Below are 72089 nucleotides of genomic sequence, written 5' to 3'. Positions count from 1 at the left end.
AGGTCGAAATTATCATGGGCTATAGGTCCGTGAAATTTCCCATTTGATTATAAGCCCATTGGACTTAAAATCAAGGCCTGTATTATTTTCTATTGATTTAATTAATTAAATAATTATTTAAATCCTTTATCAAATTAATTATTTATAATTTGAACCTTGATTTAATCTTATTTATTAATTTAGATACCAATTTATCTTAATTAATAAATCTGCCATAATTTCTCTTTTCTTCTCAAAATTACACAACTCTGTGAAACTATCCAAAATTGACCTGGTCAACTTTGATAATTCTAATTGATGATTAAATCAATTAATTGAGACTATCTAGATGATTTTATCCAAGGTACAATGGGGACCATGGGCCTATGAAATCAAGCTCCAATAAGTTATCATAAATCTAACAAATAAATTTACTAACTTATTAATTCCTCGTGACTCCACTATAGACTTGGAATTGCACTCTTGAATTCATAGAACGCTCTATAACAAATATAGATACGCTATTAATTATCCATTGTTACAACCATAATTGTCACTCAATCCTCTATAGACGGTCTACAATGAGACAGGACTAAAATACCGTTTTACCCCTCATTGTATTTTATCCTTAAAACACTTAATTCCTTGTAAATGATATTTCAGTAAACTAATTTAATTACTGAAATGAGATCTCTATCATTTAACACCTTGAACCAAACTAAAAGGAAACCATCGTTTCACTTCTTCATCAGAAGCTATAGATGTTCATATCTATGATTAACACTCCCACTCAATTATACTACCGAGTTCCCAAGATGTAAGTATGGGCTAGTCCGTAGGGTAAGCTGGTAACGAACAAGTCAAAGAACTCAAATAATACAATCAGTTAGAATACTAACCACTCAGAATTGAGATTGAATTGACCTATGGTCAACTATATGATATGACTAGAATAGATAATAACGGTATGTTTACTTATCTTATCAACTGTCAATATCGGTCCTGTCCGATGTAACAAATACATCCGATCTTATCTACTTTGCTAATGTTCTGGAAAGAACATAACACTGTAATGTGTAAGTAGATCATATCGTAGATTGGCAAGTCAGTGTAAATCCGGTGCACTGACTAATCTTAGGACTAACTTATTTTGAACATATAATCATATTTATATTCCACTGTGATTACGTCACTATAAATAAGATTAGCTATTTGCTCGGGATTTAATAGAAGTTTATATTAAACAAATAATCATGAAAATAAAACACGTGAGCAAAGTGATTGACCAAGTCAAAAAATGATTTCTATTCTTTTATTGATAATAAAATGAGATTACAAAGAATTTGATTTTTAATTAGGGCATAAAACCCCAACATCGCCATCCACCCAAATCCGGATTCCGAGCCTAGACCGATTCCCCTTGACCATGCGCTCAAAGTGACAGTTACCTTTAGGCCAGGTGATCTCCAATTCTTATTGATGGGGGAACCTTATTCCTCACAGCCAACCTCCATCCCCACCTTGAGGAGGGAATTTTTTGAGGCCGAGCATTATTGGAGCTCGATCTCTTCACTAGGGCAGATCTCTGATATTCTGGCCCTCCACAATATCAGACTGTCGTGCTCGCTAAGGTGTCGAGCTCCGACCTCCCACGAGCGAAGTTGCCATGCGTCGGGAGATGGAAACCTTGACAGCAAGCTAAGATACGCAGCTTGGAGCCAGGAACATATGAAGGCAGGGGTTGTACTGCCCTTGAAGTCCTTTTTCAAGGATTTCTTGGATTTCATCTTGCTGGCTCCTTTCCAGCTCAACACCAATTCTTATAGGGTTTTGTCCACCCTTAGGTCGCTATATCACGAGCTAGGGTGGAAAGGACCTTCTCCAAAGGAAATCTTGTATCTCTTTTGCTTAAAAAGCAATCCCTCCCGAGCTCGGGGAGGGGACGACTTCTATTACCTCTCGAGCTATCCCAAGGAGAAGAACTTCGAGGATCTTCCGAACCATCCTCTAGATTTTAAGAAGGCTTTCTTCAGGACAGATGGCCTAGCTCCCTCCAGATACTATTCGTTCAGACAAATTCGTAAGCCCGCAACTAATTTCTTCTTTTTATGCTCGAATTTTATTTGAGCTCGCATTTAGTCACAATATGTTCAACTTTTCAGGTAATTAATGTCATCCCACTCCCACCAAAGAGATGAAAGAGCACAAGGAGGCTCTGCTCCAACTCCCCTACGGCAAGAGGTCCCTCTCCTATCTCCTACATGAAGACAACCTCCGAGCCTGCGGCCTCCTGGAGAAGGATCAGTCCAAATTCGACTGGTCCAACAAAAAATATGCCCAGTGGGAGCTTGTGCCTCTCCCAACTGGAAATCTCCCTCCAAGGCGAAATGCTAAGCCTCCATCTCCAGTTCAACGCCGCAGGAGCCCAGAATCGGGGAACGAGGCCAATGACGAAGCCTCGAGTTCGAGTTCGAGTGACAGAGGTACAGTCATCCTTAGCTCAGATTTGTGGTCTCCTTCACTACTTAAGCATAAACCTGATAGATTAGTATTGTGCAAGGGCGATAGGGACCATTTTTATGTTTGGTCCTGGGTAGATGAGAGAGTACATAGGTTTGATAGCTGGCTCGGGAAGTATGACACCATGTATAATCTGAACGAGGTGTGGAATGGAATATCCGTTCAATACGGGACAAACAACTATAGAGACCTTTCTAGGTTGACTTCCACTTATAGGGAAAGTACTCCCCCTGTCTCCTCTGAAGATGGGGCAATTACGTGGTCGCCTAGCACGAGCTCAGGGGAGAGTTCCAGTTAGGTTTCTCTCTACTTGTCTTTTTATTCTTTGCCTATCTGCATCATGCTAACTTTTTTGTCTCAGAATATCTCATAATGCGATGTGAATGTGCAGGTGATATGGATTCCGACCTTGACTCTGTGCTCGCTAGTGGCGAGGGAGCCCAAAGGAGTAAGCGCCCGAGGGGGTCGCGGAAATCAGACAGTCCTGCGAAGGTCCTTAAGAGGACCGAGAAGACACCTCCCCCACCAGCTCTAGTTGTTCCAAGCCCAGCTGTGGATCTGACTCCTTAGGTCGAGGTGTCCTTTACAGTTGCTCCTCCTGTGCCTTCTCCGACCCTGGTCCACTCCGCGCTTGGTCCACCTTCGAAAAATCCTTCGACCTCCAAAACGCATATGCTGTCGATTTCTACTCACGTCGATGAGTATGTAATTGACAATGCAACCGGATCCCATGGGGCTACACTTGGCTCAGACATTCTGTCTCGAGTGGGCCAGAGTTTTGGTAGCTTCGACGCCCCTCATTAGCAGTTCTTGAACAATGCTCGAGACTGCAATACACTTTATGAGAAGAGAATCGAGCTCACTGCTGCGGTAACCTTCCTCATCTCGTTGCTAGTTGTATTTATACTTAGTTCATGTTCTAATTTGATTTCTTTGTGTGTCAGACTCTTGTTTTCTCTGCTCAACTTAACTATAAGTTGAACAATGAGGTCCATTCGAGCATGTCTTATGCTAAGGAGTCAAAGGATCTCCAACTCAAGCTTAGTGACGAGCTCAAGGCCACAAAGGCAAAGATGGAGGCTGAAGTTGAACAACTAAAGGCCAAGACAGCCGAGCTCGAGAAGTTTAACGCCCGGCTCGTGGAGCTTGAGAAAGTGAATGCCCGGGTCGCGGAGCTTGAGAAGATCAATGCCAAGGTTGAGGAGGAGAAGGCTGCCACTTTCGAGATTATGGAGGGCAAAAAGGCTCCTCTCCTTGCAGAGTTTAAGGAGAAGAAGGATTGGACGGTCGACCTGGCTATGTATAGGATCTGGGCCAATAATGCCGACCTCGATACCAGCTTCTTAGGCTCTTTCAAGGCAGAACTAGTGGCCAAGTTTCAAGCTCGACTCGATGAGGAGGAGGCTACTTGGGAGGAGGCAGAGAGAGCTAAGGAGGATGCTGAGAAGGCCAAGGAAGATGCTCCTCCCTCCTAAATCTCTACCTGAGGCTGCGTCCCTTCAAGTTTTTTGTAATAGTTCTTTTTTATCTTCTACTTTTTATGCCCCTGGGGCTAAGACAATTTATAGCTCGTGAAAGAGATATTTTCTTATGATATTTATGATACCATATTTGACTTTACTTTAATATTTTTGCTTTACATTTCTTAGGTAGAAATATTTCACGCAATTTATATTAAAGTGTCCTTATGTCTATTTATTCATACACACATGCGGTGCATTTTTAGGTTCGAGCTTCAATGCGTTCATGCATAGTTTGCACGATATATCCATATCCGATCTCGTTATTTGTCAAGGTCGAAAATTACTTTTACCATGCACCCGAAAGTACTTCTATGGCGTGTAACGTAAGTGGTTTAGTTATATCTTGCTTTTTTAGTTACTTTTCCTCGTCCTTGGGTAGCTCCCCAGGGTTATGAGGTTGAAACTACCCTTTTGCAGGATATTCCAGCCTCGATCTCGACTTAGTTCGAAGTGGGTCTTGTTCCAACTTACTGTTGATTAGTTTTAGCTGGTTCGTTCCAAACCTATTTAGGTCGTGTTTGGTTTGTAATTCATACACTTATATTCCAGTATTTGGTTACATCCAAACATTTTAGCTCGCGTATTTGGTTATATCAAACACTTGTATTTTTAATAATTTGGTTGTCTCCAAACTATCTTATCTCGCGTATTTGGTTATATCCAAATACTTTATTTTTAATAATTTGGTTGTCTCCAAACTATCTTATCTCGCGTATTTGGTTATATCCAAATAATTTATTTTTAATAATTTGGTTGTCTCCAAATTATCTTATCTCGCGTATTTGGTTATATCCAAATACTTTAATTTTTTTTATATGCTATTTCATTTTTTCAAGCTGATGGTATGTGTACCGCTAATGCCCCCTTAATATCCTATGAGTGTGACCATAGGTTATTAAACTAAGAGAGTTTGCAAAAAATACAGCATATTGAAATGAAATCGAACTTTATTTGAATAATTTATTAATAAGAACATAGTACAGATAAACAAGTATGGTTACAGGTGACATCATTCCTACACTACTGATAGTAAGGTCGTAGATGTTCGTCATTCCATGCTAGTGGTACCAAACTCCCATTCAATCTAGCCAGCTTGTAGACACCAGGTCGGATAACTGGTTCGATCTGATAAGGGCCTTCCCAATTAGGCCCGAGCACGCCAGCAGTTGGATCCCGCGTTTCCAAGAACACATGCCTAAGCACCAAATCTCCCACACCGAAATTTCTATCTCGAACTTTTTTATTGAAATATCGAGTAGCTCGTTGTTGGTATGCAACATTTTTTAGCTGAGCTTCGTCCCTTCTTTCTTCAATTAGGTCCAGACTTACTTCAAGCTGGGATTGGTTCGAGGCTTGGTCATAAGTGTGGGCACGAATTATGGGTATTTCGACCTCGATTGGCAGCATAGCCTCGCATCCATATGCCAGAGAAAAGGGGGTATGTCCCATTGAAGTACGAGTTGTGGTTCGATATGCCCACAAAACTTGGGGCAATTCTTCGGGCCATTTCCCTTTTGCTTTTTCCAACTTTTTTTTTCAGAGAACTTTTTAGGGATTTGTTTACAGCTTCGACCTGGCCATTTGCTTGGGGATGGGCCATAGAGGAGAAGCTCTTTATTATCCCATTTTTCTCTCAAGAGTTAGTAAACAGGTCGCTATCAAATTGAGTGTCGTTATCAGACACAATCTTCCTTGGCATCCCATATCGGCATATGATGTTCTTTACCACAAAATCCAAGACTTTTTTCAAGGTAATTGTCGCTAGAGGCTCGATCTCGGTCCACTTTGTAAAGTAATCTACTGCAACTACTGCGTATTTGACTCTGCCTTTGCCAGTTGGCAGCGAGCCTATGAGGTCTATTCCCCAGACTGCAAATGGACATGGGGAGGTCATCATAGTTAGATCGGAAGGTGGAGCTCGAGGGATTGTGGAGAATCGTTGACACTTGTCGCATTTCTTGACGTAATCAAATGAATCTGCTTTGATGGTAGGCCAGAAGTATCCTTGGCGTATGATTTTCTTGGATAGGCTATGCCCCCCAGTGTGGTCTCCACAAAATCCTTCATGAATTTCTTCCATGATCTTCTTAGCCTCGGGTGGAGTCACACATCTGAGTAATGGCATAGAGTGTCCTCTTCTATATAGCCTTCCCTCCATAACAGTATACCTGGGGATCTGATACATCAACTTTCGAGCCTTGGTCCGCTCTTCTGGGAGAATGCCGGTCTTAAGGTACTCAATTATCGAGGTCATCCAGGTCAGCTCAGAGTTTATCATGCATACATCTTCCTGTTCAGGCTTGGTTATACTGCGCGTTGATAAATGTTCGATTGGCACGAAATTCAGTTCATCAACCTTGGTGGACGTGGCGAGCCTAGCTAAAGCGTCTACATTCAAATTTTGCTCTCGGGGAACCTGTTCTATCGTGTAAAATTCGAATTGCTCGAGGGCTTCCTTTGCTTTTTCTAAATATGCAGCCGTTCTCGTCCCGCGAGCCTGGTATTCCCCTAAGATTTGGTTGACCACCAACTGGAAGTCACTATAGCAATGTATCGCCTTTGCCTTGAGTTCCTTGGCTATTCGAAGTTCTGCCAGTAGAGCTTCGTATTCAACCTCGTTGTTTGATGCTCCGAAGTTAAATCTCAAAGTGGAGTGAAATCGACTTCCGGCTAGGGTGATCAGTATTATTCCTGCCCCCGACCCGTTTTCATTGGAAGACTCGTCAACATAAAGTTTCCACAGCTTGCGGGCTGGGGTTATAACTTCATCGTTGGTCACTCCGGTGCATTCCACTATGAAGTCTGTCAGGGCCTGTCCTCTTATGGTTGTCCTTGGATGGTAGGTAATCTCGAATTGTCCAAGTTCGACAACCCATTTTAATAATCATTCTGAGGCTTCTGACTTTGACAAGAGTTGTCTCAGTGGTTGATCAGTCAACACATGAATGGGATGTGCCTGGAAATAGGGTCGGAGCTTTCGAGATGAGTGAATTAGGCTGAGTGCCAACTTCTCCATTAAGGGGTATCTCGACTCTACCCCCAGTAATCTTTTGCTGACATAGTATACAGGCTTATGCACCTTTTGTTCTTCTCGTACGAGCACGACGCTAATGGCGTGCTCAGTCATAGCAAGATATAGGTACAAAACTTCCCTCGTGATGGGTTTCGACAAGATGGGAGTTTCTGCGAGGTGCTTCTTGAGCTTTTGAAAAGCTAACTCGCATTCTTCTATCCACTCAAATTTTTTGCCTCCCCTCAAAAGGTTGAAAAATGGAAGACAACGGTCTGTAGATTTCGAGATAAACCTACTTAGTGCCGCCATCCGCCCAGTCAAACTTTGGACATCCTTATGCTTTCGAGGTGAGGGGATATCAATTAAAGCATGGATCTTGTATGGATTAGCTTCTATTCCACTAGAGTTCACAATGAAGCCTAGGAATTTTCCTGAAGACACTCCAAAATAGCACTTCTAGGGGTTGAGCTTCATGTCGTACCTCCGTAACACAGCAAAGCATTCTTCAAGGTCGTCCACATGGTTACTGTTATGTTTAGATTTAACCAACATATCATCAACATAAACTTCTATGTTATTACCTATCTGCTCAGAGAACATCATGTTTACGAGTCGTTGGTAAGTGGCTCTAGCATTCTTCAGTCCGAATGGCATGACATTGTAGCAATACAGTCCTTGCTCTGTCATAAAACTCGTATGCTCTTGGTCTGGGGCATGCATGGAAATCTGGTTATATCCAGAATAAGCATCCATGAATGACATAAGTCCATGCCCAGCTGTGGCATCTACGAGCTGGTCGATTCGAGGTAGGGGAAGCAATCCTTTGGACAGGCCTTATTGAGGTCGGAGTAATCAATACAGGTCCGCGATGTCCCGTTAGGTTTCGGGACTAGTACCGGATTGGCGACCCAATCGGGGTAGAAGGCATCTCGAATGAATCGGTTTGCCTTCAACATGTTGAACTCTTCTTTTAGGGCCTTCTTCCTGTCGTCATCCAGGAGTCTTCACTTTTGCTGCTTCGGGGGAAAGCTTTTGTCAATATTTAGAGCGTGGCTTACCACATTCGGATTTATCTCTACCATATTCGAATGTGACCATGCAAAAACATCCTGGTTCTTTTTCAAAAAGCAAATTAATTGCTATTTTGTTTCTTCTTGAAGGTTTTTTCCTACCTTCACTGTCTTCGGGGGGTCCACTTCTTTGAGCTTGACCTCTTCGAGCTCTTCTAACGGCTCGAGGTCAGTTCTTTCCTCTATTCTCGGATTAATTTCTTCGTCTATCTCGAAGACTGTTCCGTACTTATTCTAAACTATGACAAGTGTTTGTGCGCTTTTCTGTTTCTTTCCTCTAATGGAAATGCTATAGCATTCCCTCCCTGCTAGCTGGTCTCCCTTCAATGTCCCAATGCCACTAGAAGTCGGGAACTTGATGGCCAAGTGCCTCACAGACGAAACTGCCCCCAGCCCTACTAGGGCGGGTCTCCCAAGCAGCACATTGTAGGACAATGGTACATCCACTACTATGAATTCCATCATCTTGGTTATTGAGACTAGGAAGTCTCCCAAGGTCACCGGGAGTTTGATGGATCCCATACGGGCAGTCCCTTCTTCTGAAAAGCTATACAATGTCGTTGCACAGGCCTTTAGGTCACAAAGCGCGAGTCCCATTGTAACGCCCTAAACTCCAGGGACCATTACGATGTGCCTTGTAAACAGTGCTAAACTCGCTAATCGAGTCATTTGGCCAAAATCGTGTAACTAAGTATGATTAGCGGTTTATGGATTAAAAAAATTTGTTAAGATATAACGTTTCACTAAAATGTTTACTGTATACATTGGGATCCCCAAAATATAATTTAAAGGTTTATTACAAGAAAATATTTACAACCAGCCGATCTAAGCGGCAAAACAGGGTTTAACCCTAGTTCTTCTTTCAACCCTCGGTCGTGGCGGTCGAGTAGCCGCATATGTACACATCGTCACCTAAGCTCTCCAACTCAAGGATGGTCCAGCTTTCTTTTGTCTTTACCTGCACCACATAGCACTTGTGAGCTGAAGCCCAGCAAGAAAACTCAATATGCTCATGAACAGTAATCACATGTCATCAAATCATAAGGTACATGCCTAGCAAATACAGCCCTATTCAAGCAGGCAAATAAGTTCAAACAATGAACGAGTGACTGATCAACAAGTCACTAACAGGGGGTCTATACCTTTTAACAAGTGACTAATTACCAAGTCACTAACAAGGGGTTTGTACCTTTAAACCATTGACTAATTACCAAGCCACCAACAGGGGGTCTATACCTTTAAACCAGTGACTAATTACCAAGTCACCAACAGGGGGTCTGTACCTTTAAACCAGTGACTAATTGCCAAGTCACTAACAGGGGGTTTATACCTTTAAACCAGTGACTAATTACCAAGTCGCTAACAGGGGATTCCGCTCCCTTAGCCATGTGACAAAACAGTCACCTAGGCCTTTGGCCCTGGCTTTGAGTAACTAGTCTTAGACTAGACAAGCGCTTATAATTTTTATCGACCTTCTGGTCGGTCCAGCATCAATGCTCCCAGAGTCATTCAACACTGATATCAATTAAATCTAATCTTTTATTGGCCCTGCGTTTAGGACGCTTATGCCGTTTCTGACTCTCAGGTTAGTAATATGCAACCAGTGCCGTCCCTGACTAGTCAGTGCCATACACAAGTAAGCAATGCTACCAAACATATGTCATACGTCAAATATCTGAATATCGGGCATTGAACATGCTTACTTAATAATTTATAACATAATTAGGATCATGCATAAACACAGAGGCTCAAGCTCTGAACACTCTCATATTCAATATTCATAGCATGCCCTAATCACATGTGTTGACCCTTGATTTGGTCAACTGACACGAAGTCAAAAAGCTTGATGTGGATGGACGTGTTGGAATGAATATAATGGCAAAAACAGTAAAGGACACAAGGAATTATAGTGGTTCAGCCCCAAGAACTGGTAATGACCTACGTCCACTTAAGCTATTATTGATATGAGATCTCAAAGAGGTGATCAAAGAACTAGGGTTCTTCGAGTTTCACAAGCCTGAGAGAGATGAACAGTACAATCGTAATACAATAGCTCTAATTCTCTCGTAAATATGTAATTTTAATTAAGCAAAAGCCAAAAGTCCCTCCCTTGAGCTATCTTTCTCTATTTATAGGCTCAAGGAAGATTACATGAATTTGTTACAAATATTCTCTCCTAATTAATCGGATAATCAGGAATCATTGGAGATAATCTCGGAATTGATTATGCTTTCTACAAAATTATCTTGAAATATTCGGAATATACGACCATGCTGGTCGCGATAAAAACTCAACTGCCGCGCCTGTAATGTCTTACTGGTCGATTCTCTAACAGAACTCTGCCAGGTGCCAGCCACGTGTTCAAAAATCGCCTGCCACGTCATCCATGCCTGTTTTTTGGATAACAACATGTTTCTCATGCAACGCATGCATCACATTTAATCACTTGACATGCCTCAACAATAACCATTCATGTTACATTTAAACATCCAACATGCATCAAGAATAACCATGCATGTCACATATACACAGGGTGCAGTTTTCTTACCTCTGATTCGAGCGTGAATGAATAAAAGATCGACCCTTGAGAACGGTCAACCTTTAAGTTCCTTAACGGTCACCTAGTCATAAAAAAATATGGGACATCATCAATAAAATGAATAACAAAGGTTCCCGAACCAAGATCTAGCCTCCGGGACATCAATCCCCATTAATCCGAGTAGTAGGAACAATCCCAAGGCCTAAAACCAAGTTCCCGAGGTCAAAACACCCAAACGGCCTCAAAACCCTGCCTGAGCCGCGGCCCTAACACCTTGAGTCGCGGCCCCCAGCCACACTAGGAGCAAGGGCCGCGATGCCCAGCACGCCTAGAACACCTCCAGCTGCTTCTTCGAGCTTGGGCCGCGGCGCCCAAGAATAGGGCCACGGTCCCCCACCCAGAACCAGTCATGAACCCGATTTCCTTCATCCCAAAACATACCTAAACACTTCCAAATCCAAAAATCAAAGTTCCCAAACTCCCCAATGATCCAAAACCATCAAATCCCGAGGCTCAAACGAACCAAAAGCTCAACGATTCACAAAACCCAATTCTAAGCTTAGAAACTCTAAAAACTCAAAACTTAAAACTTAGATTACCTTTGATTGGGTTGTTTCTCATTAAATCCTTTGGTCAAGAAGCTTCTAATCTTTCCTAGGATTGCTATGCCTCAATCCTCACTTGATTCCAAATCCTAGAACTTGAGATTCCTTCGAAATTGCCTCGAACGGTAAAAGGAACTAACGGGAAGAGAGAGAAAGTATTTTCTAACGTATGGTTCTATCTGACAAGCTACTTCAAGCTTAAGTAACCTCAAATAAAACCCAATGCTCGGGGTCCCAAGAACACCCCCGGGAACATTATAGTCAAAACTTCCAGAATTTCCTCCTGTTCTCAATAACTCCCAATTTATCATCAAATAAACATTCCCATTACTCAATATCCCAATAAATGACCCCGTTATGACAAAACCGCTAATTCACAATATAAGACCGTCTCATGCCGAATAGCTCGAATATATCTCCATAATAATGGGATCTCATCCATAACTCACAATATGCACCAAAATACACAAATATGCCCTCAACGGGCCAAATTACCAAAACATCCCAATAATCAAATGTTGACCCACATGCATGCATTTAACATCATATTGTAATATAATTCACAAAAACATGCATATAATCATTTAATGGCTTAATTGAACAGTTATGGCCCTCCCGGCCCACTAATCTAGCCATTAAACCGCAACAGGGATTTCGAGGCATTACACCCATCTTTTCTAAAGTGGCCTTACAGAGGATATTCACTGAGCTCCCATTATCTATCAGGACTCGATGAACTTTCTTATTCGCTAGCTGAAGGGTGATGACCAGCGGGTCGTTGTGAGGAAACTGCACATGAGATGCGTCATCCTCAGTAAAAGTTATAGGTTGAGATTCAACCCTCTGGTGTTTTGGGGCCCTGGGTTCAGGTTCGTAAGGGGACCCGTCACCAGTTTTCAACTCATTCACGCATCTTTTTTGGGCGTTTTTGCCCGATCCTGTGAGAAGAGGTCCCTCCGAGATGGTTACAACATCTTATCCATCAATCGGAGGGGGTCTCTTGTCCTCCCTTTCTTGGGAGTTATTGTTTTGGGCAGGCGGTGGTGTAGCTGCCCTCTAACTGGTAGAAGCCTAATTGGAATTTTGGTTTCTTACATATTGCCTGAAATATCCTCTCGAGATCAGGCCTTCTATCTCGTCTTTTAGTTTCCTGCAATCATCGGTTGTATGTCTGATATCCCTATGGAATCTGCAGTATTTATTAGAATCTCTCTTTGCTTTCTGGTCCCTCATGGGGTCCGGACGCCTGAAAGGGACCTGGTTTTCATTAGCCAGGTAGATATTCTCCCGAGACTCATTCAGCTCGGTATACACTTTGTATATGGAGAAATATCTTTCCCATTTCTTCTTTTTTTCCCCCTTCCACCTTGGGGTTACTCCTTTTAGTCTTCTTTCTTTTGGAAGGGTTGTTTGCATAGGGCTTCAAGGCCGATGGGTCCGCCGAGGTCGAGGCAGAGTTTATGTTTGTCGTTGTAGTTATGGGCTGAGAGGCCATATTCAGTGCTGACCTTGCCTCCTCTACATTGACAAATCTCTGAGCTCATCGATTGAACTCAGTTAAGGACCTCACAGGCTTTCTCTACATATCTTCCCAGAGAGGGCTTCCAGGCATTACCCCAGCTCGGACAGCCATCAAATGACCGCTGTCATCTACGTCACGAGCTCGGGCGACTTCCAAATTGAACCTTGTAAGGTAACTTTTCAATGTTTCATTCGGCTACTGCCGAACAATAATTAAGGCAGACGCCTCGGACCTTATTCTGATCATGGCTCTGAATTGCTTCTTAAAATCTCTAGATAATTGATTTCAAGAAGCAATTAAACGCCTCTTATATTTTTCGAACTAGTTTTTTGCTGGTCCTGTGAGTGAGGCTGGAAACAGCATACACCTAAGCTCGTAGCCCACATTACTCGCTCTCATAATGGTATTGAACGTACTTAAGTGAATGTATGGATCGGAATTCCCATCAAACGGTGGGACATGCGGAATTCGAAACCCTTGAGGAAACGGGGTACTGGAAATATGGGGGGCGAAGGGTTCGAGTTCCTCATCAAACTCTTCGTCCCGATCCCGACCTCGTTCATTTTGTAAGAGCCTGAACGCTCTTTCCAGTTGATCAATCCTTTCTTGGACTGGATCCACGGGCGGTCTGGCCTGAAATTGGTTATCATTGATCACAATTCCAGTTTCGCGCCTCCGCATGGGGTCCTTGCGCCCATTTAGGTGATCCCTCAGGTCTGGGTTCGAGGGGTTATCATTACCCCGATTCTGGTTCAGGTGTTCCCGTAAGTTTGGGTGATCCCTTCGATTCCCAGTATTTTTGTGTCCCTGGTCATACATACTGACCGATCTAGTGTCTCCTGAGCCTTCGCTGGTATGGCTCGCTGAGCGGTTGTTTCGAGATGGGTTCCTTTCTGGTTGTCTCGTCTCAATAATGTGAGACCGAGACATTTGGCTTCTCGTAGGCTGGGCGCCTCTACGTTCTCTAGCAGTCTCCCCATCCCATGTTTCCACCCAGCTCGCCTTTCCCTATCACCCTGCGTTGGTTGCGTGTTTCTCCGAGGCGGTGAAGGATATCTTATCGGTGATGGTGGCTGCCTTATGGGTGATGGTGGCTGCCATCCATTACGGAGCCTAGAAGGTCCCGAATTTGCCTGTGCCAGTTCAGGAATGTTCTGCGTGTTACCAAGATTTTGGGTCTGAGCCGCCGTAGGAGCTCAATTATTCCTAGTCTCGGCTAGTACCTCAGCAGTTGAGTTGACAGAAGCTCCAGCCCGGGTATTTCTCCAGGGTCTTGAGGGAGCAGGTTATTCTGCTGGTGGTGGAGGTTGATCCGTTCTTCGTGTGGCAGTGTTTTTGCGAGGTCGCCCACGAGGCCTGCATGGTGGAACATGAACATCTTGTGGAGGTGGAGCTTAGGTCTCAGGCGGAGGCGGGGGTTGAGCTGCCTGCGCCTCAGCAGCCAATCTGGCTAGCTCCTCGTTACGTTTCTTGGCCTCCACCAACTGTTTTCACAGTTGACGATTTTCAAGCTCCATAATAGGGACATATCGCTCAGGGTTGTAATACATGTCCTCGTCGTCCCTGGGGGCCGGTGGTGCAGGTGGTCCTCGAGAGTCAGAGGATCCACTCCTCTCATCTAGGTCTGAATTCATCATCGGTTGTTTCCCAGGGCGTCGGGGATAGTCAACTTCCTCTAAGATTTCCTCCTCAGGAATATTGGGATTATTCGTGGCCATAGTTGATTCAGGGAGGCTTCTTCGACTAAATAGACTCACGTACGTACTGCTTAATGCTCTCAATGAAAGCACCAAACGGTTGACGTCATTTTTCGTCAACTTAAATCGTAGAGAAATTAAACAATGTATACTATGAAGCGAATGAATAATGAAGAAATACAAAAGGGTTTTTACGTGGTTCAGCAGTTAACTCTGCCTAGTCCACGAGTCTGTATTATTAAGGCTTAAAGATTTCTGGAAATTCTTTAGAGATAAATTACCCAGAGCTTATTCTTCAGCCAAAAAGAAATCGATCATTTACAAATGGTCATTCCTCCTCTATTTATAGGGGAGGTTACAGAGTTCATTCCCACATATTTCGGGAAGATATTATGTATATCAATTTAAATAATGACATTAAATGTAATATCTCCTACATATGTGGAAACGTCCCATAAGAATCAGGAACGGATAACAGACTAAATAATATCCCTTAAATGTTGGGATTATACAACAATAAATATGTTCATACATAATGGGTTATCCCAGATGACTCATCAGGTCTTCAAGATCAGCAATCGACCCTGTGGCTGTTGAGACTCATGGCATTGCTACGAGCTTACCATCCTACTTCATGACATGCTCGGAGCAAATAGACACTGCCGAAGCTATCACACTCGAGCTTGTACTTCCCAAAGCTCGGATTGTTTAATCCCCGACGTCATGTCATTTCGAACTTAGAAAGAATCCCGAGGTTACACATCTTCGAGGTCGTCATTTTACTTCGAAGATCTTACAGCTGGACCATACAATGCATTCATACATTTCGAGCTCACACCTGACGAGTCCAGTTTTCGAGGTCATATCTCTGGTCTCAAAATCTGGGTGTAACATAAACCATAATATAATTAATACAAAAAAACAATAAAAACAAACATTAATAATCTGATTTTTTTCTTTCAAAAGTTTGATGTTCTGCTAAAAAAATAAAGCAACATACTAATATTTTTTAATAATCAAATCTCATACTTTTAACAATAAATTAAATAAAATATAATACAACACAGAAATCTATTTTTTAATAAGACCAAAAAAAAATTAATAAATATTATGAAACCAATATCATTAAAAAAAAATACATACACTGGTGGTGGTCCGAAACTCTGGCGTGGGGGGTTCTGAACATAAATACAAACAATTAAAATTAAAAAAGTAATACAATATATACCTGATAACTTGGGGGTTGTGCATGGTGGGCAGTGCTGCCTTGTATCTGAGAGAAAATAGAAATGAAAGATGTTCTATAATGAGAGAGGGGCGGACGAAACGATGTGGAAAATTTTAAATATGCAAGACTATTAGCGGTAGGACCTGCCGCTATTAATATTATCCCGCCGCTAATAGTATTACTAGTAGTGGATATTCCGCAGCTAATAATGGTGATTACCCGCCGCTAATAGTATTAGCGGCGGATAGTCCGCCTCTACTAAAGGTAAATACCCACCGCTAATATTTTTCAAACTAAAAACCCTTTTGTTTCCCGGGCATTTCTTTGGTGTATTAGCGACGGACTACCCGCCGATAATAATTAATAAGTCCGTCGCTAATAAAAAATATTAATTTTTTTTATATTTGCACATTATTAGCGATGGACTCAGTTGTTCGCCGCTAATAACATGTACAATACCAGTGAACAAAGTTTGCCTCTAATTGTTCCGCCTCTAATATTAAATTTTCCTGTAGTGAACCTCCAGAAATGTTGTCGCTATCAGGCATTTGAACGTTTGGTGGACAAAATGTATGTGGAAAAAATTGGGTCAAGAAATTGACTTGGTCAGTCAAATTCTTAATCGTATTCACCAAATTATCATACTATGCATCAGAACATTGAGGAGGGGATTGAGACTCGCTAAAGTGAGAGCGCTGGGTAGATGATGACCCTAACCCCTTCAATTTGCAGCCCACTCCTCGCTCGTGTCACGCCTCTAACCTAGTACTTTTTGTAACACATCCACCTGATCAACTATTGTAGAACCCTCTTCATTCGAAGCGGCAGCAGATGCTTGCTGAGTTTGTAACTCATAATCAACCTTTAGTTTTTCCTGTTTTAAAAAACGTAAGAGAAAATAACAATAAATATAACTCTATGAATATTAAAAAAGAAAATTTAAACTTGCATAATCTTGGCGAGCATCATCGTTCACAAAATCATTTGTTGCCTTCTTCCAGTGGTAGTCCTTCCATGACTCAATAAGGTTCGAGTTTGCCTAAAAAATATAATTTAAATGTTAGAGAACATATAATTTTAAAATAAAAACTAATTTTGATAAAATTTTAACTTTAACTTACTCTTTCGAAACGGATGGCCGCAAACGATTTTGTACCCTGTGTTGTACAATATTTTTGTTTCTGTCAATTTTCCTTATTTGTTAGGGAGCGCACAACAAATTTCGGATTTGTAAATAACTCACAAATATGCTTCCAATCCCCCTTTAAAATATCATTGGGAGGGTGGTCTAGAACCTTGTCCAAATCCTCTAGTCCTTTATAGTATTCGTCAAAGTGCTTGCATCTTAATGTTTTCCTATGGTGGTATCGATCTTTCTTCTCTCGCTCGATACTGTCTTTACACTGTTGGTAGTCGTTGCGGCCGTCTATTTGAAAATACCACTAAATTGAAAAATAAACATATTAATAATATGGTAAATACCATTTTAGATCCTATGTTGTGCTAAAGTTATCGATCGGACCCTCTGTTTTGTTAAATGACAATTCAGACCCTGTGTTTTACAAAATGAAACAAAATAATACCCTGAGATCAATTTTGGTCAAACATTTTTTAAATATGACCAAAATACCCATTATTTTTATAAATTAATGAATTAATTAAATAATGAAAAATATATTTTAATTAAATACAAATAAATAATTAAAAACATAATATAAAAAATTAAATACTAAATTAAAAAAAGACAATATGAATTAATAACAATAAAAAGAAATTAATCTCATTAATAGTAATCAAAACATTCCTAAAAAGAAATTAAAACAAAAAATTAAAATAAAATAAAATGAAAGTTCAGATCTTCTTCTTCTTCTTCCGTTCAAATCATGGGGTGGGTGGGGAGCTTTAGTCAACGAAGCAACTCAGGCATCAGATCTGCACAACGATGACAAGGGACAATGACCAAGAGCTTGAGTTTTCAAATTTGGGCTGCGCTTGCAGGTAGGAACTCAGGCGGGTGGGAACAACAACAACAACGACGACAAGGGTCTTTGGTTTGCTGACGAGGTCTAGTGTGAGGCATCACTCTTCCTCCTTCACCGTTCCTCCTTCACTGTGACCAATGCCCCCTCTTTGTCATCAACTCCACTATTCGTCATTCGAAGGAGATCGGCGTCGAAGTCATCATCAATGGTGGTCGAGTTTCTAGTGAAAGGGGCTACAAATCGACTCTAGTCCGGCAAATCTGGCTGGGTCACAACTCCAAATCTTAATCTAGGTTTTTTTGGGTTCTATTATTTGGATTTTTTTTAGTTTTTCAATGTTGTTGGGTTTGAATGTGTTTTTAGATTTGGTTTGTTTTGAGTTTCTAACTTAAGTAGATTTTGAGATTGTCATCTATGGCTACCTCTACCTATGGAACCTTTGTTTGTGAAGATAGAACAGATCTATGGGTTTTTAGAAAGCTTATTCAGAGCTCCATATCAAATGAAATTTGATTTTTTTTTCTTTCTATATTGAATTGATTTTAATTTGAGTTTGTTAGGTGGGAGAAATGCAGGATTAGATGAGATATTCAACATTGATTTTTATTTTTATTTTTATTTTGGGTTTGGTTATTCAAATTTAAGATGAGATCTTATTTGGTGATAATGAAGTTTTTTTTCCTTTGAATCTCGATTTGAGATAATATGAAGAACACATTTTGATTTAGTTTTTTTGTTTGAATCTAGGTTTGAGATATTTTTTTTATTTGTCGAGAATCTATGCTTGAGATATTGATTTAGTTTTAATTAAGTTTTGTTTAAGGTTTTAGTTTATTATAGTTTAAGAAATAGATTAGAATTTTAATTTTTTATTCTATTTTAAAATAAAATAACATGTTTTTAATTTAGTTTTAATTTTTTTAATATTAAAAATTTCATAATTTGAAAATATGAGGGTATTTTGGTCATATTGAAAAATTATTTTACCAAAATCAATTTCAGAGTATTATTTTGTTTCATTTTGCAAAACACAGAGTCTGAATTGTCATTTAACAAAACAGATGGTTCAATCGGTAACTTTTGCACAACATAAGGTCCAAAATGGTATTTACCCTTAATAATTTATAAAGTATATTAAAGACACATTTTAAAGAAATCATTTAATAGTTTTTTACCTTGATCATGCCAAAGACTCAATCCTTGTATTGTTTAGGCATTGAATCCCATGAATTGAAATATCCGGGAACCTTCATTTTAATTTGGGTGCCACGAGGCGGACAAAAGCAACGTGAACGATCCCGAAAACCTTGTACGTTCGCAGGAAAAATGTTACTTCCAGTGGTTTTCCATTTTTATCTCGCCTATCATATAGATATTTTCCACTAACACACCACAACCCTTTCTCTTAGTTTTGGATGTTGTATTCATTTTGTAATAACAATACAAAGAATATTAGTATATACAGGGTAAAAGAAGTTTAATGGGATTAAATAAAATAAAAATAAATTACCATTCTCGCATGAAGTCAGGATCCTAGTAGGATCCAGTGGATGATCACTGTCAGCGTCTCCACCGTGGGCTCTAGCCACATCTGTTGACATCTGCTAACACGACAGTGATTTAACATCTTTATTTATAATTAATATTATAGTGAGCATTATTTTAATTGATTAGGTACTTGGACACGTGAATCTTTCGAAAAAAACTTTTTATTTCTCAATATATACAAAACTTTTACAATGATACAAAACTAAGTAGAATAGTCACTATCATCACTAATTACATCAACATCTATCGGGCACACATCATCATTATTATCATCACTAAGGTTGACAAGCATTCATCCTCATCTTCTCCCTCGTCTACGATGTCCGTCGTATCATATTCATCATCATCTTGATCAACTGAAGAGGGTCGATGGGCAGTGTTGACTTGTGTTGCTGGTGCATCAGATTGTTGAACAACCAACTCTCCGAGATCCACGGTCAAAACAAAATTTGATGAGTTGGTGTCATGTACAACATCAATTATCATCTTTGAAGGAGCTGGAAAGTCCCAGACGTGCTGATGATTCACTTCTTGGAAAATTTTCCAATCTCGTCCTCTAACAGGATCATCGATGTAGAAAACCTATTTCGCTTGCCTAGCTAGTATAAACGGTTCTTCTTTATACCATTCACCACTAACGTTGATACTAGTTATATTATTGACAGTGATGGTTTTCTTCTTTTTCAGATCTGTATTGAACCATTTACAATGAAATAATACCACCAAATAAGCACCACTGAAAGACAGCTGAAGTATTTCTTCAAGCTGCCCGTAATAGTTAAAACCTTATGTTCCAGCAACACATACTCCACTATTTTGTGTAGTTCGATTTCGATCTCGATTGTATGAAACAAATCAAACTCCGTTCACTATACATACTTGATAGGAGTAGGCCAATAGATTCGACCAAGATGCTAAAGCTAGCAATTCATCAGCATGCTCTAATGACCCGAGTTGGTGCAAGTCATATATCTAATAATGGAGAAATATATTAGAATGAGAATGTAAGTTTTAGTAAACAATTTGATAATTACAAGTACAAGTTACCTTTTTATGAAACCATGAACGAAACTCTGCCTTTTGAATCGATTTATGATTAGCAGCCACATCTCTTTGTTGCAACTTAGTAAGGTGTTCCATGTTAATTAATTAACATTGTCAAGATTATGGGAGGAGTATATTGAACAAAGAAGAATATGAAAAGTAATGTTGTACTTACTCCAAATACACTTAAGTTTTTGGAGAATTATCATATATGAACCACTCAGCTTTATTCTGAGTCTTTTCATCGAGAACAACGGCAATTCCCTTACTAAGTGGACAAAATTGAGATTCAAACACTTTGAGGTGCCGCTTCACATACGGTGCATCATTGTTACAATCAAGCTGATTAAATTTTGTTTCCACACCTTTGAAATACATTGAACAAAACGTCAAAGCCTCATCTGCAACATATCCTTCTGCTATAGACCCTTCAGGACGAGCTTTATTCCTGACATAGGTTTTTAATTTCTTCATGTATCTTTCAAAAGGATACATCCACCTCATAAATACGGCCCTCCCAAAATAGCTTCATTAGGCAAGTGCAAAACTAGATGGATCATTATGTCGAAGAATGGTGGAGGGAAAATCAACTCCATCTTGCATAAAATTATAATAAAGTCATCCTTAGCTTTCTCCATATCATAAATGTTCAGTGTCCTATAGCACAATTGCTTGAAGAAATTACACAATTCTGTAATAGTCGTGGATATAGATGCTAGTAAAACTTCTGAACACCTACTGCAAGTAATCGTTGCATTATCACATGACAACCATGAGACTTCAACCTAACAATGTTTGAGTCTTATCTGTGACTTTTTTCTTCAAATTAGAACAAAAACCATCAGACAATTTTACTCCTTTCAAAAATTGACAAAAATGTCGTCTCTGTTCAAGAGTGAAAATGTATGGAGCATATGGCTTCATTAACCTTTTATTGGCATGCTCGTAAATCCACAACTATGATCTAACTCCTATTTTCATTAAATCATGCCTTGCGTTAGTGGTGTCCTTAGACTTTTCATTATCCAACAAAGTCCCAAGGAGACTGTCGCACACGTTCTTATCGACATGCATCATATCTAGGTTGTGTTTTAACTTGTTTGAACTCCAGTATTCAAGTTCATAGAAAATACTTTTTTTCCTCCAATCACTTTCCTTTGCACCTCGTTTGCGCTTCACAGAAGAGCTACACGCATCTTGAACAATTCATTCTTTGTGCCATCTCTTATGTCGACCTCATTAACCCACAATTATTTTAACTCATCCACCAAGGGTCGTAGAAATACATCCATGTCTTTTCTCGGTGATTTTGGCCCAAGAATAAGGAGAGTTAGCATAAAATACTCCTCCTTCATGCAAAGTCAGGGTGGGAGATTGTAGTTCGTCAAAATCACTGGCCACACATACTGTACAATAAACTCATGTTGCCAAAAGGATTAAACCCATCGACGGCCAAGCCCAGACAGACATTCCTAGGATCTTTTGCAAACTCAGGATGTGCCCTGTCAAAGTCTTTCCATGCAGTCCCATCCACCGGATGACACATCGCCTCATCTTCTTTTGATCACCTAGTATGATGCCATACCATGTCATTAGTTGTATGCCTTGAACTGTATATTCTCTTTAAATTTGGGAGTCAGCACAAAGTATCGCATCACCTTGTGTGGAACATTTTTCCCATTCTTCTTTTCATTGACCCATCGTCTACTCCCACACACAGGACATGAATCTTTTCCTGCATGCTCATTATAAAATAAGCAACAATCATGCTTACAGACATGGATTGATTGATATCCCAACCCTAACTTACTCAGCTTGTTTTTGGCCTCGTAGTGTGTTGGAGGAATTTTATTATCTTTTGGAAATGCAAACTTTAGTAGCTTCAACAATCCATCGAAAGAGTTGTTTGGCCACTTCCCCCTAACTTTCAAATGCATCAACTTCACCAAAAATTTTAAGGATGATATCCAATCACAACTCGGATACAACTCAACCTCAATCTCGTCGAACAACTCGTCATAATATACTGTCCCATTCGAATGCCAGACACACCATCTGCTTCCTCTACATTTGTCGGTAAGATGAAATCATCAACGACGTCAACCATCTCGTATACATCTTCATTCTCCTCAACTACCTCATTGGTGACACCAGCTTCCACCTCACCATGATAAACCCACTTTTGATAATTCTATTGAAAACCCTTGTCAAAGACATGAGCCTCCACCGTATCTATAGTTTGTAGTTTAACATTCAGGCACCTCACGCACAGGCATAAAATTCTCTCGTCGCAGTCTACGTCTTCTTTTGTCATTCTCAAGAAGGCTTGGAGACCGGTCCAATAAGCATCACAGTTACGATTTCTTAATGTCGTCCAAATCTTATAAATCGACTTCTACGATACAAGAATAAACAACAATTAAATATTATTAACTATGTGTCTATGTGTATCCTAATCCAAATTTTCACTCCACTTCTAAAATGGTAAAGAACATTTCCCATTCAGATTTCTAGTATACATATAATTTAATCTATACTCATAAAATTGATTCACCTATGGTTCTCATAAGTGCGCAGACTAAAATTAAGTCTGCCCACTTATGAGAATAAATAAGGAGACACATACTGGAAATCTCTACTAACAAAACAATAAAATGAGTAATAGATCAAATTATAGGTACACAACAAATCCAAACTATCCATGCGAACACATACCATCCTGGATAATTCAGAGAAGTGTTTTTAAGAGTCCTTACTGACTCAACCTCTCCGAACAGGTCTAAGGCTTTTTGTGATTAAAAATTTCATTGAGAAAAAAATCATCACTATGTGATAATATAAAAAACTTCTATCCTATCTTTGGTGATCAAATTTTATCACCAAAGAAAAGCAACATAAATGAAATATTTTTTAACACTAGCTATTTTAATTATGATGTCATGTAAAGTCTTATGATACCATTAAAATTTATGATGTTTTATAAGTTGTTATTTTATAATGTTTAAAATTATTTTTTAATTATTATTTAATTACTATAACCAAAAGGATTTTGTTTTATTGTTCGTTTTTTATTTTCTTAATTAGTTTATTTTTTAGTTATCAAACTTATTGTTTACCCAAAAATGACCCCTGGCGATGTGGCAAGATTAGGTTACGCGTGGCAGACACATGACGGCTTTTAGTGGGTGTACCGTGCTCGGCCATCGACCATAAAGCTATTGGTTCGTCAAGTATCAAACTTATAGACGACCAGACTGGTCGCATACTGTAATGCCCCGAATTCTCCAATGTAGTTTAATGGCGGGATTAGTAGGCTGGGAGGGCCATACTTGTTTAATTATGCCATTAAATGATAATATGCATGTATATGTGAATTATATTATAATATGATGTTAAATGTATGCATGTGAGTCCACATTTTAATTACAAGGGTGTGACGGTAATTTGGCCCGTTGAGGGTATAATTGTATATTTGTATGCATGTCGGTGAAATGTTGTTGAGACCACATTATAATGTGGGTTTGTTCGAGCTATTCGGCATGAGACAATCTTGGAATATTGATTAGCGGTCTAGTCACAACAGGTTTATGTTCGGGGCTCGGGATGAGTCTCGGGGTGATTTTAAGTATTAGAACGTTGCCGGGAATTAAATGGTAACGGGATATGAATTATTGGTGTTTGAGATTATTGAGAATAGCGGGAATTTGAGAGCATTAATTATGATTAACGAGATAAGTGGAAAATACCAATTTTGCCCTTGGAAGCCTTTAGAAACCTTAAATTGACCTAGGGGTATAATGGTCATTTCACCCCTAGGATAGATATAACCATTTTTGAGCTGAGAAAGAGGTAGAAAAACATAGCAACTTGGAGAGCCTTCCCGTACCATCCTTTCCTTCATTTTCCTTTGAGATTTTTGAGCATTTCTTGAGGATTCAAGCTTGGGAAGTAAGCCTTGGGAGTTTGGGAGAGTGTTCCTCCATTGAAGAGCATCATAAGCTGAGCTTTGGGTAAGTTTCTAACCATTGAATTCCCAAGTTTGCCCTGTTTTAGTTCTGTTTTACAGCTGAGATTTCTAGGTTGAATACTTGGTTTTGTTGGGAGTTTTGGCTAGGGTTCTTATGGTTGTGATGTTTGGGGTATGTTAGGATGGTTTTTGGGTTCATTTGGCACAAAAAATGGGATTTGGAAGCATTGGAAACATGTTAGAATCGAAGGAGATGAAGAATGAGGTTTCAGGGGGTTCCTGGTCTGGAGGTAGCGCTATAGTGCCCACCTTAGGGCGCTACAGCGCTACTCAGAGGGCATTTGGGCGTGTTGGGGGTTCTGAGAATAGCTCTGGGGCACTAGGGGTCAGCGCTGTAGCGCTACTCTATTCCTTCAAAGTCCCGTTTTGGGTGTTTTTAAGGGTTTTTTACTTGGGGTTTCAATCCTTAAGGCCCGGGATCGAATCTACTCACCGTGCGGGCATGTTTCGAGGTCCCGAGAGTGGTGCCTAGGTTAAGACCCTATCCATGTTGATTTTCATTAATGGAGGTTATAATTGGTTGTGATTAGGTAACCGCTAAGGAACCAAAAGATCGATCATTCTCAGGGGTCGTCCTTATAATATTTCTCGCTCGAACCTGAGGTAAGAAAACTGCACCCCGTGTATATGACATGTATGATAGTTGTTAAGGCATGTTGGTTGATAAATGTGGACATGGATTGCATATTAAATGCTAGTGAATATTGTTTACTTGTATATGGCACTAACTAGTCAGGGACACTGACCTAAGAGTCAGAACTGGCATAAGCGTCCTGAACGCAGGGCCGAATGAAGATTAGATCTAATCGATAGCACCGTTGAATGACCTTAAGGCATTAACGCTGGACCAACCCTAAGGTCGATGAATCTTATAAGCGCTTGGCTAGTCTAAGACTAGTTACACAGAGCTAGGGCCTAAGGCCTAGGTGACTGCTTGTCACATGGCTAGGGAACAGAGTTCCATAGTTATGACTCTAGAGTCATGGGAAGGTTATGTTGGTGACTAGCCATCATGCACCTATCCTTTTTAAGCTAGTGAAAGGTTCATTTATCTGTAAAGCCCGGTGGCCCTATCGTCACATGGCTTAAGGGAGCTATACCCAACTTAGTGACTTTTGCGATTATCACCTATTTGTTTTGGACTGATAGTCCTGAATGATTATTATGATCATTGTTGATATTATATCATGCTATATTGTGTTTTCTTGCTGGGCCTTGGCTCATGGGTGCTATGTGGTGCAAGTAAAGGGAAAGAAAAGCTCACCCAGCCTTGAGTGGAGAGCATAGGTGGTGATGTGTACATATGCGCCCGCTTGACCACCATGGCCAAGGAGTTCTCAGAGGAACTAGAGGGTTTACCCTATTTTTGCCGCTTAGGTCGGCGGGGTTGTAAATTTGAAACAGTAGTGACCATTTTGTATTATGAATGACTTGTAAATGTTTTGATGCGCTCATGAGCAATTTATGTATTTAATAAAATATATCCTTTTCTTTTTATTAGTTTTCCACCTTAGCCTGTTAATAACACTTAGAGCACGTTTTTAACCAAAGGATTCGGGTAGCGGGTCAAATTTCTGGTTCACCAATCACCGTAACTGTTCTGGGGTAACCAGGGCGTTACACATACATTTATTTATTTCCTTTATTTGTGCAAATCTGTAATTATACATTAATTGTAATTGTCATTATTACCTAGATACGCAAGTCTTAATGGTAGTTAAGGGCCATGTAACCTTCTTGAACCTATAAATACGAATCAAAAGGCTCAAAGGAGGGGGATCTTCGAATTCAGAGAGAGAAAATATAGTGTGATTATTGGCCGACGTTGTAATTCTCCCAAGGCTTGTGAAACTCGTGAACCCTAGTTCATTGATCACAGTATTGGGATTTTATATCAATAAGAACACTAAGTGGACGTAGGTTATTACCATCTAATTAGGGCCAAACCACTATACATCATTTGTGTCGTTTTCTTTCCCATTTGAATTTCTTCCTATTTTCAGCTCATTTAATATTATTTTTTTGACTTCGTGTCGTTTACCAATTTGAGGGTCAACACTTATTTTTTCATCTTACAAATTAATTTAAAATTTACAAATAATATTATTTTTATAAAGTTCAATATATGAATAATTTTTTTTAGATTATTAAATTTGTTAATATTAAATGAAATTATAATTTTTTCCATTTTTTTAAAATTATTTATCTATTTTTTAAAATAATTTTCAAATTATTAAATTTGTTAAAATTAAATGAAATTATAATTTTTTAAAAAAAATTCAAATTATTTATCTAATTTTTTAATTTTATTGAACTTGGTAATATTAAATTAAATTATTGATCTAATTTTTTAATTTATTTTTAAATTAATAAACTTGTTAATATTAAATTAAACTATTTATCTAATTTTTAAAATTATTTTTTAATCATTAAATTTGTTAATTTATTTTAAAATTATTTATCAAACTTTTTAAATTATTAAATTTGTTACTATTAAATTAAATTATAATATTTTAATTTATTTTTAAACTATTTATCTAATTTTTTTAATTTATTCTTTAATTGATTTTGTTAATTCAAATTATTCAAAGTTTTATGTATTATTTATTTAGTTTTTTAACTCTAACAAAATTTCAACAGCATAACGACTATATTCTTTGCTATCCCAAAAATTTAAAAACCTACAAATATCATTCAAAAAATTCCTAGAACATTGACATTATATTATAATACGCATAGTCACAATATATTTTTATATAAATATATTAATTACACTAAACACATATTATTTTCTAAATGCATTAACAATAAAATTTTATAAACACATATAAGTAAACATTCAAAATTTATTTTTCTACATAAATAAATAATAACACTAATATTACATAAATACATAATAACACTAATAATTATAATATTTCAAACATTTAAAAAATAAATATATATTTTATTAACTAAAATAATTTAATTAAAAAACCTAATAAAAGAAATGCATCTCTCTCCTCCTTTTGTTGCTGCATTTCTCCTTCAACCTATACACACAATATAATAATATTAATAAAATATAAATATATATAAAACAAATAAATAAATAAAACTTATATATGTACTTTTTTTTAATGGAAATATATAAATATATACTTATATTTATACTTTTTATAATCTCAATATATAAATATATACTTACCTAGATCTAGTGCAGGGAGGCGGTGACCCAGACGCAGGGAGCAGGCGGCGGCAGAGGGAAAGGGGTTGGGCGGAGTGGGCTAGGGCAGTGGTGCAGGCGGCGGAGGGAGAGAGAGGGGGGGTTTGGGCGGAGGGAGAAAAGGGAGTGAGGGAGAAGAGAGAGAGAGAGGGGTCGGGTGGAGAGACTGAGAGGAAAAAAAAATTTGTCACCCCTAATAATTTTAATTAACTTTAAAATACCTCACAATTTTCCCTTTGAATTTTTGATAAAATATCTCATTAGGGCGACACGTCGCCTCTAATATTAAGGTTTGTCGCCCCTAATAATTTTCCAAAATATTAGTATCAATTCACAACGTGTCATCCGATATTGCTATATTAGAGACGACAAAGTGTCGCCTCTAATAAAATCGCCACTAAAATTAATTTTTCTTGTAGTGAGATAATATTTCTTAACTACATAAACCCTTACAACAATTATTCTTCATTAATATGGTAAGTATAAATTTTTCATCTAATTAAATATATAAAATGCATATATTATAAGTATATTTATGTACCAATTAGTTAGAATAATATATCATAAATTAATAAAGACATAAATAAACTTACAAAACAAAACAAAGACATTTTGCTTGCCAAGTCTACGACTTAGCTCACTTTTCATTTTCGTTTTTGAGAAATGCCGCATTTGAAAATTATGGTACGTATATTTAGTCACCTCCAAAACTATGGCATTTTTCAAATTCAGTCACCCAATACTCATCTCATCTAATCTCATCCAGTTGAAGTTAGCTTCCCTTACCACGGTCTTGTTTTTTCTCGTCATGACATGGTGAAGTCTCAATGACGGTTGCGTTTGGAGTAGTCGCATGGAGGAGCCACCTCGTTCATCCCCATTTTCCTGTCTTGCGTATTCGAAAGGTGTTCTTTTTTTTTTACTACTACTTAGTTTCTTTCATATTTTCTCGGCAACCAAACGGTGTAAGAATTCATTTTCAGGTGCGGTACAGCAACTCCAAATTGGCGTTTGCGGAACCAGTTAGTAAAGATAGGAAGGAAGATAGTCCAGCTACTCCTCGTAAAAATAAGAAGAAGGAACCTGTAGAATGGAAGAAGTTCAATTCCAAGGAGCTGGGTGTGAAGATGTCATCGATTTCGAAACCCATTAAATTGGTTCTAAGTGGGCTTAGGAAAAAAGGTTTGCAAGTTTTACCATTACTGTATTCTTGTTGCTTGCAAAGAACAAATCTTTAAGTACGTGTTTGTTTGTTTGTTTTTTTTAATGTTGAAGGATATGAAGTGTACCTTGTTGGTGGTTGTGTTCGTGATCTTATCCTCAAGAGAATTCCAAAAGATTTTGATATTATTACTTCAGCTGAACTCAGAGAGGTCACTTTTCTGTTCATTCAATTTCAAACTTGTTTGTGTATTTTCACTAGGTTGAATCATGTCATATGTATGGCATTCTCAACAATTTTCAGGTAAAGAATACGTTTGACCATTGTGAAATTGTTGGAAAACGATTCCCCATTTGCCATGTTCATGTGAATGATATCACTGTGGAGGTTTGTGACTTGGCTTAATTACTTATAAAGTACTTATTTTTATGCATGCCCTTTTAGGATTTCAAGTGTTTCTTTACTTTTTTTATTAAAAAAAACATAATTTGTTGTTCTTCGAATAGGTTTCTAGTTTTAGCACTTGTGGAAGAACTTCTAATAAGAAGTTCCATGACAACTTCAGAAGGCCTCCTGGCTGCAATATGGATGATTATATTCGTTGGAGGAATTGCTTGCAGCGGGACTTCACAATTAATGGGTGAACTCTTTCTTCCTTGGATGTTTTTAATGATTTTTAGATTAATTGTACATTTAGGTAACAGTTTCCTTTTGTACAGGTTGATGTTTGATCCTTATACCAAGATCGTGTATGACTATATGGGAGGGATACAAGATATTAGAAAAGCTAAAGTGTGAATGTATTCCATTGTTGTTTCAGTTCTGAAAGTTGTAACTTGTAAGGCAGGTCTATAATTCCCTTCAATGCTCATTTTCTTGAGTTTTTTTGTATGTAGATGCGGACAGTAGTTCCTGCAGAAGTTTCCTTTGTGGAGGACTGTGGTGAGTTTCAGTTTCTCTATCTAGAATGGTTTTCGTATTTGGTATCAACAGTGTGTCATCTTTCTCTGTACTGGTTTCACAGCTCGCATATTACGTGCAATTAGAATTGCAGCTCGATTACGTTTCAAGTTCACTAAGGATCTAGCACTTTCTATAAAAGAACTATCTTGGTCAATAAAAAGACTTGACAAGGTATTCCAAAACTTGGAGTCCTTTCAAGCAATTATCTTAATTTCATCAGCATATGGTTTATCAACTCATTGTTTACTAATGCTGTAGGGAAGGATCCTTATGGAAATGAATTATATGCTGGCATTTGGATCTTCAGAGGCTTCTATGAGGTTATTATGGAGGTTTGGGCTCCTAGAGATGCTTCTACCTGTCCAGGCATGCAGCTTGTCTTTCACTGCTCAAATTTTTATTTTCTCTAGGGATCTTCTTCTGAACACTTGGTTTCTTCATACAGGCCTCATATTTTGCTTCCCAAGGTTTTCGCAGACGTGATGAGAGGTCAAACATGCTTTTGGTAAGTGTAATTTCCCAATCCTTGTCACAATGAAACAGAGAACAGAAATTGGATTCTTATTGTTTAACCTTTTTAGTTACATTAGTACGTTTCTGCAAGTTTTGTACTTCCTAACACTTCTTCATTCTGTCATACAGTTGTAAAAACAAAAACTTTATTGTTAATCTTTCCTGTTCTCAAGTTATAGTTATTGGTTAATGTGGCTGCATGTTGGATTTAATGAATGCAGTCTTTGTTCTCCAACCTTGACAAATTTTTAGCACCGAATCAGCCTTGCCATAGCAGCTTATGGTAAGAACTTACTTCTATTACAACTTGGCTTGATAGATATTACAACACTTTTTTCTTACATTCAACTTGGCTACAATGGCAGGGTGTCTGTCTTGGCTTTTCACATGGCTCTGGTTGAGCAGCCTCGAGATCCATTGGTTGTTGCTGCGTTTAGCTTTGCAATTTCCAGCGGTGGATCATTGTCAGAAGCTGTAGAAGTTGCAAGAACAATCACACACCCTCATGAAACAAGGTTCCAAGAGATATTAGATCCTGTGAAAACGCGATCAAAAAAAGCTTTGATAGATGAAGTCCTTGATCTTGCAGCTTCAGTTAAAGCCGTATTACGCAAGATGACAGACCGTGATTATGTTTCCCAAGCAATGGTCAAGTTCCCCAAAGCCCCACGCTCGGACATGGTGAGCCCCAGAATTTCTTCTGGTTAAAACCACTGCTTTTCAATGAATTGTACAAGTGAGCATGGCCTGAACATTTTTTGCATATGAATTTGTTTTTGCAGGTTTTTATCCCAGTGGCGTTGTGTTTAAGAGTGTGCAAGATTTTTGAATGTAATAGAAGGGGTTCAGTGACCAAAATTGGGAAAGGGATTGATTACTCGTACTTGGCATTAGGTAGCTTGACAGAGGTTCAACATTTATTTGCAACTGTTGTTATTAATACAGTTTTTCCTGTAAACCAGCAACGTTAATTATTGGTCATCTCATTCAAATGCCACGCAAGTCTTTGCATGTATCAAGTGGGGTCGGTTTACCGTTTGTTAGCTAAGTATCACATGGCACAGTTAAAATAATAATAATAAAAATAAACAATTATGTAATATAAAACTATATAAAATGTACACGCAACACTGCTCCAGTAAACAGCTGCAGCATAACCCATAACTACTAAACTCTAATATCTCACACATTTACATTTTGTTATAATTGATGATTATTAAACTAGAAAAGAGAGACCACATACCAGGCTTTGAGAAACAAACGGCAAGCAGAGTAAGAGTGGTCCTCATTTTCTGGCTGAGAGGGAGCAGAGGAGGAGGTGGTGGAGGATACTCTTCACCATAAAAGTGATCCTGATATAGCTTGGTTGTGGGTGGTGGTCAAGGTGGAAGCGGTGGCAGCGGTGAGTATGCTTCTGGTTGTTGCCCTGAAATATATTTCATTGCATTATGTAAATCTCATTAAGAAGCTTAGAAACGCTAGAACCATGTATACATCTTTATTGATAAGTAAAAATAGGGTTTATACTTTTTTGGACCTGTATTTTTTTTTATTTCCTATTTGGACCATGTGTTTTAAAAAATTCATGAATATAACAACAAGAAAGAACACAAAACAAAAGAGAGATATTGGAAAAATTGATTGAATACTCTGATCTAACTAACCAGAGCACCAACCTATTGGTCTTTATATATCATCAAGAGAGTCTATACAATCTAACAGAATTACACTCAGCCTCCTACAAACAAGGAGATCTTGTTAGAATTAGTTACAAAAGACCAGCTGTTATAACAGCTTTAACAGACTCTCATCTCACTCTTCTCAATAACGTCTTTGGACTTTCTGTGAGGTGGTTCAACATTCCCCCTCAAGCAAAAGGGAGATTTCTCTACTTGCAGCTTGCCTCGAAGTTTCAGAAACTGATCCACTGAAAGTCCTTTGGTCAAGACATCAGCCACTTGATCATATGTGGGAACATATCATATGTCGATGACTTTGTTCAGAACCATATCTCTAACAAAGTGTATGTCGATTTCTATATGCTTTGTGCGAGAGTGATTAACAGGGTTAGCTGCCAGTGAGGCTGCCCCAAGATTATCGCACCAGATAATTGGAGGTTTAGGCAGCTGTATTTGCATTTCTTTCAGCAGAGCAACAAGCCAGCATACTTCAGCTGCCGTGTGAGCTAGAGATCGATACTCAGACTCTGTGCTTGACCGAGCTACTACCTGCTGTTTCTTTGAACTCCAAGAGACTAGACAAGGTCCAAGGAAAACACAGTAGGCTCCAGTAGATTTCCTGTCATCAGGGCAGTTCGCCCAATCGGCATCTGTAAATGCTTGAAGAGACAAAGTTTTAGATTTGGTAGCCTTGAAACAAATCCCATAGGACATGGTCTCTTTCAGATATCTCAACACACGTTTGCATGCTTTCCAATGTTCAGTGGTAGGTGCTTGAAGAAACTGACTCAGTTTTGAAACTATATAGGCAATATCGGGACGTGTAATGGTGAGATATTGCAGCGCACCAATGGTGCTTCTGTACAGAAACACATCTGGAAATGGTTCCCCCTCACTCCTGGACAAGGTGTACCGCGGTGCAGCAGGAGTGGAGTAACCCTTAGCACCTTCCATATGGACTTTATGTAACAAATCACTGATATATTTCGTCTGAGAGAGAAATAGACCAGCAGAGTCTCGGTAAGCTTCGATGCCGAGAAAGTAGCGAAGAGACCCCAATTGCTTGAGAGCAAATTTCCCATGCAAGTCCGTGACTATTTGAGTGATTAGAGATGTGTTGTTGCCAGTAACTAAGATGTCATCTACGTACACAAGAAGGTAAATGACATCTGAATGACAGGTATAAATGAAGAGAGACACATCAGACTTGGAGCTGAGAAAACCCCATTGCAGCAGAGCAGTTTTCAGCCTGTCGAACCAAGCCCGGGGGGCTTGTTTAAGTCCATATATCGCCTTGTGAAGTTGACAGACATGATTCGGATATTGAGGATCTACAAACCTCGGAGGTTGGGTCATATAAAACGTCTCTTGAAGAACTCCATTCAAGAACACATTGTTGACATCGAGTTGTTGAACTTCCCATCCAAAATGCACAGCCAGAGTGAGAACTGTACGTACCGTTGTTGGTTTCACCACTGGACTATATGTTTCATCATAGTCAATACCAGGAGTTTAGTGGAATCCTTTTGCCACAAGCCGCGCTTTGTAACGTTGGAGTGTGCCATCTGAGTTGAACTTGAGTTTGTAAACCCATTTATTTCCGACAAGGTGTTGAGCGTTTTGTTGCGGGACGAGGGTCCAAGTTCTATTATGAACTAAGGCAGAGAGTTCATCGGACATGGCACGATGCCACTTGGGATCTCTTAGAGCTTCATCAAGAGAAGTTGGTTCTCGGTGGCCAAAGGAAACTGGAACAGGGTGCTTGGAGGTGAGCAAGGCCTTTGGTTTCACAATTCCTGACTGTACCCGAGTGGTCATAGGATGAGTTGATGCAGGAGCTGGTCTGTAATGTGCTGGAGCTGGTGGAGCAGCATGCGTGACAGATGCACTACTCTGTGAAGGCGTGGAGGTGGTACTATTATGGGAAATAGTATGAGCAGACTGAAAAAAGTCAAAAGATGGTGCAGGAACGTGGACCCAGTAGATGCAGATGGCAAAGGAGAGGCGCTGGCAGGCAACGTGGCAGAGGAGGTGTGTCCTGCGTTGGAAGCTGCTGCAGTAGGTGAGTCATTAGACTGGATAGACACAGCTGGAGAGGTGGCAACAGAGTGGGGGGGCTCACCACTTATCGGTGCAGCTGTCGGATTGGACTGACAAGGAGGTGGGGTACGGGTGGACAGGGGTTTGGTGCATCTTTTGACAGTAGGTAGTTGACTCAATGTATGGGAATCAGAGTGGGACCGTGGAGTAGAGAACAACTGTGTATAGGGAAATAAATTTTTATCAAAGACACAATTCCTAGTAATGTAAATTCTGCCAGAGGGGTGTAGACACTTATACCCCTTATGTTCATTACTATAGCCTATAAACAAGCACATAGACGACCGAAATTCAAGCTTGTGTCTATTGTAAGGTCGAAGGTGAGGGTAGCAGGCGGAACCAAAAACTTTGAGGAAATTATAGTCAGGGTTCGAATGAAACAGTTTATAGTGTGATGTTTGGCCCTTAAGAACTGATGTTGGTAATTTGTTTATCAATTAAACAACAGTTTGAAATGATTCCCACCAGAAACTAAGAGGCATGGACGCTTGTGCTAGGAGAGTGAGGCCTAGTTCGACAACATGTCGGTGTTTACGTTCTACCCTCCTGTTTTGTTGGTGTACATGGGGGCACGGTTTCCTGTGATGAATTCCATGTTTCTCAAGAAATGGTTTAAACGGCCTGAATTCCCCACCCCAGTCACTTTGGAAAATTTTAATGGGTAGATCAAATTGTTTTTCTACAAAAGTCTTAAACACTTTAAAGATATTAAGAGCCTCTGACTTAGTTCGCATGGGATAAATCCAGCTAAATCTAGTGTAGTCATCAAGAAACTGAATATAGTATTTAAAACCATTGTTGGATTCAATTGGAGATGGTCCCCACAGGTCAGAGTGTATGATTTGTAAAGGTTTATGTGTTTGAGTTTCAGATCTAACAAAAGGCAGTACATGGCTTTTCCCATATTGATAAGCACAACAAACCAAATCTTTATTATTTTTAAAAGAAAAAGTACATCCAGGAATTTGTTTAGACAAAGAGGCCAAGACTCTAGTGTTTGGATGACCTAGACGCCTATGCCAAATGGAATTAGTGGACTTTACAGAATTGTAACAGCTACTATTGACATTAGAGACCTTATGTGAAGTTGACTGAGATGGGTGATTTGGCTTGACAGATGGTGGAGAGAGATTGTACAGTCCATTCCTAAGCTGACCTTCCAGTAGTAGAGCCCCTGTTGCCTTGTCCTTCACATAGCAAAAAGATTTGTGGAATTCCATAAACACATTATTGTCATTAGTTAGTTTTGAAATACTAACCAAGCTTTTTCTAATTGCAGGAACACATAAAACATGCTTTAGGTGGAGTAAAGGTTGTGAGACCTTAGATAAGAGAACTGTGGAACCAGTGTGAGTTATAGGTATACACTTACCATTTCCCACCATCAGTTTTTCGGATCCCTGGTACTCGGTTGCCATGTTGAGATTATTCAGATCAGCAGTGATGTGATCCGTGGCTCCACTATCAGCATACCAGCTTGGATCGCCAACTGTTTCTGGTGTTGCAAGAAAATCATTCTTGGTCTGGTTATCAGATGTGAAGGATTTGGTAGACTGAAAATCCTCATCAAGACGATGCCAGCAACGCAAATCTGTATGACCTTGCTTTCCACAGATTTGGCAGATTAACTTGTTATTGTTTCCTCTAGGGAAGTTGTTGTAGCTTCTTCCAGTGCTACGGCCACGATGGGTACGTCCACGGTAAGACCCTCGACTTCCTCTTCCGCTGGTGTTCATCTGAGCAAAGTTAGCAGAGTGATGATTAAGATCCATAGTGGCGGAAACAGTCCAACGCTCGAGGCGATTTTCTTGGCTGAGAAGGAGTGATTGAACCTCCTGCAAGTTCAAGGCAGCACTCTGTTGAGTCAGAATGCTCGAAATTGTGGCATCATACTCCATCGGTAGGCCCTGGAGAATGTGCATAATCAGATCATCTTCCGTCATCTCCACTCCGGCAAGCATGAGGACATCATATAAACTCTCCATTTGTGCCACATAGTCGGAGATGGACTGAGATCCTTTCTTCGTGGTCTGGATTTGGTTCTTGAGAGACATGACTCGCACCCGACTCCGCGAAGAGAAGAGACGCTCGAGAGTGAACCAGACCTCGTTGCTGGTTTTGCATCGGACCACCTGGCTGAGAATCGGAGGTGACAACGACGATAGAAGCCAGCTCATGAGAAGTTGATCTTCGCGGATCCAGAGATTGAACTCAGGATTGTCGATCAGAACCCGTTCGCCTCTCTCGTCAGTAATCTCGACTCGCTCGGCTGGACAATCCTTTCGGCCAAAGATGTAGTCTCCAAGATCATATCCACGCACCGCAGGGACCACCTGAGATCTCCAGAAAACGTAGTTCGATCGATCAAGCTTGACGGAAATTATGGTGCTCAGAGTCGACTGAAACGCAGTTTGCAAGCGAGTGGCAGAGGTTCCAGCAGAAGCATTCGAATTCGTGGAGACAGAGGAAGGTTGGAACGCCATGGCTCGGATACCAAGAGAGAACACAAAACAAAAGAGAGATATTGGAAAAATTGATTGAATACTCTGATCTAACTAACCAGAGCACCAACCTATTGGTCTTTATATATCATCAAGAGAGTCTATACAATCTAACCGAATTACACTCAGCCTGCGACAAACAAGGAGATCCTGTTAGAATTAGTTACAAAAGACCAGCTGTTATAACAGAACAGCTTTGACAGCTTTAACAGACTCTCAACTCACTCTTCTTCAATAACGTCTTTGGACTTTCTGTGAGGTGGTTCAACACAACACAATTTTTAAGCAGGATGATTTTATTTTTGTTCTGAAGTGTTAGTTTGGTGAATTATTTGTGATTTCAGTTGAAAAAACTTCGACCAAAATCGAGTTTACGGTTCTATTTGAACTATTTTACAAAACATAAAGTTAAAAAAATAATTTATCAAAATACAGGGTCCAAACAGGTAATAGAACACAATACAGGGTCCAAAAAATATATAAACCCAAAATCATATAAAGATGGCTCATTGTTTAGAGTTGATTGATTGGGTTTTACCACTTGGAAAATGGAGCAATAAACTAAACTCATTAAGTTATAAGGGATAAAGCGACCTGCCCTTCTATTTCTGTAAGGTTAGTATTGTACAATTTGGCAATTAATTGAGAACACCCCAAACCAACTTTCATAAGGATCATCTACCTTTCCTCCTATCCTAACATTATTTAGTCTCGTTATTTGTGGCTTAGATTGTTCTTAATAAATAAATAAAAAACTCTCGTTAAAAGTAAGGACTGTTGTCAACTGCATTCAAAATTCCAAAGAAGATGGTTGCCAAGCACCCAACCATGTCATTATGTATGTTAAACACTACAACTAGATGAGTAGAGCATATTTTTCTTAAATTCTTCTCATTTTACTAACGATAGGAATTGCTCTTGAAATAATTAATTTTGATTTTCTTTTCTTCTTCTTTTATCTTTTTTTTTTAAAGTGTTGATTTTCTTTTCTTCACAAGAATGAAATTAAAATAAGTTTATGGTCTCTTTTTATTATCAATCTTTAGCTAGGCAGAGCACAAAAACTAGCATTGAGAACCATTCTACACAATTTAACCTATTCAGCAGGGGCAAGAAATAAGATTTGTATATGTTTTTTTTATTTGATTTAAACGACATTTTTTATCAATAAGATTTTAGATTTGAGTTTGAAAATGTAAGACTTTAATATGAAATTCTAAACACTTTAAATTATTTCTACAGACTTGTAATAATTTCCTTTCAATGCTAAATTTAAGCATTACCACAACACAACGCAAGCAAACTCCAAAACTAATAACTCTTTAGGTTAAGATCCAAATAAGTATTTATTCATAATCATTCTCATCTAATAGTAGCAAAAATAAAATAAAAATAAGAAAGAAGAAACAAAAAATCCAATAAACTAATATATACACACTAAAGACTAAATAGTTTAGCAAATTGTTGAATAATGAAACAAAACTTTTTACATAAAAAGTAGAACATAAGTATATTGAAATATCCAAATTCAATAATACATATCAAATGAAATGTGGAATTGTAATCCACAGTAAAAAGGATAAACTAACATACTGTTAGTTTATACAGTTAGTTGTTAAAGTTAGTTAGTGTGCATCAAGGTTATTTTAGTCATTTCGGTCTCTATGTCTTAGTTATAAAAGGGGCTCGGGATACACATTGTAATGTACTGTAATTCATATTGAATTAGTGAGTTGAGAGCCTAGATAGAGAGATTGTGAAGCTGTGAAGAAGGGTTCAGCCGATTGACTTCAAGAAGATCAAGAAAGAACTCGAATTGAGTTCTTGGAGAAGTTTGAGATTAGTGATGCACCTAACATTGTTAGCTTTGTAATTTCATCTCTTAAATCAATAAAAGAGACTACTCAGGGGAGTAAACAGGAAGTAGGTCCTTGGTTTGGCCGAACCTGTATAATTCTTGTGTCTTTGATTACTTTACTGCATTATGTTCATTGTTATGTTCTGCTGACTTTAATTGCTTTAGCATTACCTTAGCAATTTCATTGTTAGATTGTTTCTTGCATTATTCTTAAACAGTTTTATTAGTTATTGTATTGGAGTGTTTGTGCATTGCTGAGTTCTGTGTTGTAGGAAAGAATTACAACAGTGGTATCAGAGCCAGGTTTCAAGATTAAAAGAAAAGAAAGAAACTCAGCTGTGAAGATTCAAGAATTGCATAAAGATGGCTTCATCTTCAACAAGATTCGACCTAGAGAAATTTGATGGATCAGGGGACTTTAGTCTGTGGAAAGAAAAAATGATGGCCATATTGATCTACCAAAAACTCGATTCAGCATTGGAAGAGGTCACTGAGAAATCTGAGAAAGAAACTGATGCAGTAAAGAAGAAGGAGACTGACACTGTGATGAAACAAGCTCGATCAGCAATCATCATGAATTTGGCAGACAATGTACTGAGGCAAGTTATTGGAGAGAAAACAGCTCTAGGAATCTGGAACAAATTGAATCAATTGTACATGGCAAAGTCCACTGCAACAAAGATCTTCTTGAAAGGTAAATTTTATGGTTTCAAGATGAATGCTACTGTTTCACTTGAACAGAATTTAGATGATTTGAACAAGATTGTTCTATCATTGACTAACATGGGAGAGGTCATAAAAGAGGAAGATCAAGCAGTGATTGTTCTGAATGGTTTACCCGAACAATTCAAGGAGATGAAGACTGTTATAATGTATAGCAGGGATACCTTGACTCTTGAAGATGTGATGAGCACTCTCAGATCGAGAGATGCTGAATTAAACTGGCAGAAGGCTGCGAAACAGGAGTCAAAGATAGATGAGGCTTTGATCACTCGAGGCAGACAACCATGGAGAAACAACTCAAGAAACAGAAGGAATTCAAGATCAAAATCAAGATCAAAAGAGACCAGAAGATGTCACCATTGTGGCAAAGTAGGACACCTGATCAAAAGCTGCTGGGAATTAAGAAACAAAAAGAAAAGGGACAAGGAAGAAGAAAACAAGAGCAATGATTCGAATGCAGTAGTTAATGATATTTACAGCTCAGATGGAGATGTATTTGCTGTAATCAACATACAAAGAAAGAATACAGAATTGAGCAATGGAGATGCATGCACAGGTTCAGGTCTTAGAGACCATGAAGAGTGGATTCTAGATAGTGGTTGTACTTACCACATGAGTCCAAATAGAAGCTGGTTTATGGACTACTCAGAGATAGATGGTGGGAGTGTTATGATGGGCAATGATCATAAATGTCAAGTTGTTGGCATTGGAAATATTGCTATTCGAAATGCAGATGGCACAATAAAGGTTTTAAACAAAGTCAGGCATATTCCAGATTTGAAAAGAAACTTGATTTCTTTAGGCACCTTGGATGATGAAGGATATGAGTATAGAACTGGTAAAGGGACTATGGGGATTACAAAAGGGTCATTATTGGTCATGAAAGGCATTAAGAGGCTTGGATTATATTTCCTAGATGGAAAGACCATACCTCCTGCACAGGCAGCTGCTGTTAGCAAATGCAAAACAGATTCAAAATTATGGCATGCTCGATTGGGGCACATAAGCGAACAAGGTTTAGTTGAGTTGTCTAAACAAGGTTTGTTACAGAATTATAATCATGCTAACCTACCTTTCTGTGAGATTTGTGTGCAGGGTAAACAACATAGACTAAAGTTCTCTCACAGCAATTATAGAGCAAACAAGGTGCTGGAATACATACATGCAGACTTATGGGGTGCAAGCAGGATTAAAACTCCAGGAGGTAACCAGTATTTCTTGTCCATTATTGATGACTATAGTAGAAAGGTGTGGGTACTACTATTGAAACATAAGAGTGAGTGTTTAAACAAGTTTAAAAACTGGAAAGTTTATGTTGAAACTCAAACTGAGTTAAAAATAAAAACACTTAGGACTGATAATGGACTAGAGTTTATAAATGAGGAATTCTCTGATTTATGTGTTAAAAATGGTATGCAAAGACATAGGACAGTAATCAAAACTCCTCAGCAAAATGGCATTGCTGAGAGAATGAATAGAACACTTTTAAATAAAGTGAGATGTCTTTTACTTGAATCTGGTTTACCCAAGAAATATTGGGGAGAGGCTTTGTATACTGCTTGTTATCTAATAAACAGGAGTCCAAGTAGAGCAATTAATCTGAAGACTCCTGAGGAACTGTGGAGTAAAAGACCACCATCTCTTGCACATCTCAGAACCTTTGGTTGTGCAGCATATGCACATAGTGTTGAAGACAAACTTGGTAAGAGATCGATTAAATGTGTTTTAATGGGATACCAAGTTGGGGTCAAAGGTTACAGGTTACTTTCTACTGAAACTAACAAGATTTTAATAAGTAGAGATGTGATTTTTAATGAGTTAGATTTTCCTTTTAAAAGAAATGAGAAAGGTTCTGTTTCTGATGTTTCAGGTAACAAGTTACCAAGCAAAGCTGGTGTTCAGATTGAGGTAGAACCTCCCAACATAGAACTGAATGAACAGGAAAGTTTTGAACCTGAGATTGAGACTGAAACTCAAGAAGAAGACTTAAGTAATTACCAGCTAGCTCGAGACAGGATTAGAAGAGATGTCAAGGCACCTGAAAGATACATAGAGGCAGACATCATAGCATATGCACTTTCTATTGCAAACCAGTCAACAGAACCAGAACCAAGAAGCTACTCAGAGGCAATAAACAGCAGAGATTCTCAGAAATGGAAACAGGCCATGATGGAAGAACTGAACTCACTTAAAGAAAACAACACCTGGAAGTTGGTATTCAAACCTGAAAGACAGAAGATTATTGACTGCAAATGGGTATTTAAAGTAAAAGAAGGGATAACTGAGAAGGAGCCAAAGGTTTACAAGGCAAGGCTTGTAGCAAAAGGGTTTACGCAGGTCGAGGGAGTGGACTACTCTGAGATATTCTCACCAGTTGTCAAGATGAAGACAATCAGAATAATGCTGGCTTTGGCTATTCAGTTTGAATGGAGTATTGAGCAAATGGATGTAAAAACAACATTTCTAAATGGTCAATTAGAAGAGACCATATTTATGTCCCAACCAGAAGGATTCAAGGTGGAATCAAAGAGGGGTGAACTAGTGTGTTTGCTCAAGAAGTCTTTATATGGATTGAAGCAGTCCCCGAGGCAGTGGTACAAGAAGTTCAATACAGTAGTGACTAAAGTGGGGTACACAAGATCCAAGTATGACACCTGCTTATACTTCTCAGATTTGGATTCAAGCTCAGTTGTTTTCTTGTTGATCTATGTGGATGACATGCTCATAATGAGCAAGGATATGCAACAAATAACTCGACTAAAGAATGTGTTGAAGAGTGAATTTGAAATGAAGGATCTTGGGGCTGCAAGGAAAATTCTGGGAATTGATATCATTAGAGACAGAAATGCAAAGAGGCTTATGCTAACACAAGAAGGTTATCTGAAGAAGGTGATTCAGAAGTTCAAAATGTCATATTCAAAAGAGGTAAATGTACCTCTAGCAGGACACTTTAATTTGTCAACAGATCAGTCACCTAAAACTGATCAAGAAATAAAGGATATGGAGGAAGTACCCTATGCAGAAGCCATTGGGAGTGTAATGTACTCCATGATTAGCACCAGGCCAGATATTGCCTATGCAGTGAGTGTGTTGAGTAGATACATGTCCAATCCAGGAGTAGAACATTGGAAAGGGTTGAAATGGCTGCTGAGATACTTGAAGGCTACAACCAAAGTTGGTTTACAGTTTGTCAAGTCAGAAACAAAGGTATATCTTGAAGGATATGTTGATGCAGATTATGCATCAAATAGAGATACTAGGAAATCCATAACTAGCTACTGTTTCTTACTGAATGGATGTTGTGTCAGTTGGAAAGTTCAGTTGCAACAAGTGGTGGCACTCTCAACAACTGAAGCAGAATTCATGGCCACCACTGAGGCTTTCAAGGAGGCTGTTTGGATCAAAGGATTATTGAATGAGATTCAATTGTTAACAGGCAAGGTGAATGTGTTCTCGGACAGCCAATCAGCTATTCATCTTTGTAGAAATCCAGTTTATCATGAGAGGTCAAAACACATTGACATCAGATTGTTTTGGATCAGAGATAAGATAGAAGAAGGAGAAGTAGAACTTGGAAAGGTACCTAGTGAAGAAAATCCTGCAGATGCAGGTACTAAAGTTCTCTCAGTCAGTAAGTTCCAACATTGCTTGGAACTACTGAATATAACCTCTCTTTAAGAAAGCTGGATCACTTCCCTGAGTTTGAAGCTATTGATCCTTTTACTATGGATTAAGGTGGAATTTGTGGAATTGTAATCCACAGTAAAAAGGATAAACTAACATACTGTTAGTTTATACAGTTAGTTGTTAAAGTTAGTTAGTGTGCATCAAGGTTATTTTAGTCATTTCGGTCTCTATGTCTTAGTTATAAAAGGGGCTCGGGATACACATTCTAATGTACTGTAATTCATATTGAATTAGTGAGTTGAGAGCCTAGATAGAGAGATTGTGAAGCTGTGAAGAAGGGTTCAGCCGATTGACTTCAAGAAGATCAAGAAAGAACTCGAATTGAGTTCTTGGAGAAGTTTGAGATTAGTGATGCACCTAACATTGTTAGCTTTGTAATTTCATCTCTTAAATCAATAAAAGAGACTACTCAGGGGAGTAAACAGGAAGTAGGTCCTTGGTTTGGCCGAACCTGTATAATTCTTGTGTCTTTGATTACTTTACTGCATTATGTTCATTGTTATGTTCTGCTGACTTTAATTGCTTTAGCATTACCTTAGCAATTTCATTGTTAGATTGTTTCTTGCATTATTCTTAAACAGTTTTATTAGTTATTGTATTGGAGTGTTTGTGCATTGCTGAGTTCTGTGTTGTAGGAAAGAATTACAACATGAAACAATTCCAATAAGTTGATACATCATAAACATAATCAGTACACTCCATCATTATAAAGTGAAATTATCACATCATTATATGGCTTAGTATCAAGTTTACTTCAAGTGTGGTTAGTACTACTTGCGAGTACAAATCTAAGCTCTATATTTTTTTTGGCTTAGTTAGATTGGATAGAAAAATCTCAACATTCTTGTAAACATTTGATGTTTGATCATAGTCCAATATCCAGATAGCAGTAGGGGGGGTCATAAATATGAACAAACAATATTATTACAATGATCTTGTTATCATTATCCCAAGAGTTAGTAAAAAGTTGTGATCTTAAGAATTATGATATGGTATATTGATTTATGGACGCATCAAAATTAAGGCGGTAATGGTGCATGAAGTATTATAGCGATGATGAAGGTGGTTGCTTATGATAGTGACTCATTTGTTATGATATTGTACCTTAACTTATACATGTTTGAAGTCTCAATAGAATTTCTTCTACTATTTTTTTTTCGGGTAACCATCTTTATATTCTTTGCAGCTTTTTTTTTTATGGTAACCAGCTTTATGAAGAAAAGAAAAGAAAAAAAAATCAAGACTAAAAATGAATGATATATTGAGAAATTATTTAACTATTAGTAGTGTATCTCATGGAACATTGGAAACATGAGTAGATAAATAAAGCTATACATGAATATGGTGATTTTCATATTCCTGATGCTATTCCCCACGGGTAAATTTTTTTGTTTTTTTTTATTATTTTTTTTTCGTAATGTTTTTTTTTTTTTGGCTCTTCTGTAAGAAATCTACATTTTCTTGTAGATTTTATATCAGAGAAATATATTCAAATTGTTAGCTATATATACATATACTAGTTACCTATATTAATTCTTTTGTGAAAATTGATAGAATTTTGGAATTCCAATACCTTGTAACCAATTCTCCATCCTTCAGTTTTTATAGGCATTTGGCTCAAGAATTTGTCAACGAAAATTTGAAGAAAAAAAAGTTGTGATACGGTTTATGCAAGAGAAAAAAAAACAAAAAAAGAAACAAAGGAGACACCATAGCTATAGTAATTTAGCCCAAAAAAATTAACCTTCTGCGTTTACTAGTGAGTGTTATTACTGTTTCAGTTGCGATATCCACAACGTTTTGGCATGCATAATCCGTCCCTCTTCTCTATCATACACCTCTAATTTATAGTGGTTGAAGAATCAATCTCTTCTCAATTCAAGAATTTTGTTACCTTATTTATAATAACAAAATATTCAAAATTAGTTAACTACATTTATTTCAATTATATGTGTTTAAACAAGACTTTCATGTTTTAACGTTTGGCCAATTAGTTTTGATTAACTCAAATAACACTAATCAAGTCAACTTTGCACTCTAATCTTCCATTTTTCAAGCTCTTGTCTACTTGTGTGTTCTACTGAAAGGCATCCTTCCTTTCGAGCATGCTCATGAATCATGATGCTCAAGAGGTACCTAGTGCATAAGTGTAGCTTTTAACCTAGTACTAAAGCTCGAGTGCCAGTCTTCTTTTTTGACCCGACTTGTGGTCGGGTATATCGTCTCGAAAAATAATAAATCCCAAGGGTATATTTACATTATTTTTTATTTGAAAATTAATAAGTCCCAAGGATATTTTGGTTGTATTGAAAAATACATTGACAAAAATTGGGTTCATAGGATTATTTGAACTTTTTAGCAAAACACGATGTCTAAAATACATTTTTAAAAACAAAGATCCAAATAGGTAAGCATGCAAAACACAGAATCAGGCATAAACTCAAAATTAAAATGTGAACTTTTTTTTTTTGAAATAGAGATAGAGGTCAAAGAAAACCTCCTCTCAATAACATTGAGAGCCCTCACTTATGGCGGAGGAATACTGTGGTAAAAAAAAAAAAAAAAAACAAGGCTCGGAAAAAAAAAACCCTACCTAAAAAAGTTACGACCACAAATCACCCACTCTCTACACAGATCCATAAAAAAACTCCCTCAAAACCTTTCAATCTATACACCCACGTAGCAATCCAAAAATTGACTTTATCCCAGAGAGACTCCACAAAACAAGAGGACTCTTCAAAAATTCTGCTATTTCTCTCCAACCAAATTGCCCAAAAAGTGGCCAACACAGTACTCTGCCATAAACGAGCCATCCTCTTTCCTCCCTCTAACTTGCAATGGAACAATTGAGAACAAGAGGAAGGCATACACCAAGAGACCCCGAACTCGTTAAACACTTTACCCCACAAAGCCCAGAAAAAGAACACTCTAGAAATAAATGACTAGCTGACTCACACTCATTCTTACAGCTCACACACCAATTTGGCGACAAATAATAAAAAGGTCTTCTCCTCTGCAAATTAACATGGACATTTAACTTATCCAAGAATAACAACCAACCAAACACTTTAACTTTTGAAGGAACGACACTCTTCCATAACCTCTTAGCCCAAGACACCTCCGGGCCTAAATGAGCATAGCTCAAACTATGAAAGGCAGTCTTGTAGTTGAAAACTCTGCTATTGTCTGGAATCCAAATCCTCCTGTCCTCCAAAATTGATGGAAGATACACAAACTGAAGCAATTGCAACAACTCAACCAAACTAGGAATCTCCCTATCAAATAAATTCCTTCTAAATCTCAAATCCCAACCTAGGCCGCCTGAACTCCTAACACCCTCTGCTACTGCCAAGTCTTTGATCAAACAATTCTCGGCCCTGGACACCCTAAATAAATCAGGGAATTGCGACTACAAGGAGCAATCACCAATCCAAACATCCTCCCAAAATTGAATACCGTCTCCCCTCCCCACCTTAAAACAGACCAAACGCCTATAGTCCTCATACAAAGTCGTGATGTCTCTCCAAGGACCACGAGCAGACAATCTCCCCCCATAATTTGTATCCCAGCGACCACCATCTACACCATACCTACTCTTAACCACCCTATGCCATAAAGACTTACATTCTAAAGGAAACCGCCACAACTACTTCATGAGAAAAGTGTAACGACCCAAAATTGCTAATAAGGCTTGAGGGCCTTGATTAGTGTGCCGGGAAGGCATAATTGGTTTATGAGTGATTTAAATAATTTAATGCATGATTATGTGATAAGCATGCTTATATGATTATATGGATATGTGAAATGCATGATTATGAGCATTAGTATGCATATAGGCCATATTTAGCTTTTAGGGGTATAAATGTGATTATTTGTGATAAATTGTTGAGACCAAATTATTATGTGGATATATTTGTAGCATATGGCTCGAGATGGTCCTAGCGAGCGGTTTGGCGAAATAGTCACGATGGGGATTTATACCCGGCTCGGAGGAGCCTAGGGGTATTTTTGGGAATTTAGGGGAATATATTGAAGATTATTAAACATTGGGTAAATAATTGGTGATTAATTTGATGATGGGATTTAAGTAATAAATATTAGGAACACTTGATGAATTAGTGGAAATTGGAAGCAAATGACAATTATACCCCTAGATTAAGTAAAATGATAACTTTATTTTGGGAGGGTAAAATGGTCATTTCCTAGGGCCAAGGATATATACTCAACATTTATGTTAGAGTTAAGTAGAAGGCTCTAGATTGAGAAAAAAAAAAAGCAGAATTTAATTCTCTCTCTCTTTAACAATTTCTCTTTCTTTTTCTCTTGGGGTTGAGCTGAAAATTTGTGAGAAAATAGAAGAAGTTGATGAGAAGCTAAGCTTGAATTGTGGCTGGAAATGAGAGGAAAAAGCTAAGGTTTTGGGACTGAGTTAGTGTGAAGATTCAGCAGGTGTTTGAGCACCCAAAGGGAGGTAAGAACTTGAACCTTAATCTCTGAATGTTAATGGGTTGTTTTAGGTGAACTTTAGGTTCTTGAGTTTGAGAAATCATGTTGTGTTGGACTGAGTCTATGGAGTAATTGTGGCTGGTGAATTAGGAGATATATATTATGTTTTGTAACTAAGCTATTGGGTGATTAAAATGTATAATTGAGTTATGAGTTTGTTACTGGGTGGTGTTGAATTTGGGAAAGTGTTGAGGGAAAATTTTGGGTAAAATTTAGGTGTCCATGGCTGGAAGAAGGAGGAGGAAAACCCAAGTTTTCCCTGGGTTCGCAGGGTGCGCCGCGACCCAGCCTAGGGGCGCCACGGCGCGTGTGGCCCTTCTGGCCATAGGAGCTCTCTGACTTGGGGGCGCGTCGTGACTTGCTTGGCCAAGTTGTGACCCGCCTCCCCTTTGGCGTGAGAGCTTGCTCTCTGACTTGGGGCAAGTCGCGACTTGCTGAACCAAGTCGCAACTCGCCTGGGAGGTTTGGCTTGGGAGGTTTTGAATTAGTGTTAGGGCTCGGGGGTTTGATCTTAGGGGCTCGGGACAATTTCTTCTACCCAGTTTAGTAGAAATTGAGGTCCCAGAGGCTAGTTTTGCTACCTAAGTATTATATTTCTGATCGGAAGTTGATATATATCGATAATTCTTGTGACTAGGTTTGTCGCCAAAGCTCGAGGCTAAGGATCGTGCTCGGAGTCAGTTCACTTTCTCCGCTCGGAATCAAAGGTAAGAGAACTGCACCCGGTTATGTGATTATGTTGGGACTAAGAGTTCCCTATACTTGTATGCAATGTCATATGATGGTATTATGTCATGTGGACATGAAATAAAAGGCCTAAGAGTGCTGGAATTATTATTAGCGCACAGGTTGCGGCTCGGCCACTGGTAGCTAATGTTAATTATATAATCACTGAGCTCGGCCTAAGCGAGCCGAAGTCAGTGGGATAAACAGAGGGTGCGACCTAAGGGCGTCGACCCTGGATATTGTGTGATATGTTTACTGTTATTAATCTGATGGTTATGGCATATTTATTACCTAGATGATTGATTACTGGTTTGCAAATTGATATCACTGATTATGTGAACAATGTGGTCTATTGAGTATCTGTATTGATGAGTTATGAATTATTTGATTACTGATTATTGATTATGCTCTATGATATGTTTTTCTTGTTGGGCCTTGGCTCATGGGTACTACGTGGTGCAGGTAAAGGCAAGGGTAAGTTGGACCAACCCTGAATTGGAGAGCTCTAGGGGTGGAATGTACATAGTCGTATGCTTGGCCGCCACGGCCAAGGGATGATACAGGGACAAGAGGACCTAAAATGCCTATTTTGTCATTAGAGTGGCTTGTGGTTGTATATAACCTTTGAGATTTTGTAAACTATTCTTTAATCCTATTTATTTTTGGGATCCTGTGTAACAAACACTTATTTAAATGAAAATTTATCATTTACAACCAAAATCTTTTAGCCCTAATTCTATAATGGTTTAGCGACACATTTTCAACTAAATGACTTGATTAGAAAGTCTTGCACCTTTATTAACACATAGTGTAACGATCTTGGTTATCTAGGGCGTTACAAAAAGTCTTGTTCCTCAATACCAAATTTCCATTACCCAATCCACCGTGACTCTGAGATTTACAGACTTCTTGCCAGGATACCAAGTGATCAGCCCCTGAACGATCCGCACCTTCCCACAGAAAGTCACGCATCAATTTCTCAATAAACCCCACCACACTCTTAGGGATACGAAAGAGCGACAGGTAATACATTGGGATAGAAGACAAAACAGATTGAATAAGAGTCAACCTACCACTTCTTGACAGAAAAGCACTCTTCCAGTTATCAAACCGTTTAGCACATTTAGAAATAACAGGCTCCCACAACACTTTGGAACAAGGAGAAGCCCCCAAAGGAAGGCCCAAGTACTGAATTGGCCACTGACCCACTTCACAGCCAATCTCACTAGCCTACCGATCTACTAACTCCTTATGCAGATTAATCCCCAACAACTGACATTTCTGCAAATTTATAGATAAACCAAACACAACACTAAAGACGTTTAGGATATCCAGAAGCACAACCAAGGACTCCTCATCGTTAGCAAAGAATATTGTATCATCTGCAAACTGAAGATGACTGATGTTGACTCTATCATTGCCCACTGTAAAACCTCTAAAAGTCGAGACACTTTTAGCCTTATCATTCATTCTGCCCAAAACATCCACCACCAAAGTAAACAATAAGGGAGACAAGGAATCCCCTTGGCGAAGACCCCTTGATCCTTTAAATTTTCCCCTTGGGTGTCCATTTAAAAAGACAGAAAAAGACATGGAGGACAGGCATCCTCACATCCACCTCCTCTATACTTCACCAAAACCTTTCTTATCCAAAACTAAATCTAAGAAACCCCAATCCACACAATCATAAGCTTTTGTAAAATCAATTTTAAACACTCAACCTTTTCTACCATTACTCATGTATTCCTCTACTGCCTTGTTGGTGATCAAAATTGTGTCCAAAATTTGCCTACCCTCCACAAAAGCTCCTTGTGTTTCTGCAATTGTGTCTGACAGAACTCCTCGAAGTCTATAAGCCAACACTATTGAAATAATTTTGTAAAGACTAGTGACAAGACTAATAGGACTGTAATCCCTCACCCGACAGTTGTTTATTTTCTTAGGAATAAGGCATATATAGATTTCATTGGTCCTCCCATGAATGACTCAATCGGTGAAAAAACCTTGAAAAACTTCCAAAAGATCACTTTTCACAACATCTCAATTGTTCTGATAAACTGCCATAGAAAAGCCACCTGGCCCTGAGGCCTTAAACCCATCGCAATCGAACACCGCTTGTCTAATTTCGTCCTCCAAAAAAGGGTGCTTGATAAAAGAAGCCAGGACCGATTGAATTGGAGACCAAGAGATCTCATCCACCCCAATCCAAACTCTAGAGACCTTCGAATACAAAGAAGAGTATATCTCACAATAGCCTTTTCAATATCAGCGTCCTTATCCAAAATAGTTCAATCCTCTTCCTCAATCCTAGAAATGAAATTTCTCGCTTTTCGAGCACTGAGAATACTATGAAAAAGTTTGAAGTTAGCATCCCCTTCCTTGGCCCATTGACACTTCACCTTAAACCAAACACTTCTCTCTTCCTCAAAAACAATATGCTGCCATTCTTCCTTCACCTTTGAACGTTCTATTTGAAGATGCTCATCCCACAACCCCCCCCTCTAGTCTATCCAACGCAAAAAATCTCCTTTCTAGCAAATGTTTAAGCATTTTCCTATTCCCAAAGACCTGCCAACTCCACTCCCTAAGCTTTGACATAAAATGAAAACCCGACCACCCTTGCACCTTAGCCGATGCCCACCAATTCTGAAAATTGATAGAGAAATCCTTATGCTCCAACCAAGTATTATCAAATCTGAAAGGAGAAGGCCCCCAAGAAGGAAGGCACGAATCTAACACAACCAGGCTATGATTAGACACAACCTGAACCAACACTTCTTCACGAACGAAAGAATAAATTCTTGACCATGAGGGAGTGTACAGGAATCTATCTAGCCTACAACAAATTGACTTATGTCTATAGTTCGACCACGTGAACCGACCATTGTGAAGTTTAGGGTCAACTAATTTTAACTCTCTAATCAAAGCATCAAACATCTTCATACTCCTTGTATTAGACTCGCTATTCAATTTCTCATCAACTCTCCTTACCACATTAAAGTCTCCCCCCCCCCCCCCCTTCCCCCCCACACACCAATTATCACCGCATATAGCACTCAGCCCTGCTAATTCATCCCAAAAACTATCTCTGTTTCCATATACTACAGGCCCATACACACCAGAGAACCACCAAGGATCCTTCCTCTCAGCCTTCAAGCAAACAGAAACTGAGTAGTCCCCAACTAAGGAGTCAATAACAGAGACATTCCTTGTAGCCCAAGCAACCAAGGTACCTCTCGAACGACCTATCGCCTACTGATAAATCCCTCTAAACCTAGACCACCAAATGCTTCCAATGAATCTCCTGTTTATTGAAACCTTTTTCACCTCTTGAAGAACGATTATATCTGGATTAACTTTACAGATTGATTCCTTAATCGCTTTCTGTTTTCCTTTGTTGCCACACCTCTTCACATTCCAAGACAGAATCTTCATAAATCATAACTATAACCCACACCTCTCTTCTTCCTTTTGTCGTAGTTAACATTGAAACTTAGTTTCTGTAATTCACAGTAACTCTTCTGAGACAGACTTACAAAACCACATTTATTCTTCTCCCCCTTATCATTTGAATACACCTAGATACCCAAAGAGACCATGGTATTAAGAAGTCTGGATGCCTCGTTCAACATATCTTCTTCCCTTCTCACAACAGTGCCATAAACGACTGGCTTATCCTACTTAAAACCTCCCTCCAACAGCTGGCTCTCTCACTCACCCCTGTCTACAACACTAAACGTTGAGCCTCCTTCAATAATCTTTTCATCCCACAAACTTCTCACCTGTACCACACTATCCTCATCATACACCCTTTCACCGTCAAGATCACCATCCACATCTTCATCTTTCGAACTTGCCGAATCAAGCTCTTCAACCACTGGATAGACAAAAATTATCCTCTTCCAAAACTGGGTCAAAAAAAGTCAACCCCCTCCTTGTTCTTCTGAAATAGTCATGCTTGCTGCACTACTCTGAGAATGCCTAAGAGAATACACTTTTCAGCCAGCCATCTTCGCTTCAATTTCCGACTCATTCTCCTCTATATGCTCAAAAAGAACACTACGTTTCCTAAGAGAACTCTGCTGCACCGAATCATCCCAATAAACAATTTTCCCTTGAAAAAAATTGTCACGACCCTTTGGATTAATTCCCCGAAGGCCAACAAAGAGTTTCAACTCATGAAACCTATACAACTCACTTAGCTAAAGGCCAACAAAAGAGTTTCAAAAGTATACAATTCAATGCAACCATTTATTATTGTTATAAAGCTACAAGCAAAACTAAGAATGATATTTATTAAGTGAATATTTAAGCTTGCTGGCTTGTTGGGTAAGTTTTAAATAGAATTTCTACAAGATTTGTAGGTTCTTGTCCAAACCGTGTTGGACAATAGATTACAAAATTACAAAAATTGATTTTGTTACTTTTTGTGAAGAACTTATTCAACAAGTAGGACAAACATTTGTATTTGGATAAATGAGAAGAATATGGGAAAATGAGAATAAGACATCCTAGTGAAGAGTGTTTATTCTTCTTGAAAGTATTCACTTTTTTTTCCTATTTTAAAAAAGATACATCTGCATTAATATAAGAAAAATTACCACTTTAGCCCCCTTCATTTAAGTTCACTACCAAGTTTGACCCTAATTTCCTAAAAAGACTCCTTATAATTATTTTTAGTCAAAACTTTCTTGATAAAAACAAAAACATCCTCACTTAAAATGTATTAATATATTTTTTTATAAAATTAATTAACAATAGTTATTTTTTTTTAAAAAATCAAATCTCAAATAAAATTCAATATTTGACAAACTTTTATGTATTAATATCTTTATGGTTTTTTTTAACTAAAATATATATAGTTTTATTATCTTATTTTGGATTTTATTTATTTTAAATTTTAAAATTAATGAGTTTTATAGATTATTAATATGAAAAAATAAATATATAAATGAATTTTTAGTATTTAAAATAAATAATATAGGGTTTTTTTTTTTTTTTGAAAATACAAAGTTGAACTTAGTAACTAGCTTAAAGAGAGCCAAAAATGATAATCTCCCTCAATATAATAAAGAACACGGAATACAGAGATAAGAGAACAAAAAAGATCTCGGAAATAGCCAAATACAGCTATATACAAAATAAAACAACAAAACATTAAACACAATCTTAAAACTTATAATACAAAAAAAATTCTCAATCTCTGCTAAGATCTAGGAAAGATAATTTGACCTTCTCCCGCAGATCTTCCGCTGCCACTTCTTTATCTTCAAAGATTTTGCTGTTCCTTTCTAACCAACTACCCAGAGAATAGCAAGGAGGGCTGCTGTCCACACCATTGCAATCGTCCTGACCTCTCATTTTGCATACTAGCAGCTGACTACATGAGTGTGAATACCAAATTCATTGAGCAATCTAGACCATAACAGCTGAATTTTAGCATTGAGCAATCTAGACCTCTCAAAGTATTTCACATTGAAATAGAAACTAAATTATACTAAATAAATTCAGATGAAAGAGATTCAGAAATTTACCATGTTGGAGTCATCTCAATATATATATGTGTGTGTGTGTGTGTAAAGGACAGTTCTTTGAGATTGGAGTGACGTGATTTAATATTAAATCATGTTATTCAGACCAAAATTTAATATAGACTAACCACGATTAATAATAATATAAAACTATCAACTCTCAGTTTACATATCATAGCTTGTAAATCGCTAAATTTTTCATCTCTAAAATTTAGTTTAACACTTGTCAAACAATCGAATTCTCCTTTTTCATGCCGTATATAGATTAGAAATATTGATCTATGTTTCTCGGGCTTCTCTTCACAAGCTTTCCATTTGGAAACAAACCCGAATTTTCTAATTTCTATTTCATTGGTTCCAAAGAGAGGGAAATACTTTGTTAGAATTAAGGTAGGTAGTGCTGGTCATTAGACCCATTGTTTTGGTTTTATTTCTGGCTTTTGAACATGCTATCCTTTGATAGTCTGTCCTTCTTCAGGTGAATAGTTGAAAAAGTGGGAAGAATATATACTTGATTGCTGCAGGATCGAGAATTTATTGGCATGAATAGTTTTTTGGTCATATAAACAGTTTACATAAACTTGTAATGGAAGAGATCACCTGGTGTTTGTTAATCTGCATGTCTGTCTAGGATGCTATTAATTGAGTTGTGGCTATGCTCAAGTTTTGACATTGTTTCTTTTGTATGAAAAAAAAAATCAATACAACCTGAGATATAATATAAAAATGTTTCAATGCCAATTAATGTTTTGATTGCACCTATTTATGTAAGAAATCCTAATTTCTGATCTTCTCCTATAATAATAAGCTTCAAAAGACCTTAAACTGATGAAATGGTTGTGTTAGCTAGGCAACTAAAAGAGAGTAGTCTTTTGGTCAGCCAGTCAGTGCAAAACAGTGGATTGTGAAATACCATAGTTTATTTTAGTTTATAGTTCATAAATGTTGTATTATAATTTGGGTTGAGGCCTAACGTTGGAGCTGCTTGGCTTGAACTCATGTTTTAGAGGTAGAGAAAGGGGAAAATATTGATGGGAAAACCTTGCTCTAATATCACTAAGCACAGCAAAAAGATAAAAGAGGAAAAGTCAATGTTGAGACTCTTCTGGAAGTTTCAACTCTGCAAATAAACTTTAGATACAATTAAAACTGCTCTGGCTAGACTTGCATAGTAGCCTGATGCCTATTCCAGCCAACCAGTCCCAAAGATACCCAAATTCTATTAATACAAGATATTTTTCTCTTAGAACATATATAACACAGTAAAGCTTTAATTCAATAAATCAATAGAATTAAGCTTCAATAAAATAAAGCAAAATCAATCCAGATAATTTATTCGTTATTTCCCTTATAAACATGTACAACATGGTAAAACTTTAATCAAATAAAGTAAAATCAACCCAGATAATCAAATTAAAACAAGTGAACTCAGCAAATTCTTGATACAACTGACCACTAAATTAGTTGAGTGAAATTTTAATAAGAAAAACAAAATACCTTGTTGTACTCTTTCTTGTCAGCCTTGGGTTCCTTCAAAAGCTTAGTGTTGGTCACCAGTGTCGATGACCGAAAAATCAGAGTCCCCCGAAAAAGCTCTACCATATAAACGATCTCCCATAACCCCAGGTTCATCAACAACAATAGCCATGTTCCCCTGCAATAATTATTGGCAAAAAATGAAGCCAACTGTCAGAAAGAAGACTTCTACATTATGATAAGTTGCAAGTACTTAACATGAACTGAAAAGGAAAAGGCAGCATTCATGATCAAATACCCCAACAAGACAATTGAATAATGCTGATTTACCAACATTTGACCTTCCAACAATTGCAACTTTTGGAAGAAGATGGTCAGGTATTTGTGAAGAAAATTTAAAATTTTCAGAAAATAGAAACCTAGATTTTATCTCATTTCTTTTTCAATCCAAGAGAAGATTCCTAGCTTAAATAAAGAAATAACACTATAGTAACATAATAGACAACTCAATTCCTTAAGTAATCCAACCATTGGATTAACAGAAATTTGTTCCTCTCTTTTAATTCCACCAAACCATAAGAAAGTATGGGATCTCACTCCATTCTGCCAGATTTCAAAACAGGCTCTAAATATTGCTAAAACATGATATTTACTCATTTGTTAGAAATTAATTCCAAAACTCCAAATAATCTTAAATAACCTCATATTGTCAAATAAATGAGTTTATTTCCAGCAGTTAATCCAAATTTTAAGCTGAGAAAGCTAACATATACAAAATAACTCAGCCTTCATAGCTCGCAAACTCTAACAATTGTTGAAAGAAAATATAATGTGACAACAAAGAAAAATACTTGCTTACATTTTTAGCTACACTTTTTTTTCCTCTTCCTGCCCTTTCTGTCTTCTTAAAAAATTAGCACAATAATCTATGAATAGTCATAAACATAACCAGATTTTAGCCTTAGAGACCAAGTAATCTTTTACCATAAACTACTGGCTTGCAATGCACATGCCTTGACAAAAATATTTTAAGATGAATCCACTTGAAAACCATCCCAAAAGCAAAAAAGCTACCAAAATACCCTATCACGTTTTTCTTGGGAAAAAAGGAAAAGACTCAAAAAGATTGAACATTTTACCATATTTCAGAATTATGAACAAGGCCAGAACAAAAATATCAAATTTATTCATTCATCACCAAAGCTCAACCCCAAACCAAATGCAAGAGGAAATTGTACTCGCAAACAGAGCATTTGCCATAATAGAACAACAAAACACACCAATAATAAGTTCTTTACGCAAGGAGGAACAAAATTACCGAACATCAATAGCTTCTTTTTTGAGGCTTTCGACATCAATCATGGCATCACTCTCTCTCGAAATCCTCAGAGCACCATTTGCTTCTTCTTCTTCCACCATTTCCTCAAAAACTTCTTCTGGAAGTCGTTGTTGAATTCAACGGCGACCAAAATTGGAAGTACAGCAAGGAGCCGCCCTTGGAAGGACACCCACTGGTAGTCAACGAGCTGCGGTGACAGGATGAGTCGACTTAATGAAGGAGGTGAAGAGGCGGCGAGATATTCTAGAACAAGTGGTGGTGAAGCATGTGAAGGAAAAATAGGTGGTTAGAAGCAGTCGGTGGATGAGATAAGCCCATACAATAAACCCTCTGTGAAGCAACTGAAAGAGGATGGCATATATGTCATTTAAACAGGACGCGAATAAGAAAAACAGAGAAAAACAGCAGGAAATATGTTAAAACAAGAAGAAAAAAATACTGTTGTGCCATTTCATAGACAATTAGTATAATAACAATTAACAGATATACAAACTACATCAAATAGTACAAAAACAGAAGTTGTTAAAGAAGTAAAATTCGTTGCAGTATTTCAGATCACAAAAACATGCACTTTCAGTTGTATATAACAGGTTACAACTTAGAAAGAGCTTACCAGTATAGATTCTAAACAGATATGATTCTTCAAAAACAAGCAAAGATTATAGGTTGCCTTTGCCTTTGAGTACCATAACCATTCTTTGAAGAAAGAAAAAAAAAACAATCAGATTACAACCACATGTTACCATCCAAGTTCCTTTTTCTTTTTAAATAAATAAAGATTATACCTAGAATTGTTGAGTATGGTCCAGATGCCAATTTTAAGTAGGAACAATAGTTGATTATGGTCCAGCTGCCAATATTAAGTAGAACAAAGCTAATGACACTGGCCCCAATGACACTGCAAAGAACAATCATGGTCTACTATGACATGACAGACCGAGATAGGCTTTTACGCCTCTTGATTAGTCCATTGATCAGGTTAATGTAAACAGATTTATTTAGAATAACTCCTTTCTTTTTAGATTCTTCGAAGGTGTGCATGGCATCCTTGTATTTCCCTTCAGAACAAAGTTGGTTGATTTGTTCTGTATAACCGACAGAGACTGAATCAGACTCCACAGAGAATTCTTGGGTCACAATGTCTTGCTCCTTGGTCATTTGTAAGAAATGCTCAGGTAATTTCCCACTCTCTATCATTTTGGACAAATACTCTTCAGCTTCCTTAATTCTATCAGCATCAGTAAGTCCACTGAGAATTGCATTGTACGTATAATGGTCAGGCATTAATTTCTTTTTTTCCATGTCTACAAGAAGATCATATGCATCGCCAAATCTACCTTCTTTACACAGACTCGCAATCAATGTGTTGTAAGTAACAACATCAATGTGTTTCCCTTTTGAAATCCATGTGTTGAAAAGCCTCAAAGCCTTTTCAAGCATACCCTCTCTACAAAGTCCATTAAGAAGGATATTACATGTAAAGACATCAGGCTTGAACGACTTCTCAACCATCTTGTTGTGAAATTGAAATGCTTTCTCCACTTCCCCTTCCTGGCAGTAACCATGAATGATAGTGTTGTATGTTGTTTCATCCGGGACTAGACCACTCTCTAAGAATTCATTTAACTTGTCTATTGCTTGATCAGTTTTTCCAGACTGGCATAGACCTCCTATAATACTGTTATAGGTGATAATACTGGGAATTGCATGTTTCTCCTTCATTTCATCCCAAAGCTTCAATGCTCTGTCCACCTTATCATTCTTAATGTATCCCATCATCAATGTTCCAAAACTTACCTCATCAACAACATAACCTCTCCTACTGGCACTGTTAAGCAGCTGATATGCCTCACCAAGCTTATTTTCAACACACAGCATACGTAGAACAGTGTTGAGAGTAAAAGTGTCCATCTTGAGACCTTTCCTATTCATCTCATCCATCATCCTAAATGATTCATCTAATTTTCCTGCTTTACAAAACCCATTTATTAGAGTATTGTAAGTAACACAATCAGGAGAAGATCCACTTTCTTCCATCTTCCTTACAATATCACATGCTTCATCCATACTGCCTTCCTTGCAAAACCACTTCACTAATATATTGTGAGTGACTGTATTTTGTTTCAGTCCCTTTTCATCCATTTCATTGATCAACGTAAATGCTTCTGTACTATTTCCATTGTCAAAACACCCATTAATCAATGTATTATAAGTGATCACATCAGGCAACAATTTCAACCGTTCCATCTCATCTCGAAGCCTAAAAGCCTCTTCAATTCTACCTTCCTTGCATAACCCACTAATCAACATGTTGTAAGTCCAGATATCAGGCAAAAAATTATTTTGTGTCATCAACTCAATGATCTTTGCTGCCTCTTTTAACCAACCCAACTTACAATACCCACAAACTAAAACATTATATGTATTCCTATTCGGCATCAGTCTTCTATTTTTCATGTCCAACAACAAGTTTCGAGCCTCTGTCAATTGTCCCTTCTTACACAACGCATCCAATATTGTATTGTAGCTCACATTATCAGGCAAACAATCAAACTCACTCATTTTACTCAACAGCTCAAAAGCATCCTTGAACTTGTTCTCAAAACAATAACCACGTATCAAAATATTAAAAGTATTCGTATTAGGGCTAACCCCTAACTTAATCATATCCTTAAAAATTCCTTGAGACATCGAAATCGAATGTGTAGAAGGGAATCTTACCAACGCATTGAGAAGAGTGTTACAAGTAAGCAAATTGGGACGAAATCGATGTTGCTTCATCTTGTTGAAGATCTGAGCAGCAAGGTGAGGTTTTCTGGACTGAATATATGCACCAATGGATGTATCAAGAAGGGCTCTAGAAGGTCTAGGAAGGGTGCGGTCAAGATGGAGGAGGGCTTGGTGGAGATGGTTTTGCCTATCAGAGGCAATAAATGTGACAAGGAGGGACTTGACATCAGAGAACTTGTTGTGGCGAATGAGAGATGGAACGAGAGTGAGGAGTAGGGTTGGTGATTGAGTGAGGGAGGGAGCATGGGTTTGTGACCATTGAAAAAAGGAAAGGAGTGTAGTTGGTTGGGAAGCTAGGGATTTGGATGAGAAGATTGAGATGAGGAGGCTCTCTGTAAGGTGGGGAATGTATGAGTTTAGGGCATGGAGCGGTGGGGTGTTGCTGGAGGTGAGGATAGTTGTTATAGTTTGGAGGAGCTGGGGTTGGGTTATCCCTGACATTGTGTTCATGTTTCCTCACCAACTCAGTTTCAACCTTCAAATATAATAAATAAATAAATAAATGCGCTTAATATTAGATTCTAGACAATTTAAAGTCAAAGCAAACAAGCCCCACAACCTATAAACATGGTGAAGCTCAATTTCTTTTTTTTCATCAAACTTAGTGTGTGTATATATATATATATAAATATTTTTTACAAAAATTAACAAATAACCCCCACCTGAATTGAAAACTTCATAAAAGAAACAACAATAATGATATCCAATTATTCATAAGATCTCATCCAAAAGTTTTATAAAATAAATTCAAGTCCATAATAAAGTCCATGACAAAGTTTCATAAAATGAAAAGTTCATAATAAAGCCTCATAAAATAAAACAAAGTCCCATAAAGAGTTAATAACTTGATTCAAAACTCAACTTGGTTCAAAACAAAATTCAAAGCTGAAAAGTCAATTCGATATGCAACTGACTTCTGCAATATAACAGCGATTAGTTACAATATAAATACCAAGATTATAAGTAACACAAAATAAATAAAAGCAGTATGATAATCACAATTTGACCTAAATAATATTCATTTTAGACTGATAATTTTTTGTTCTATTTCACTATTGAATATAATATAAGCATAGTATCCTATCAGCTATTTGCTGCTTACAGTTTGATTTGATTTGCTTAAATTGTGTTCATGTTAAACTTTAATTTCAGAAACCAACTAACAATATGTTTCACCATAGGCGCTCGGTATTTAAATTTTAAAGCATAGAATGCCTAAGCTTTTAATCCCATAGCACAATTACAGCAATGGTAAACAAATACAAACTTTGCAGTTTGTGCAACTTTTTAATCAGCAAATTAGTTTAAGAGTCAAATATCCCAAAAGCGATATTGTTTTTTTATACATGGTCCATACGGACCATACCCATCATATTATTTAACTTTAGTAACATTCTATATTAGTAGCCAAAAAAATCATGCGAAATTGTTGGGAAAAAAAAGCAATAACCTATTTAAAAAGATTGTTATAGCTCATAAAATAGATTAAAGTATACAAAAATCTAGCTCTGAGTTTCACAAAACATTCATTAATCGATCAGTAACAAGGAGGAGAAAAGAAATAGTCTGTTCTAATTCTGCAAAAGTAAATGTAGTGGTACAAAAATGTACTCAAACAGACCACTAAAATTCAAGAGAGACTGAGATGTGCTAACCATTTTGGGTTCAATATATACACAACCTGATCCCCTATTAGATCATATATATATGTTCTACCATTTATATACGATATATATAAATACATATGGGGTGAGGAAGAGACTAACCTGAGCAAGATGAGAATGTGAGGCTGAAGAGAACGACACAGTGGGACTCTCGGACTAAAGAAGAACGACAGGTGGAGACCGTGGGGAAGAAGATGTTGAACGACGCAGTGAGAGAAACGGAAGGAGCTGCTGCCGAACGACAGCCCTGGCTGGCTGACGAAAGAGAGACACGATGAGGTGAGAGGTTAACGATCGAGATTGGGGTTAACGAGAGAGAAGGACGTGAGTGATTAGGTTAGATTATTTATATATATATATATACTAGTAAGAGTGTTTGGCACGAGCAACCCGGTAACAATGTTACTTTTTATTTTTTATTTTTAATTACTCTTTCTAAAAATAATATATTTTTGTTTTTAACTGGTGAAAAAATTAAATAATAATATAAATAAATAGTTCACAGTTAATAATTTATTTTTTGTTTATAAAAAGAAGGATTACCGTATATGTGTAATCAACACACTAGCATAGTATGACTCGAGCAACAAGCCTATCAATACATGTAACTTTCACATGCATTAAACCACGTTACATTCGTATGTATTAATATTCAATAAATGATGATAGCCTTTTATTATATTACTATATAAATGCAATGGACTAAATACAATATAATCATAGATATTAAATTTATATATAGATATTATATTGTATATTGTGCATATACAACTACGAATGAACATCATATAATTAGTGTATATTATATATATTGGTTAATAGAAAAAATAATTGAGAAAAAAACAAAAAAGAAAAATAACACTGTATACTTAATACAATATAATGTATATTATGCATATATAATTACGAATAACATAATATAAATCAGTTTATATTATATATATACTATTTAACATAAAAAAAAACAAATTAAGAAAAAAAAAATGACTTACTGCACCCACGCAAAAATGACCCCATATACTTAATACAATATAAACCTTTTCTTCCCTGCTCCCTCGACCTTCATTCCCATCCTGCCAAGCTGAGGCTGCCAGCGCATTGTATCTAACCACACTGTGGCAAATCGATACAAGTAGCTAAATAGCTTGCTATACCATACAAAGGCATCTCCGACCGAACGGTTAGGCAAGACTACGGCGCTGGTGTGCATATACAATTACGAATAATATAATATAATATAATCAGTTTATATTATATATATTATTTAACAGAAAAAACAAAAAAGAAGAATGACTCAAAACACATATCCCTGCATATATATATATACTAGTGAGAGTGGCTCGTGCCAAAGGCACGAGCAACCCGGTACCAGTGTTACTTTTTTTTCTTACGTTTTACTCTTTATAAAAATAATATAATTTTGTTTTGAATTCGTGAAAAAATTAAATAATAATATAAATAAATAGTTCACAGTTACTAATTTATTTTTTGTTTATAAAAAGAAGGATGACCATATATATGTGATCAACACACCAGCATAGTATGACTCGAGCAACAAGCTTATCAATACGTGTAACTTTCACATGCATTAAACCACGTTGCATTCGTATGTATTAATATTCAATAAATGATGATAGCCTTTTATTATATTACTATATAAATACAATAGACTAAATACAATATAATCATACATATTAAATTTATATATAGATACTATATTGTATATTGTGTATATACAACTGCGAATGAACATCATATAATTAGTGTATATTATATATATTGGTTAATAAAAAAATTAAATTAAGAAAAAAACAAAAAAGAAAAATAACCCCGTATACTTAATATAATATAATGTATGCATATATAATTACGAATAACATAATATAAATCAGTTTATATTATATATATATACTATTTAACATAAAAAAACAAATTAAGAAAAAAACAAAAAAGAAAAATGACTCAATATACTTAATACAATATAATGTATATTGTACAAATACAATTAAGAATAAGATGATATAATCAGTTTATATTATATATATATATTATTTAACAGAAAAAACAAATTACGAAAAAAAACAAAAAAGAAGGATGACTTTAAACTCCTATCCACGCATTTATATATATATATATAGTATATATATATATATATTAAGGCACTAAACAAATGATTAACTTCTATTTTTTATTATCAGACTAGAATACATAAACACTTTGTTGTGCTGTCTTTTCTTTTTTAACGATTAAAAAATATATTATTTTAAAAAAAATTAAATAATTAAAGTATCAAAAATAAAATTCGAATAATTTGTTATACTTTTAGTTTTATTTATTGTTATTGTTATTATTATTATTAATTATAAGCTTTGTGTTATTTTTGGTAAAAATTATAAAGTATGTATAATTGATTTTAAAGCTATTAAATATAATATGTATGATATTTATTATTTTTATTTTTATTTTTAACTATCTTTGTGAGTATATAATTATTAGAAAATTAATTAAATAGAATAAAAAATAAGATAAAATAGATAAAATGTTTTGAGAGAGATTTTAGGGTGTGACATCACCTCGTGTAGCTCTCATTTATATAAATACTAAGTAAAAATAACGTGTAATGCATGTTTGTTTATTTTTAAAATTATTAACATGTTTATTCAAATATGTATTTATTTTATTATTTTTTAATTATCATATAAATTTTAAATAAATAAACAATATCATAAAAAAATATATGTTTGATATAATGAATGACATAAATGTATTAAAAAATTAGGGTAAAACATATTCTGTAATTTTAATAAAATCTGGTTCATTTTTTTTAATATATAATATAATGAATAATAGTTCTGTAATATATATAAATATTTATATCAATAATCTCTACATATATGACATCTAAACACAACATTGACATAGATATATATATACTAGATACAAGCAACGTGCAATATGCACGTTTGCTTAGTTTTATTTATAGAATTTATTAAATTTAAACTAATATCATATAAATTTTGAAATAAATATCTTATTTTAATTAAACAATTTATTTATTTTTGTTTAAGTTTATGTTTGTTATAGTTTTTTAATTTGGGAGTGACAACAAGAGATTATATATTATATATTTAATGTAATATTCATTATTATATGTGAATTTTAAATTTAAGTTTCTTGCTAGTTTAAAAAAAAATTATGCTAATTCACAGTAGATTATATTATATGTTTAATATGATGTTTGTTACACCCAGATTTCGAGACCTGAGATTGTGACCTCGAAAGCTGGATTCGTCAGGTGTGAGCTCGAGATATCTAAAGTGCATGTTCATGGTCCAGATGCCAAACCCTCGAACAGGGCGGCAACCTCAAAGATATGCAACGTCGAAGTTCTTTCTAAGCTCGAAAGACATAGCATCGGGGTATATCCGTTGTCGGGTGTCTTCGGATCAAGTAGCCCAAGCTTGGCATGGGTATAAGCTCAGAGTGTAACAGCCTCGGTGCTATTTACCCGCTCCGAGCTGGTCTTGGGGTAAGGTGGCTAGCTCATAACTTATCTATAGATCTGGACCAACATGATGCTAATTGCCGACCTCGAACGACTTAATGGGTCATCTGATGAGACGCGTTCCATGCATTTAAAGATATTTATTGTTGTAACATCCCAACATTAAAGGGATATTAACAAGTCTGCTATACGCCCCCTGGTCTTCAGGGGACGTTTCCTTGTATATAGGAATTACATAATTTAATATCATTATTTTTATTAATAAATAGGAGTATCTTCCCGAAATATGTGAGAATGAACTTTGAGAACCCTCTATAAATAGAGAGGTCATGAACATTTGTAAAGGACGGATCTTTTGATATCTTGAGAGAAATTATGGAGAATTCATCCCTGAAGGATTTCCAAAAAACTTCAAAGTCTTAATAAAATAGACTCGTTGACTAGGCAGAGTTAACTGCTGAACCACGTAAAATTCTTGTTGTTTTACCGTATTATTCAAATGCGCTATAGTTCCTATTGTTTAATTGCTCTACATTTTAAGTAGACGAAAAACGGCGTCAACAGTTTGGTGCTTTCATTGAGAGCCTTAAGCAATACAATCCCTGATTAGCTACGGCCGCGAATGATCAGAATATTCCTAAAGAAAATTATCCATGACTCCCTGGGAAGCAGCCAATGACGAATCCAGAACCTGAAGAGAGAAGTGAGTCCTCCGATTCTCGAGGACCTCCAGCACCTCCGGCTCCCAGGGACGATGATGACATGTATTATAATCCCGAACGGTACGTCCCCATTGTGGAACTGGAAAACCGACAGTTAAGAAAGTAGTTGGCTAAGGCCAAGAAGCAGAACAAGGAATTGGCTAGGTTAGCCGCGGAGGCGCAGGCGGCTCAGCCTCAACCTCCGCATGAGAACCAAGCCCCACCTCCGCGAGACGTTCATGTTCCTCCCTACAGGCCTCGTGGACGACCTCAGAAAAACGCTGCCACAAGAATAACGGAGCAACCTTCGCCACTGGCAGAACAACCTGCTCCCTTGAGGCCCCGAAGAAACACTCGAGCTAGGGCTCCAGTTAACTCAACTACTGAACTACCAGCTGACACTGGGAATAATCGAGCCCCTGCAGAGGCTCGAACTCAGAATCCTGGTAATAGGCAGAATGTTACTGAGCCAACACAGGCGAACTCGGGACCATCCAGACCCCGAAATGGGTAGCAGCCACCGTCACCCATACGGTTCCCTCCATCGCCAATAAGATATCCCTCACTGCCTCGGAGGAACACACAACCGCCTCAGGGTGATAGGGAAAGGCGAGCTGGGCAGAAGCAGAGGAATGGAGAAGCGGCTAGAGAACGGAGAGGCACCCAGCCTACGAGAAGCCAAATGTCTCGGTCTCACACTGTAGAGACAAGGCAGCCTGAAAGGAATCCATCTCGAAACAATCATACGACGAGCCTCGCCAGTGACGACTCAGGAGACACCAGATCAGTCAATATGTATGATCAAGGACGTAGAAATACTGGAAGCCAAAGGAACGACCCTGACTTGTGGGAACACCTGAATCAGAATCGGGGTAGTGGTAATCCCTCGAACCCAGATCTGAGAGATTGCCTAAATGGGCGCAAGGATCCCCTGCAAAGGCGCGAGCCTGAAATTGTGATTAATGATAACCAATTCCAGGCGAGACCCCTTGTGGACCCAGTTCAGGATAGAATTGATCAACTGGAAAGAGCATTTAGGCTCTTACAGAATGAGCGAGGTCAGAATCGGGACGAAGATTCTAATGAGGAGCTCGAACCATTCGCTCCTCACATTTCCAACACTCCGTTTCCTCAAGGGTTTCGAATTCCTCATGTCCCACCTTTTGAAGGGAAATCAGACCTGTATAGTCATTTGAGTACGTTTAACACTATAATGAGATCAAGTAATGTAGGTTACGAGCTCAAATGTATGTTATTTTCAACATCGCTTGCAGGACCAACGAAAAACTGGTTTGAAAAATATAAGAGACATTCAATCACTTCTTGGGATCAATTGTCGAAAGATTTCAAGAAGCAGTTTAGAGCCATGATCGGGGTAAGACCCGAGGCGTTGACCCTGACCAACGTCCGACAACAACCAAATGAAACATTGAAGAGCTACCTTACAAGATTCATTTTGGAAGTTGCCCGAGCTCAGGATGTAGACGACAGCAGTCATTTAATGGCCATTCAAGCTGGGGTAATGCCAGGAAGTCCTCTCTGGGATGATATGCGGAGGAAGCCTGTGAGGTCCGTAACCGAGTTTAATCGACGAGCTCAGAGGTTTGTCAATGTAGAAGAGGCGAGGTCAATGCTGAATATGACCTCTCAACCCATAACTACAACGATAAACGTAAACTCTGCCTCAACCTCGGCGGACCCGTCAGCCTCGAAACCCCCTGCCGAAAATCCTTCCAAAAGAAAGAAGAATGAAGGAAGTAACCCCGAGGCTGAAAGAGGAAAGAAGAAGAAAGGGGAAAGATATTTCTCCGTGTACAAGGTGTACACCGAACTTAACGAGTCTCGGGAGAATATTTACCTGGCTAATGAAAACCAGGTCCCTTTCAGGCGTCCAGACCCCATGAGAAATCAAAAGTCCAAGAGAGACTCCAGTAAATACTGTCGATTTCACAAAGATACTGGGCACACTAATGATGAATGCAGGCAACTGAAGGACGAGATCGAAGGACTGATCTCGAGAGGATACTTCAGGCAGTATGTCAGAAACCAGAACAATAATCAGGCTTCCACCAGCCAGAGGACAGCTGCACTGCCGCCTGCTCAAAACAACAATTCCCGGGCTAAGGAAGAAGAGAGACCCCCTCCGATTGATGGAGAAGATGTGGTAACCATCTCGGGCGGGCCTCACCTTGCAGGACCGGGCAAGAATGCCCAGAAGCGATACGTAAATGAGCTAAAAACTGGGGACGGGTTCCCTTATGAACCCGAACCCAGAGCTCCAAAATACCAAAATGTTGAATCTCAGCCTATAACCTTTACTGAGGACGATGTGTCCCATGTTCAGTTTCCCCACAACGACCCACTGGTTATCACTCTCCAGCTTGCGAATAAGAGGGTTCACCGAGTTCTCATTGATAATGGGAGTTCAGTGAACATTCTCTATAAGGCCACCTTAGAAAAGATGGGACTCACGCTTCGTGACCTAAAAGCTTGTGCAACAACGCTGTACAGTTTTTCAGGAGAAGGGATTGCCTGTATGGGATCCATTGAACTCCCCGTGACCTTGGGAGACTACCCAGTCTCAGCACCAAGATGATGGAGTTTGTAGTAGTGGACCTGCCATCGGCCTACAATGTGCTGCTCGAGAGACCCGCACTAGTAGGGCTGGGGGCAGTCTCATCTGTAAGGCATTTGGCCATCAAGTTCCCGACTTTTAGTGGCATCGGGACGCTGAAGGGAGACCAGTTAGCCGGAAGGGAATGCTATAGCATTTCCATAAGAGGAAAGAAGCAGGCGAGCGCACAAACGCTCGTTGTTATTCAAACCAAGGACGGGATAGTCTTAGAGATAGATGAAGAGATCGATCCAAGAGTGGAGGAAAGAGCTGATCTCGAACCATTGGAAGAGCTCGAAGAAATCAGGCTCGAAGAATCAGACCCCCCGAAAACAGTAAAGGTCGGGAAAAACCTCCACGAAGAAACCAAATAGCAATTAATTTGCTTTTTGAAGAAGAACCAAGATGTCTTCGCATGGTCACATTCGAACATGGTAGGAATAAGTCCAAATGTAGTGAGCCACGCGCTAAATATCGATAAAAGCTTCCCACTGAAGCAGCAAAAGCGAAGACTACTAGATGATGATAAGAAGAAGGCCCTTAAAGAGGAAGTCGACAGGTTAAAAGCAAACCAATTCATCAGGGATGCTTTTTACCCCGATTGGGTAGCCAACCCGGTGCTGGTCCCGAAGCCTAACAGGACGTGGCAAACCTGCAATGACTACTCGGACCTCAATAAGGCATGTCCTAAGAACTGCTTCCCTCTACCGCGGATCGATCAGCTCGTGGATGCCACGGCAGGGCATGGACTCATGTCGTTCATGGATGCCTATTCTAGATATAACCAGATCGCCATGCATGCCCCCGACCAAGAGCATACGAGTTTCATAACAGACAAAGGGTTATATTGTTATAATGTCATGCCATTCGGGCTCAAAAATGCTGGAGCCACTTACCAGCGACTCGTGAACATGATGTTCTCTGAACAAATAGGTAATAACATGGAAGTTTATGTTGATGATATGTTAGTTAAATCTCAACTTAACAATAACCATGTAGATGATCTCGAAGAATGCTTTGCCGTTTTACGGAGGTATAACATGAAACTTAACCCTCAGAAGTGCTCTTTCTGAGTATCTTCAGGAAAATTCTTGGGCTTTATTGTAAATGTTCGGGGAATAGAAGCTAATCCAGACAAGATCCAGGCTTTGATCGATATGCCTTCACCTCGAAAACACAAAGGTGTCCAGAGTTTGACTGGCAGGATGGCGGCACTAAGTAGATTTATCTCAAAATCTACAGACCGTTGTCTTCCGTTTTTCAACCTGTTGAGGGGAGGCAAGAAATTTGAATTGACAGAGGAATGCGAGTTAGCTTTTCAGGAACTCAAGAAATACCTCGCAGAACCTCCCATCTTGTCAAAACCCATTACAGGAAAAGTTCTGTACTTATACCTTGCTACGACCGAGCACGCCATAAGCGCGGTACTCGTGAGGGAAGAAGAAAAAGTACAAAGACCCATGTATTACGTCAGTAAAAGATTACTGGGGGCAGAATCAAGGTATCCCTTGATGGAGAAGTTAGCTCTTAGCCTAATTCACTCATCTCGAAACCTTCGACCCTATTTTCAAGAGCACCACATCCATGTACTAACTGATCAACCACTAAGACAAGTCTTGTCCAAGCTAGAAGCTTTAGGTCGACTGCTTAAATGGGTCGTTGAACTCAGAAAATTTGAGATCACTTATCACCCAAGGACGACCATAAGGGGACAAGCCTTGGCAGACTTCATAGTGGAATGTACGGGCATGGCCAACGATGAAGTTATAACCCCGGCCCGTGAGCTGTGGAAACTTTATGTTGATGGGTCTTCTAATGAGAATGGATCGGGGGCAGGAGTAATTTTGATCACCCCTGCAGGAAGCCGATTTCACTCTGCCTTAAGATTTGACTTCGATGCGTCGAATAACGAGGCCGAGTACGAGGCTCTACTGGCGGGACTTCGCATAGCCAAAGAGCTCAAAGCCAAAGCAATACATTGCTACAGCGACTCTCAGCTGGTGGTTAACCAAATTTTAGGAGAGTACCAGGCTCGTGGTACGAGGATGGCGGCATACTTAGAAAAAGTGGTCAGCATTGGAGCAGTTCAAGTTCTATGCGATAGAACAGGTCCCCCGAGAATGGAACTTGAATGCAGACGCCTTAGCCAGGCTTGCTAGTTCTACCGAGAGTGACGAACTGAATATCGTGCCAATCGAACATCTTGCGATGCCCAGTATTGACGAGCTAGGAGAGGAGGATGTGTGTATGATCAACTCCGAGCCAACCTGGATGACTCTGATAATTGAATACCTTGAGACCGGTGTTCTCCCGGAAGAACGGACCAAGGCTCAAAAGTTGATGTATCAAATCCCTCGTTATACCATTGTAGATGGAAGGTTGTATAGAAAAGGATATTCCATGCCACTACTCCGGTGTGTGCCTCCACCCGAAGCTAAGAAAATCATAGAAGAAATTCATGAAGGGTTCTGTGGAGACCACACTGGGGGGCATAGCCTGTCCAAGAAAATCATACGCCAGGGATATTTCTAGCCTACCATCAAATTAGACTCATTTGACTACGTCAAAAGGTGTGATAAGTGCCAATGATTCACCACAATTCCTCGAGCTCCACCATCCGAGCTAACTATGATGACCTCCCCATGGCCATTTGCGGTATGGGGAATCGACCTCATAGGCTCCCTTCCGACTGGCAAGGGTGGAGTAAAATACGCAGCAGTCGTCGTAGATTACTTCACGAAGCGAACTGAAGCTGAACCTTTGGTGACAATAACCTCGAAGAAAGTCCTTGACTTTGTGGTGAAAAACATCATATGTCGATATGGGATGCCGAGGAAGATTGTGTCCGATAATGGTACCCAGTTCGATAGTATCTGTTTACCAACTTTTGCGAAAAAAATGGGATAATAAAGAGCTTCTCGTCAGTGGCCCATCCCCAGGCGAATGGCCAGGTCAAAGCTGTAAACAAAACCCTAAAAAGTACGCTGAAGAAAAAGTTGGAAGAAGCTAAAGGAAGATGGTCCGAAGAGTTGCCCCAAGTTCTGTGGGTGTATAGGACCACGGCCCGTACATCAACAGGACATACCCCATTCTCTCTAGCGTACGGTTGCGAGGCTATGTTGCCAATCGAGGTCGAAATTCCCACGATTTGAGCCCTCGCTTATGATCAAACCTTGAACCACTCTCAGCTCGAAGAAACTCTAGACCTGATCGAAGAAAGAATGAACAAAGCTCAATTAAAAAATGCTGCATACCAACAGCGAGCTACTCGGTACTTCAACAAAAGAGTTCGAGATCGAAAATTTGGCGTAGGAGATTTGGTGCTAAGACGAGTATTCTTGGCGACACGGGATCCAGCAGCTGGTGTGCTCGGGCCAAATTAGGAAGGACCTTATCAGATAGAATCAGTCGTCCGACCCGGCGTATACAAGTTGGCAAGATTGGATGGAAGTCTGGTACCACGAGCATGGAATGGCGAACACCTATGACCTTACTATCAATAGTGTAGGAAGGTTGTTGCCTATAACCATGCTTGTTTGTCTGTACTATTTTTCTATTTTTGGATTTTTTCAAATAAAGTTTGATTTCGTTTAATATGTTGTATTTTTTGCAATCTCTCTTAATTTAATAACCTATGGTCACACTCATAGGATATTAAGGGGGCATTAGTGGTACATATACCATCAGCTTGAAAAAATAAAATAGCATATACGAAACGCATATAAGTGTTTGGATATAACCAAATGCACTAGCTGAGATAAGTGTTTGGATATAACCAAATGCGCGAGCTGAGATAAGTTTGGATATAACCAAACTATCAAAAACATACAAGTGCTTGGACGTAACCAAATGTGCGAGCTGAGATAGTTTGGATATAACCAAACTATCAAAAACATAAAAATGTTTGGATGTAACCAAATATGCAAACTAGATTAAAAATATAAGTGTATGGATTACAAACCTAACATGACCTTAATAGGTTTGGAACAAACCAGCTAAAACTAATCGACAGTAAGTTGGAACATAACCCACTTCGTGTGAAGTCGAGATCGAGGCTGGAGTATCTTGCAAAACAATAGTTTCAACCTCATAACCTCGGGGAGCTAACCGAGGATGAGAAAAAGTAACTAAAAAAGTAAGATATAACTAAACCATTTGCATTACAAGCCATATAAGCACTTTCGGGGGCATGGTAAAAGTAATATCTGACCTTGACAAATAACGAGATCGGAAGCGAATAATTCGAGCAAACTGTGCATGAATGCACTGAACCTCAAGCTTAAATTCAAACCATGTTTGTATGAATAAACAGGCATAAATGACATTTTAATATAAATTGTGAAAAATATTTCAGCCCAAGAAATGTAAAGCATATATATTAAAATAAAAACAAAAAATGGTATCTCAAATATCATATAAAGGCAGTTCTTTTACGAGCTGTGGAATTGTCTTGGCCCTATGGGCATAAATAATAAATCAAACATAAAAGGCTATTACAAAAGATTCAGAGGGACACAGCCCCGAAGCAAGAATTAAGAAGGAGGAACAT

General features: G+C 38.1%; 3 protein-coding genes across 9 annotated transcripts; 1 reads left to right on the top strand and 2 right to left on the bottom strand.

The window, feature by feature from the left end:
* Nucleotides 1-28250: 28250 nt before the first annotated feature.
* LOC133822405 (uncharacterized) lies at nt 28251-31155 on the top strand. Its single transcript, XM_062254737.1, has 13 exons — nt 28251-28407; nt 28486-28684; nt 28778-28875; nt 28968-29051; nt 29171-29304; nt 29384-29456; nt 29561-29606; nt 29689-29798; nt 29886-29993; nt 30073-30132; nt 30362-30423; nt 30506-30821; nt 30923-31155. The coding sequence occupies exons 1-13, from the start codon at nt 28330-28332 to the stop codon at nt 31109-31111; spliced, it is 1557 nt and encodes a 518-aa protein (XP_062110721.1). The 5' UTR covers nt 28251-28329; the 3' UTR covers nt 31112-31155.
* A 14503-nt stretch (nt 31156-45658) lies between these two features.
* Nucleotides 45659-49513, bottom strand: LOC133823825 (uncharacterized). Its single transcript, XM_062256672.1, has 4 exons — nt 49163-49513; nt 48782-49015; nt 45790-45923; nt 45659-45701 (listed from the first exon to the last, which is right to left on the bottom strand). Exons 1-4 carry the CDS (start codon nt 49511-49513, stop codon nt 45659-45661), a joined length of 762 nt encoding a protein of 253 aa, XP_062112656.1.
* A 3444-nt stretch (nt 49514-52957) lies between these two features.
* On the bottom strand, nt 52958-61043 carry LOC133822404 (pentatricopeptide repeat-containing protein At2g16880). Of its 7 annotated transcripts, none has more exons than XM_062254731.1 (6): nt 60823-61043; nt 57052-59531; nt 56880-56962; nt 56246-56509; nt 54949-55105; nt 52958-53335 (listed from the first exon to the last, which is right to left on the bottom strand). In XM_062254731.1, the coding sequence occupies exon 2, from the start codon at nt 59504-59506 to the stop codon at nt 57188-57190; it is 2319 nt and encodes a 772-aa protein (XP_062110715.1). In that variant the 5' UTR covers nt 59507-59531; nt 60823-61043; the 3' UTR covers nt 52958-53335; nt 54949-55105; nt 56246-56509; nt 56880-56962; nt 57052-57187. The 7 variants fall into 7 exon arrangements, with proteins under 7 accessions (XP_062110715.1, XP_062110718.1, XP_062110719.1 ...); XM_062254734.1 differs by lacking the exon at nt 56880-56962 and adding an exon at nt 55787-55853 and having other exon boundaries at nt 56246-56607; XM_062254735.1 differs by lacking the exon at nt 56880-56962 and adding an exon at nt 55787-55853 and having other exon boundaries at nt 52958-53300; nt 56246-56607.
* Between the last annotated feature and the right edge of the window lie 11046 nt (nt 61044-72089).

This window comes from Humulus lupulus, chromosome 3, assembly GCF_963169125.1.
Source record: "Humulus lupulus chromosome 3, drHumLupu1.1, whole genome shotgun sequence".
Taxonomy (NCBI): Eukaryota; Viridiplantae; Streptophyta; class Magnoliopsida; order Rosales; family Cannabaceae; genus Humulus; species Humulus lupulus.
Note: the sequence above shows the minus strand (reverse complement) of the source record. Positions and strands in the feature narration are given on the sequence as shown.

Coding starts and splice junctions, on each gene's coding strand:
- LOC133822405 (XM_062254737.1), top strand. CDS start 28,330: ATGACGGTTGCGTTTGGAGTAGTCGCATGGAGGAGCCACCTCGTTCAT. Junction 28,685..28,777: donor AAGTGGGCTTAGGAAAAAAG/GTTTGCAAGTTT, acceptor TTAATGTTGAAG/GATATGAAGTGTACCTTGTT. Junction 30,424..30,505: donor CCTTGCCATAGCAGCTTATG/GTAAGAACTTAC, acceptor CTACAATGGCAG/GGTGTCTGTCTTGGCTTTTC.
- LOC133823825 (XM_062256672.1), bottom strand. CDS start 49,513: ATGTCTTTTTCTGTCTTTTTAAATGGACACCCAAGGGGAAAATTTAAA. Junction 49,016..49,162: donor TTAATCTGCATAAGGAGTTA/GTAGATCGGTAG, acceptor GATAACTGGAAG/AGTGCTTTTCTGTCAAGAAG. Junction 45,924..48,781: donor GATTGGGTAATGGAAATTTG/GTATTGAGGAAC, acceptor CAATTGCTTCAG/TTTGTGTATCTTCCATCAAT.
- LOC133822404 (XM_062254731.1), bottom strand. CDS start 59,506: ATGAACACAATGTCAGGGATAACCCAACCCCAGCTCCTCCAAACTATA.